Genomic DNA, 72089 nt, shown 5'->3' with positions numbered 1-72089 from the left:
ATATATGTATCTGTGTATAGGGATGTGTGTGTGCATACCTGTGTATGTGCATGTATGCATATGTATGTACATGTTTGTATATTTATGTATGTTTGTGCATGTGTGTATAGGAATGTGTGTGCAAGCCTGTGTATGTACCTTTATATATGTGCATGCTTGTATATATGTATGTGTGTGCATGTGTGTGTGGGGGAGTGTGTGCACGCGCATGTGTATGTGTGTTTCTCTGGGAGGTGGTGGTTGTGAAGCTTTCTTTTAGTAGTTTACAGAATTCTTAGAATGAATCCTAATTCTTTTTCATCAGTTGCAAAGTCCCAATAATAGCTGGGGACTAAGATTATGCAAATGAAAACTCTGACAAATGTTTTAAAAAATACATTGTAATTCCAGAAATCAGGAATTGTTCCCTCTATCTTTCTGCCTCTAGGCTGGTTCTCCATGAACCCTGCTCATCTAGCTACTTCTACCCTTGGTTCTTCTCTTCTCAGATTCCTATTTTTTTTCTATAGATGTCAATCTAGTTTACTTTGTTTCTTAATTCAAATCCAACTGAGACTGGACTTACGGTTCACTGCAGGAGCGCTTTCCTGTTATGCATAGGCCCTAGAGTTTAAAGCCAGTGTGATACACACACACACACACACGCACACACACACACAGTTAGTGGGTCCTTAAGTGCATTCACAAATGAGCCCACTGCGATAAACGAAGAAGGCTCCTCCACTTTTCACTAAGGAATCCTACTGAGCAAGAATTACGTGTTTGTCTTCAATGAATTCTCATTTTTTCAGCCATAGTGAACACAATCAATACTTTCTTGAGCACCTGTTTAAACAAAGATCTTGTAGCCTTTGAAATGCTCTCTCTGTCTCTCCCTCTCTGCCTGTGCCTGTGTGTGTGCACATGTGTTCATACACAAGGGCAGAGACCATTTTCCACTGAGCCACATTAGCCTCGGAGCTGCAATCACACAGTTTTAGGACTTCTCTGCAGCTCCATCTCTCTGAGGGATAGAGGGCAGAACAGGGCAGAAGACATAGCTTTTCCCTTCATGGTGTTTTAGAAATTTACCTGCCAGAGACTTCGCTTTGTCCTCTGTGCCTTGGTGCTGATTAGCTGGTGGCCAAACATTCTGCCATGAATGGCTTCTGATCTCCCTCTACAGCAGAGTGGCTTGGGATATGATGCCCCTATAAGATCATCAGAAGAGAGCTTTAACTCATCTTGCATGGTGGTCATCTTTAATAGCCTGATCTAGGTCCCTTTGTTCCCAGGTTCTTCATGACTGGAACTTTAAATGTACACTCAGGCATGCAATTTCCCTTTTTGTGACTCTATGTTCTCTTTTTCGTTTCTGCAAAAGAAAACCAACTCTGCCTCTTTAGAAATTCTCCAATACATTTCTAAAACTTCCCTAGAACCCTCTCTTAAGTTAAGATTTGGCTAATAGAATTCTGATAGTGAGGAAAGGTATTCCATATCAACAATGGCTTGTCTCTTGCTTTCCTTGGCATAAGCTCAGAGATTCTCCTACAGCACGATTGCTCTTTGTCCTTTGACATTGCTTTCTTGATGAATGATTGCTTCCTTGCAGCCTGTAGATATTTGTCATCTTCTTATCACTCAAGACTTCTTGTCAAACACTTATACATTTTTTCCTTGCCTTTGCAATCTTCTAAAACAGCTCTTTCAAATACCTTGCTTTATACTGATCAAAACATTAGGCACTGATGGTAAATAGAAGCATCACTGTGTTGACAACAAATTGAGGATGGAGAGTCTGAGACATCTCCTACGACCACAGCTGTGTTGAAAGGAAAGGTTATCAGTCTCTTGCTTGGGGGATATCACTTTGTTTATGATTTTGAAAATATATATGCTGAAAGTCTGTAAGTGGGATCTCTTGTGGAATTGAGGAGCTCGTGTTAGGCTCACTGGAGTCTGAGTCATTGTGCTATGCCAGCCTGCAATCCATAATTAGCAGTCCTAATTGACTCATGGTACCAAGATGAATTCATGTGTAATGTGTGCACATGTGGAATCCTATGAGTGAGGGCAGTTAGTTTCTTTCCAGGGCTTCTTATTCCCAAGTGCTGGTGACAATTTCACTTACCTCTCTTTATTCAAGTGTGCCTCTCTTTGTGCCTCAGGAGAGAAGAGGAGAGGAGAAGGTGTGCACATGGTTAACAATTTTTGCTAAAGTTCCCTTTCATGCTCCGAAGGCCTGGGTGCCCTTGCGAAAGCTACGTTCTTGCTGGCCAATATTCTTAAACAAGAATTTCATACTAAATTTCTGGTCATGATCCTTGTTAGAATGATAAGAATTACCTTATGACTCTAAAAGTTTGCTCTCCTTTTCTCTTTAGATCATCTAGTCCCCATGATAAAGTAGAACCTATGTGCCAGTGAAAACTCGGTTCTTCCGCTGCCCTTCCATCCTGGGGCACTCACAGAGCAGTGGGAGCAGAGCTGGTCAGGCCTCAGCCTGGGCTCTTTCTTGTACTCATGGACCTCAGAAAAGTATTCTAACATAAAATTCTCCTGATTTTGTAAGACCTTGCCCTCTAACTTAACCCCAAAGATGCTAAGTCTTTACAATAAATGGTTACCTTGGAAACATGGGGAAACCCAGCATAAATCTAAAGCATGAAATCATTGTTTAGAATGTCCCTGGCCTGCTCTTCCTTTTCTCCATTAATACTGTTTTTGGACAGACTCTTTGTCACTGAGGAGGAGTCCCAAAACTGCAAGGGTTTCATGAACAGACAGGAAGTTAAAACGCTTCAAAGAAGACTCATTTCACCGTCAGTTATCTCTGCTTAGATCTGTGGTCCAAAACAATGCTTGTAAGACTATCAGACACACTTATTAAGGTGATGCTGGAGCACCCTATGCTCGAGCGATAGTTTTACAGCCTGTGTGAAGCTTCTACTAGATTCCAGAAGTGCTCAACACTCTCAGCATGTGGTAGAGAACAGCTCCTAGCATGACTGAGGAAGACCCCTATACAGGCTTCTGACATGGGCAGAACCCCCACTTTAGTGATCATCGCGCCTTTGTCTGGGGTGAATAGTTGCTGGGTTTGGTCTTTCTAGGAAGAGAGTCAGAGCACAGCTTTCAGGCAGAGAACAAGATGGACTACAGAGTTGTGATTGTTATTTCCCTCTCTTGGCAAGCAGCATTCTGGTGTGCCCTTGGCCAATGGATGAAAAGCGGTTAGTTATTTTCCTCCTTAGTTTTCTAGTTATCTCTTTGTGGCAGGGAGGTGGAATCTTGGCTTCTTCTGTATGACTTTGCAACTGCAGCAAAGTCCAGTCTTGACAGACGGCTTATTCAGGTGGGTCCAATATAATGACAGATATCATGTTCAAGTGGAAGCAGGAGGTTGGGAAGCCAGTCAGATGGGGAGATGTAATGACAGAAGCAGATGGTGGAGTGCTACCTTCCTGAGAAAAGGATTTCCAGCAGCCTCTGGAAGCTGGAAGAGCCATGGTACAGTTGTTTCCCTCGAGTCTCCAGAGGGACACAGCTGGTCATCACTAAAACTTCGCCCCCTGTGGAATACATTGTAGGGTTTTAACCTGCAGATCTATAAGTGAATCAATTTGTATTTCTTTAAGCTCTTAGACTTGTGAGGATTTTGTTACAGTAGGAAGAGCACATAGTTGTTGTGGGATGTCCCTCTGTACATTGCCAATATGTATTGCTTTTATTGGTTGTTAAATAAAGCTGATTGGGCCTACTACAGGGCAGAATATAGCTAGGTGGGAAAGCCAAACTCAACACAGGAAGAAAAAGGGTGGAGTTGAGGAGATACCAGCAGCTGCCAGGGGTAAAAGATGTCAGAGTATTACTGGTAAGCCACAGGCCATGTGACAATACACAGATTAATAGAAATGGGTTAAATTATATGTAAGAGATAGCTAGTAATAAGCCTGAGCCATTGGCCAAGCAATTATAATTAAGACTCTGAGTGATCATTTTATAAGTGACCATGGGACCCAGTGGGACACAGAAAAAGCCACTGGCTACACATACCCCTGTTTCAGACACTATCCTGATGGACCTATGTTGGCCACCCTCAAAATCAGTGTTCTTTGTGCTCCCTTAGTGTTTCCCAATTGCCAAGCACCAGTGTCTTCCACTGTGACTGCTTTTGCTTTAGCTGTCACCTGCTCCTGTACCCTGTAGCTTTTGGAGTCAGTGTAAGCTAGATGGTTACAGGGCCCCTGCTTCAGACTCCCCCTAGGAAATATATTTACAAAAGCTCACTAGACTGAAAAATGATTATATTTGTTTTGAATGTACAATATACCTATGTCCACCAAGATCATTCTTCATTGTAATTTTACAAATTATAAGTAATGCTCATTGTTTGCAGGGGTAGGGGATACCCAGACATACCCTGCTCACACTGGCATGGAGCTCTGGGTTGGAGATTTCAGCTAACCACAGTGAAGTATGGGTTAACTGATGTGACTTCTAACTGGCATGACAGCACTGAGGGAAGATGACAGGAACTTGGATCTTGGCTGGTCCATGATGCTATTAGGCATCAGTGTTTAATCAGTTCTCCCAAGAGCTTAGAGATCATGTAATTTGGAAGAAGAGCACAATGCTTTGAACTGCTTTAAACACTCCATCCTGCCAGCGGCCTTTCTCAGTCAATCCATGCTAATACTTCTGTTGAATGAAGATTTGAGGTGGGGACGGAAGATTCCCTTTTTAGAAACTGGTTTCATGTCATCATCTCAACTCCTGGAATTCGGTACTGATTTAGATAAACTTAATAAATTCTGGCTTATCCTAGATAAAACAATCCACTGGAGACAGGGAAAGACTCAGCCCAACTGAGCACATGATCAGATCCTCTGCAAACCTCCCGTCATCACAGGAACGAATTGGAACAACATAGGGATGCTGGACCAGAGCTTCAGCAGTTACACAGCTGGTCAGCCAGAACTGACAAAATTTGGCCTGGGGTTGAGGAATGTGTCCTGTGTCCCTTCCCACAGCACAGGACAAAGGGATTCATTCTAGGAAGTCTTTGACCTACTTGTACCACTCCAACGTTCCAACTTATGGCCTTAGACCTCTCTTCTTCCTTAACCCGAATGTACTCTATAGAGGGACATATCATCTGGTTCCCTCCTATTCTTCCTGTTAAATTTTAGCAGAAAGGTGATGACCTATGAAACTTAGATTATATGTTTATCTTTGTCATATATTGAATGAACTCAGGTAAGATTTTCAAAACTGTCTTTATTTACAGACAAGATGCGTGAGGAAAAAGCCCCAAAGTAGTTTACATCTTGGAAGTTCTCATGGCTATTTCTCGCAATGTTTTGCTTTGGACAAAATGAAAGGTGCCTGTTTTCTATAAGGGACTGCCCAGCAAAAACATGGCTGTGTCTTAGTTCAAAAGAACAGTCCATCATTGCCTTCCTGTCTGCTTCAGTAACTCTACACTTTCTTCCTCTTCCTCTCCCTTGTGGCCATGCTGCCCCCATGCCACCTTGCCCATGAGACTGTGTGCAGACAGTAGGGGGTTCCTATTGTCTATACAACTTACTGAAGGAGACATTTAGTAATTTAGACACAGTAGTCTGCCAATGTAGGCTGTAATTATTTCTTCCATTTTATAGCTGAGGAAAAGGGGGAGTTGAGGAACTTGTCAGCGAGAAAGCTGAGACACAAGCCTGGGCAAATCTGGCTTAGGCACACTGTGCTTAGCTGTTCAGCTACAAACATTGCCCTCCTTCAAGGCAGACCTTCTGGGTTTATAATTAGCTTTCCCTAGACCAGATGGTATACATAGCCTTTAATTAAATGTTTATTATTTCTTTTTGCATAAGGAACACATGGAATAAAATGTTCTGAGAAGCAATTAATTCAATCAAATAAAGTCAAAGTCCTCTTTGACTAGCATGACCCAAAGTGTACGTCTTTCCTCCTGGTATAGCTTTTACATCATATTTGAGGTATGGCCTTCCTAGTTTTCCCATATTCATTCACATGTATTTACGTGCCATTAGAAAGTGTCAATTATTGCTGTGTTTCCTTTATATAGTAGTCTGCACACATAATTTTAAATGTGTATGTCAAGTCCTTCTTCTGACAACATACATTTAGGAGTGTTACAGAGTTGATATTCACCTGGTACCCAGAGGTCAGTGGCCATGCCTGTAGTTAACTCCAACAAGGGAACGCATAACGTGGTAAATATGTTTTGCCGTTCTCTTGCTGACTTACCCATCAGTTGCATTAGCACAGTGCCTAGGACCCAGTATTCATTCCGAATCTAACAATGTTTGATTTTGATTTCTTAACATTTGAAGAAAAATGAACTTAATATGAATGTGCAATAAAGAATTCAGCTGAGGTGTGTCTGTCTTTATACATAACATAGTATATTTTATTAATACATATAGCCCACAGTGAAAAAATGCCAGGGCGCTGCCTGGGTCTTCATTTTTGTGTATCAAGTATCAGTCAAGAGCCTCACAAAGGGGAGAGCTCCTGAGTTTATTCCCTGTGCTAAGGCTGGCACCTCTTAGGAAAGAGGATGGTCCTTTTGAAATGATGTGTGAACAATGTTGCCACTCAAATCCTTGTTTATTCTCAAGTGAAAAACATGCTGCCTCTTGCAGTCCTGTTTCAGAAGCAAGCAACAGAAACTCTCCAGCGAGCTCACACAAAACTAGGTGTGTTCAGGCACCTGACGGAGACCCACAGTCTGCCAAAGAGGCGGTCAGAGCCTTAGACAAGCTGCCAGGAAACCAAGGCCTCCACTCTGGCCCTTCAGGCTGGGTGGTGACTCTTCCACCTTCCTCAGACCGTCTATTCCATCCTTTCTGTTTCTGGAGTAAGCAATCACACTTCCTTAAAACTCATTAATAAACTTGCCCCCACCTGACTGTTTTGTATTTTTCATTTCAATTATTTTTCTTGGACTCATTTTTTTGTTTGTTTGTTTTTTAAACTTGAGAGCAAGCCTGTTTGTCCTGGCTCATATCTGTTATTTACCCCCCATTCAGTAAGCTAAGGTCAAAGGCTAAGGACATGGCAGCAGGAGACACCCACACCTCCTGAAGTTTGTAGAGACACTCAAGATGTCACTGACATTTTATTCTGATTATTCAGTCAACATACCTGTCTGCTCATGTGAAGAATGTCACTGATATCTTTGTCTAATAAGTGACAGCCTTTGGATTCCCCCCTCGAAGACCTTCTCTTTACTGCTGGGAGAGCAGCTCCCAGCCCCTTCCATCTGACACCTGCTGTGACTTGTGATGTGGCCAAAGCGCTCAAAGTCCACTGTCTCCTAACACTTATATAAATTATATTTATATTTATATGAAATAATAGAAAAATAAAACATGTGAACACTGTGTTTATCAGAGGCAAAATATTTAAAATGCATAAATGTTAAAAATCTTTGTATAACCATCAGCAAATGCAGCATAGGCAATAGTGACAGACCCACATCCCCAAAAGAGTCACTAGACCCTTGTTCATGTTTTCAGTTGAAAGGAAGGATGTTAAACCAAACCAAAACAAACAAAAAAAAATCATGAGAATCCTCCCTTAGACCTGGTCAGTTTATAATGAAAACACTAAGGAATCAATGGCTTTGTCATAGGAGGTGACTGATTTTTTTTCAAAGTGCTTTCATGTCTTCTACACTTGCTCAAGCTTAGACTGTCTTACACAGTACTGTAATTTGGACTTTAATGCCATCTTTTGGTCTGAGTTAATAGCTTGAGGAATCAATAATATTTTTATGTCTTAGTATCCAACCATCAAACCTCGGTGACTGCTCTGCTGGTTCTGTAGTTTATTACACGGAGAGGGAAGAAGTGACTTGGCATCAGAGACTTGGTTTCTATGTCAAGTACTGAGGCTAAAACGGAAGCTTCAAGCCTATATAACAAATAAATTATAGGTAGTAATGGCACGAGTGAGTGTCTGCAGAGTTGGCGGACCTTGTTTCTAATTGAATACAAAACTAGGGAAAGGGATCGATCTTGCTGCAGCACGAAGTTGAATGGAGCTGTTTTTTACTAATTGTTGGTAGAGTTCATAATGTCATATATCAAATGAAGGAGCAATTTATTAGATAAAATCATCCACCAAAAGTTATATTCTACTCCCCTATGGAATCTGCAGCTTCCCCCAAAGGATGGAGATGGCTTAATAATTCTGTGCCTCAACATGAACATATCTGAAAAGAATGTTAAAACAACAAGCAAAATGAAAAAGTCCCCAAGTGTCCCTACAACACAGATGGTACCAGCAATTCTGTAGTGAAGATTAGCGTTTTAGCATGGAGACTTGGCAGTGGAACTCACTCTGTTTTCCCTGGAGAACAGAAGGAATATGGGAATGTGTGCAATGCTTTTGCAAGCCCACATGTGCTGTAGTGACTTGGCACAAGGCAGCTGGCTTACAGGTGCTCCAGCAGTGGGGAAGGAAGCCTTCTCTTTTTGTCCTTTTGTGCGTGAAATGACTTTAATATGCCTTTCGTGCGGGAGGAGACGCTGTAGGCGATCCCTCTGGGCCAAGCAGTTTGTCTTTGAATGTGGTTTTTAGAAACGGGTGACAGTTCTATTTTCTTTCGTAAGAGAATCCTTGTTCTGGGTGGTGACAAGGATTGTTAGCTGCTGCTTTTCTTTCCTTTTCATAAGAATTGAAAATGGGCAAAATGAGCCAACAAGTTACCATAGAAAAGACAAATTCAGTCATGGAGTTCCTGTGAGATCCTGATGGACAGGGCACACAGATCATAAAAATTAGCAAAACTCCTTCTGAAAAACAAGGCAGTTCCTCATTCTCATTATCCTCAGTGTTTTCAACTCAACCGCACTCGCTTGTGTTGCTGGAATGCAACCAACCTATGGAAGAAGAGTCGGGGCAAAAGTATGCCACGGGAGGTTGTGAAGGACCCTGCATTTGCTGCTCTTCCTAGAGTTCACCTGCCTGGAACACGGCCATATAAGACCTGGACTCCAAGTATGAGGAACAGAAAGAGGAAGGAGAAGAGAGCTACTGGTCTTCTCAGCTGTGCGGAGACAAACACCGTTCTTCATTAGCCTGACCGTTCCCATCGTGCATTCTCATGCAATGAAGTAAAACTGTTCGGCTGTGGGAAGCCATACCATGAAGCACAGGAAATAGCTGAAATCATTGGAAATGTTTTTAAGGTTAAATAAATGGGGAAACGACTCTCGCTAAGGTTGCCAACCACTTCAGAGTAATTTTTACTGGCAGATTTTTCTCATCGTCAGTGTTCCTTTGAAACTATACACAACCAAGGCATTCTGGGGCAGCCTTTTCCATGGGTTGTAGTTGCTGTATATGATGGTATGGCTGTCAGGAGAATCAAGAGTTTATGGTCATCCTCAGATACATAGGGGGGATGGAGGCTAGCCTCAGCTACATAGGAATCTGTCTTTAAAAACAAGTTGATTGTCCTTTTTCTAAAATTCTCAACTCTGATGTCATTGGCTTTCTTAGACTACTGATCAGTGACCTGGGGGACTGATCCTAGGTGTGACTACAAAGCCTATATGCGGGGTGAAGGCTTCAAGTGATGTCTACCATTGACGTCTTCATGAAACAGACAAGTCTACCGTTTCAGTGTAATGTTCCACTTATCTTCTCAATGATTCAGCGATTTCAGATAGGAAAGATGGAAGTGGATCATGGACTGGTGGTTTTGACAGAAAGATAGACTTCAAACCAGGGAAGAAAACTAGAGTAGCTCATAAGGAAGCATGCTTGAAGAGTCATGCTCTCAGAAGCAGAAGTCACCACTATGCTTGCCTGCCTGGGAGCCTTGTTTCCATCCATCCAGGTGGCATAGGGAAGGGCAAAATAAATTCCTGCTGTGTTTCCATTCCTTCACTTTCTTCACCCTTGACCCTATCCAAAGGGCAGGCAAGGCAAAGAAATTATGTTGTATGGCAGATTTTAGCTGGTACTCTATATATCATTATCTTCATTTATAGCACATCATATATATTATTTGAACTATATGCTAACATTTCTATTAGTCCCTTTGGTTCATTAGTTGTTAAGGGATGCTCACTCCTATTGAATTTTATACACTTTGGAAGTACCGAATTTCCTGTGAAAAGCAAGCTCTTAATTCATGCTTGCCTATCAGCTAAATAAATAATAAAATTAAGTATAAAATTAAAATATAGTTGGCTAATTAGGTCAAGCTATTAGTATAGAAAAGTATTTCACAGAGACATAATTTGCATTTGTAACATTTTCTTTTTCAAAGAGTGCAGTTAAAAGCAGTTTTAATGTGATAGGAAAGTATATGAATATAACTGTGCCCTAATTTAGAGAATTTTCATCACTTCAGAAACTTCTTACCTGTTAGTTTCATTTTCCATTTGCTCCTGTTCCCAAGCCCAAATAGCAACTAATCTACTCTTTTCTGTGCATTGACCTATTCTGAATTTACATCATTGGAGACTATGACCACTATGTGACCTTTTGGGTCTAGTTTCTTTCACTTTGCCTAATATTTGTCAAGCTTTTTTTGCCTCTTGCCCCACCATTTCATTTTTTCTCTTTTCTTTCCTTTCCCAATGTAACCTGTGGTCTTCTTCTGGTCATTTCTCAAATACTGAGATCACAGGCACGTGTCACCATGCCGTCACTCCATGCCCTTTTGTGACTGAGTAACACCTCAGATTGCAGTGGGTCCATGAACATTTTGGGTGTTTCTACTTATGGCTGTTGGGAATAACGCTGCTACAAACACTGATACATTTTTTATATGGTCATATGTTTTCAATTCCCTTGGGTGTAGATCAATGTGTTTATATTGGCACAAAAGATCACTTGTTGTGTGAGTCTAAGAGTAGAAAAGGTCCAGAACAGACAAAATACTTTAGTAGGGACAGCGCACATTGGTGTCAGAGTGCCAGAGACAGGGAGGAGAGAGTTCTGACCGTGAATGCTAGTGTTGTGTGTGGGGGTGTCTTTTTGAGATCAACCAGAGAAAACTGCAAATGTTGAGGAAATGCCGAGCTGTTTTCTAAAGTAGTTGAGCCATTTTAAAATTCCACAAGCAAGAAACGTTTACATTTTTTCACATCCTTGGTAACACCTGCTATTTTCCGTCTTTTTTTAAATTTTAGTGTGTGTGAAGTCGTGTATTGTGCTTTCTACTTGTTTGAACTGTATTCACTTGCTCTCAAGTGAGGGAAACTCTATATTCACTCTGCCATATGAACACATATAGGAGACACTGTCTATGAGACTGACCACTGTGACCCTCACTAGACTCTGAATTACTGGTGTCGTGATCTTGGAATTTCCATCTTCTAGAAGGGTAAGTAATAAATTTTCGCTGCCTGTAAGCTTCCAGATCCATACTCTTTTCTCAGAGCATCCCCAATGCACTCAGACTACAGTGCACTAGAAATCAACAGCGACAGCATCATATCCTTGGATTGCTGTCCTTCAGAACTGGGAGAAAATAAATTCTTGTTACTTGGGCCACGTAGCCTGAAGCATTCTGCTGAAGCGGTTCTGGCAAACTAACAAATAGGAAAGTGAACGTTGATAAACTCAGCCCTAATTATCTATCTGAACCCAGTTTAATTTTCTTTCTAGCACCATAAAGAAAGAGCTCATAAAGCCTTTGCTTGTAAATTGCTATCGACCCCCCTTCCATTTTGGATCCAACCTCTTTAAGGATAGGTGGGACCTATTTTGCTCACTGATACACCTAGATGTATAGTCAACAAAATACATATTCATTGAGTGCTAGTGATGGGGTCATTCTCCTATACTTTTAGAAGAAGAACATATCTTCAAATATAGTACTTTACCCAGATAGCCACCAGCTCCATCTTATGGGACTTTCTGCATTAGACTATTTGAAAACTAGATACAATTTAATCTCTTACTCCAAGACTGCTTCTTCAGTATTCTCTTTAATTGACCCTTTTCGTTTTGATAAGAAAACTTTGGAAATTTGGCATAAATTGTATTCCTAAACCACTTCTTCAATGATAAAATATTGAACAGTGACCAGCGAACCAGATTGCCGGGGTTCAGATCTTGAGCCTACTACCTAATAAACTGAGGGAAGTTGAGTGGCTGAATTAACTTCTTGAGTGAGCAAATTAGGCTCGTGTCTGTGAAACTGGTTGTAAGCACCTCAACGTCTTGTTCTGGAAATAAAGCGAGCAGTGTATGTAGCGCCTTGGAAGGGTGCCTGCACAGATGCACTCAGTAAGCATTAGACATTGTTGTCTTTCATATTAATCTCAAGGCTCTCAAGGCTCTTTTATCCAGTCCAACAGTCCCAACTTGTCACAGAACTCCAGGTTTCTCTAGCCACCCTCTGACCATGGAGGGAGGACACTAGCGTGATCTCTAGGGTTTCTGTCTCTGGTGTGCAAGCCCTCTATAATCACTTCCCCTTTAATTGTGGACAGAGTTTGTGACCTTGATGAGTTATCACTCCTGTTATTGGGTTACTGATCCATTGACTAGATTTGAGTTAATAGAAAGATCTTACCTCAGTGGTCCTGGCAGTCAGCAGATCATTTAAAAGCAGGTGAGACATCAGGGCATTGAGCTTCTGCTGGCCTGGAAGAAAGCAAACAGTTCTGGTGTGACTTGTGCAAGGGAGTCCATGTCAAAAAACCGGGAGGAGCCCCTAGCATCTGGGAGTGATCCTTGTATGGTAGCCAGAAGGAACCCTGAGACCTCAGTCATCCAGCTGCAAGGAAATGAATTCTGCCAACAACAAGTGTGTTTGGAAATATGTCCCAAGCCTTGGATGCGAATCATAACCCTGGCCGAAACCATGATTTCTGCCTGGTGAGACCCTGAGCAAATGCCTAGCTCTCTTGTCCCTGGAATTAAAAGGCACACAAGGTGTGAGATAATTAGTAGGTATTGTTTGAAACCTTTGCATCTGTGGTAATTAGTTATGTGTCAATAGAAAACACACAACAATTTCCAAGTTTACTTCTTTATGCCGGTATCTAAAATAGTAAATGCTTATTTTAAACATCCAAAAGGAACTCTTAATTCTTACTGTATTTTCTTTTTCTCCCTTTTCTGTAAGTTACTCACACCTAACAATTAAAATTATTATTTTTGGTAGTTCTTCCGAATTATTAAATTCCGCAGCTCTAGCATGAAGACAGAGTCTGCATGTGGTGGCTTCTCACCAATACCCCTATTACTAGCTCATCTCATTTTTGGTTGGGTCCTTAATAATAATAGTCTTCTAAGTCCGCTAGGCCATCCCATTCAGATAATCTGTCTTCCTGTAATCAGGGAGTTTTATGGAACTTGGGCCATACCAACTCTGTGTGGGCTCCATTAATGAGTTCTCATGGTACTCAATAAAATCTAGAATCTTTGCCATGACCATAAGGACCTTGGTTCTCAGTGTTTTTTGTGAATCACGCTAGAATTACTGAATATTTTAAATAAAAGAAAACGTCTTACAGTTCCAAAGACTAGAAAGTCCAAGATCAAAGGAATGACAGGTTTGGTTTCTGCCAAGAGCTCGGTATCCAGTTCCAAGACATCTAAAATATCTTTTGGAGTGCTGTTCTAAGCAAGGTGGAAGGGGACAGAAGGGAGAGGAGAGAAAAGGCATAGAGAGGAGACAGAGGGGAGGATGAGGGGAAAGGGGAACGGAGGAAAATGGGGGGAGAAGGAGGAAATATGGAGGTGAGAGAAAGGGGAGAAAGTGAGGAAGTGAGAAAATAAGAAGAATTTAAATAGGCCAAAATTACTGTTTAAAAAGTCTACTTCCTTGATAGTGGCAGAGCCCTAAGGTAATCACTGCTCAAGGGGCTCCCCTTCTAACACTGTTAATGATGGGAGCCGCATTTCGAGATACACTCTGGAGGGAACTAACATGGGAACCTAGCACCTGGGTTTCTCTCTGACCACTTCTGACCACTGTCCTTTTACTTTGCTGTGTCTCAGTAACACAGACCTTGGTGCTTTTCCATTATGATGCCAAGCAAAGCTGCATTCCGTCCAGTATAATCCACGAGTATTTCCTCCCACTTCAGGAAGACTTCTTTCCTAATTTTCCTACATGAATTGATAGACCTCCTACACTTGCTATGTCTCCATTGCAGTTAGATTTGCAGGGCTAGGTGCTCTGTTGTCTCTGTCTGTTTGTTTGTTGTCTGTTTCCATCCATTAGAGTAGAGTTATATCAGGGCAAGGACCTTGACTGGATCATCACTGACTCCTCAGGCCTCAGCTGGTCGCTGGCTCATGGAAACATGCATTTAAATAGCTTAGAGAAGTAATTTGATACATTTGCACTAAAGGTAGAGTTACAATCTCTGTTTTTTTTTATTTTTTTAAAGGTCCTGATCATGGCACGAATTAAGACCAGGGACTAGGAAATCATGCTGTATCTCTATGAACTGAAAAATGCTCGTCAAGTTACATGCTGCTCAGAGAGGTTTAACGTTATTGAAATGGCATGAATAGTGATGCTGATGCAAGCCTTGCTGAAGGAAGGTGATGGGCGTTGAGCTCCAGGGTGTGATACTGTTCTCATCGTATCTTTCTTTTTTTCTCTTTCTGAAAAAGAAGAGATAGTTTCCATAATTCCAAAGGTGAAATGTGATTTCTAGCTCTATCAACACAGACTTGAGAAAAAGACTGCAATAGTCCACATCCACACTCAAATACAGTCTTAATAATTCGTAGAAAGCAGAGCGCAAAGACATCCAAAATATATGTGAGGTGGCAAGTAGAGTTGTGTAGTGCGCATCCCATAGTTTAGATGAATAGATCACCAGTTCAAACTTTCAGCAGTGTTACATGTCATTAGCCAGGAATTTGATCTACTGCAGTTTTCCCTGTGTTAAATGGACACCAGTCATCCAAGATACATTAGATTTAAGACCAAATTTCCAGGTTTAAAATGACAAGCTCCTATGCAAAACATCCACTCCTACATAATGGAAAGTGCCTGTAAATGTACTAACGAGATCCCTCAGGTCACTAATCACCAACAACCCTGCACTATTAGAACACAGTGGGCACAGATACAGAAGCCTGGGGAACCTTTAATATCTGGGATCTTAGGCTTCCACATTTTCAAAACTACTGCATAAACTCCAAAAATGCCCTAAAGCTCTTTAGTAAGAGGTCATCTTTTGCCAACTGGAGACCTAATAAATTGTTAATATCATTTAATTTCTGAAAGGTATTTTTATTTTAATTTAGATATTTAAATTAAACAAATTAAGAATATCTCCCTTCTAGATAATTCTCAAAAGAAAACACATAATAATTTTTTAAAATTTGCATGCAAACATACTGTTTACTCTAAGAGTTCTCTTTTGAGCTTTAGTCAAGTGTGGAGATATGCTGTGAATTAAGAATCTGATCTCATAAAATGACACATAAATATTTTATTTAGTAGGAATTTGTTCTTATGCCCAAGAGATAGCTGTAAATCTGTTCATAATACAAAGCTGTCTCTCGTTCAGTTGCTTCAGAGGGCCAACTATCTAGCTATTAAAAATTCTTGCCTGGTTACTGTTAATGGTGATGCTGCTGAGGTCCTTTAACAAGTGCGTCAGAACGCGGTGCCTATAAGACTGCTACACTGTTCTCTCCATTCTGAGCTGGTGCTTCTGTTCTTGTCTGTGTTGGGTTTAGAGCATGAAATGGCTCACGTATTGAACTCTTGGTCCCCAGCTAGTGGCGCTATTTTGACAGGTTGTGGAGACTTAGAAGGAGGGGGTCCAATGGGGAAGCACGCTCCAGCGTATTTCTTCAAAGGAAATCCCTGGTCCCCAGTCTCTCCCTCTCTCTCTGCTTCCGTCTGCAGCGGTTTCCTCACGCTCGTGTTCTCACCACACAAAGACACCGCCTGGATTTGTTTCCCCCTAAAAGGAATTTAGTTATAATGAACAATGTAAGGGAGATATTTTTGCTAATTTTCAGTGTTGTGTTTGTGGTTTAAAAATATTACTGGTTTTCTGGGCGGTGGGTAGTGGCGCACGCCTTTAATCCCAGCACTCGGGAGGCAGAGGAAGGCGGATCTCTGGGAGTTCGAGGCCAGCCTGGTCTACAAGAGCTAGTTCCGGGACAGGCACCAAAGCTACAGAGAAACCCTGCCTCGGAAAACCAATATATATTACTGGTTCATATTTAAAGGGAGATAAAGTAATATTTTCAAAATGTCAACAAGAAACACCCTCAGTTGAGATAGTTTAAGTTTTAATTAACAAAGTGGTTTTGACTGTCCCTTGCTATATTTTCCCTTATGCCCTTCTTCTCTCCTGCTGTGTTAGTCTTGGAGATATGAAAGCAGTGCAGCTTTCCAGGAACTAGTAGCTACAGTGAAGTGTTCGTAGACCAATGGATTAGCGGATTCTCCCCATTGCCTGCCCCAGTTCATGCATAAAGTTCGAGTCTTCATTGTGCTGTTATTTGTAGTATGTCCTGCACCTCCTATTGAGGCTACTGGTTTAAAAAAAGTAGAAGTTCCTGTCTAATTATATATAAATGTTTATTTTAGAATTTGAATGTGCACAGTAAAGTATGTTAGTAAGTGATTTCAATTGCTGTTTTGTATTTTTGTGGTGTCCCTACCTTCATCCTTATACCTGGAGGGAGTTTAACAAGCTCTTCCCACACAGCACCATCAGCTTCAATTATTGCTTTTAAAGCATTTTTGGCCTTAGGACTTTGTGCTGTATCATGAAATGCTCAGTCACAATAAGATTGGCTGAGGAGAGAGTTCTCACGAACTCTCTTGCTGGCTTCATTCTCATCCACTCATCGCGGGGACATTCACTTCTGCTCACATACACCATGCGCTGTGTTAGTCTACTGTCTTTCAGAATCCCATAAATTCTCCATGTGAATTCCCTCAAGGAAATATCCTGACCTTAGTAAACAGACGCACGTATTAGCAAGTGAGATGTGTTGAGAGGTGTAATAAGAGGAGTGTGTATGCAGAGTAAGGAAAATAAATGGATAATTTTAAAAGCAATTTTCAATATCGAAGAATAAATGTATTTAGAAGGAGATTGAAATTGTAGGGCTATTTATTGTGGGCTTATTTATCACAAACCCCTCTCAAATATCGAAAATAGTTATTCTAGAATAGGGAAGAGTTTAAATAGTTATGGCAAATTCACAGATTGAAATCTTAAGGCATTTAAATAAGGATATTGTTCTTAGCCATTCTCCAGCATCCCTGAGAATGGAACAGAGTCTCCTCCCCCTGCCTGGATCTCTACCAAGCACAGCACCATGTTCGGAAATGGGTTTCTCTGGGAGTTCTTGCATGGTAGAGATTTTCACAATGTCCCTTCCTACTTTGCGCTCCCTGCTTTCTGAGAGTTATGTTGATTCATAGAGAATTAGCTAAGGTGAATCAAACAAAAAGAAAAATCATTTGAAATCTCCAGAGATTTGTATCTAGGGTAGAGTTTAGAAATCTCACCAGAGATTTACAGAGGAAAAGTGTTATGAACTCAGGGTAAGCATAGCATGGCATAGCATGCCCAGTCTTCCATCTAGGGCCCCCAATCTTGGAAGTAGAATTTGCATTTTGAATTGTAGAAAAATCCTGATTGGTAACACTGATTTCTCTTTCATTTTCTCTCTCTGTCTCTCTCTCTCTTTCTCTGTCTCTCTCTCTCTTTCTCTGTCTCTGTCTCTCTCTCCTTCCCTCCCCCCTTTCTCTTTAAACATACTTGCTAGTTAGTAGTTAGTATTACCAGTCAAGTTGGTACTTAAGAGGCAGGCCTCTAGGCACACTTGTGAGAGACTGTCTAGCTGAAGTTCATTTTCTGATGTCTAGGAAGGTTTGTCTTGATTAAAAGGGAAAGATCCATTTTAATTATGAGCAGGTCCCTGGACAGATGACCACAGACTGTATAAAATGGAAAGAGTGAGCTGAGTACTGTCTGCATTCATGCATTGTTCTCTGCTCTTGACTGTGAACAGAGTGTGATTTGCTGCTTGGGATTCTGGCCACCGTGGCTTCCCTGCAATGACAGACACATCACCTGGAGTTGTGATAAATAAACCCGTTCTTTCATAAGTTGCTTTTGTCAAGATAGCTGTAGCAACGGGCAAACAAACTAAACGCTGTTTTCCATTTTTCTTCCCTTATGAATCATTGCGGATATTTTAGAGGCAAGTTTGGGAATGCTTTGTTAGGGACCCACATTGGTAGTATTAAAAACTCACTATTTTGTTTGGCTTATTCAATTTAAAAAATTCCTTTTGACTAGACATCTATTCTCTGCATTGCTGTGCTATTTCATCCATGACTTACACACCTATTCATCTTCCATGCCATTGAAACATATTTACCATATTTACTATCCTTGTTGGACATATATATATATATATATATATATATATATATGTGTGTGTGTGTGTGTGTGTGTGTGTGTGTGTGTATGTGTATGTATATATAAAATAGAAGTGGGAAAAGCGTCATCTGGTAGGTGGTCACAAGTTTTATTAACATCTCCAACAGCAAATTCACAGAGGATCTCTCAGTGGGCCCTCCCATGTCCCATTCATTCCTTTACACAGGGTGGGGCATCTCCAGCGCCCATGAAATCTGCCTTCAGTTCTTGAACAAGAAGAAGGAATGTGGAACTTCAGAATTGATGTATGAAAGGATTAGAATGTCCAAGACATCAGGAGTGACATGTGGTGGGAATCTTGCCAAGTAATAAAACATCCACCTTTTAAGGCCAGCACTGAGCCCAGCCAGATCCACTAGCTGAATCCTTCATGGTTCAGATTCTCTTCATTTGCTCACTCTCCATCTTGCTCATCAGTCTGATGGTTTCCAACCCTCTAGCAACTGGACTAGAATCTCCCAGAGAGGGAGAGATTTGATCTAGTGAACCACTTTGGTCTTGGGGAAATAAGACTCCAGAGTCCTCACCCTCTTTCTGGAAAGAAAAAAAAAATCAGAATCATTTCTGGTAGGCTAGCACAGCATGTGGTGTGTGTGTGTGTGTGTGTGTGTGTGTGTGTGTGTATGACAGTAAGGAAGACCTCAGTACTCTTGCAGCCATCAGCTACTGGAGTCAGACACAGTGAGCACTGATTGGAGCAATGTAGAAGACAATATTGCTCACATAGTCTATGTTAATACAAATTATTTATTTATTTTGCTTAATAATATTTAAAACATGGAAAGAGATTATTAAATAGTAAATATGTTAAAGGTTGCAATTTTTAGGTATTAGATAGCTTCTTTAAAAAGTCATCAAGTGATTCTGAGGCCAATGCACTGAGGCCCTCACTGGGATAAGCACAAAGAATTTACTCACACCTCAAATAAATCTGTACTTTCTACTGTGAAATGTCAATTATTCTGATTCACGAGGTAATTAGTAACACTGCTAATTCAGAACTTTCACCTCAGCCATTTATTTCCCCAATACTTGCCCAAGTGTTTGTAACTGTACCCAGCAGGCCAGAGCCCAAGAGAAGTAAATGATTGTTAATCAAGGGGGAACAACAAGTTTATAATTGATATGACATTGTAATTCTTTATTGTGTGTTAAAGTTCCAAGTAAACGAAGCCGCCTAAGAGAAAACCCAGGTTATTGAAATGTGGCTTGGTTCAGGGTCTTCAGTGCAAAAGGAGACCCAGAAATATTTGGAAGCGTCAGTTTCATTGTTATGAAACAGAGGAGCAAATACAAAAGTCGCCACCTAGAATTAGATGAGGGGCATGGCGACATGTGAAAGCATGTATGTAGTTCTCAAATTTGCAAAGTGAATGAGGACTGGAATTTTGAGTAGAGATGATATTAGATATTAATATGGTGTGCATTGTAATTAATGAGACTGTTTCTGAAGATTTGCTCAATTTATGTACTGATTTTGCTTGAGGTCTTAAGGATCAAGATTAAAATGAAATGACATCTGTTGGGAAGTATGTGGAAATATTTAGGAAAGTGTAAATGTTGCATAAAAGAGCAAATTCCTCAAATAATTCACAACTTTTACCCTTTTATAAAGTCTTCCTATAAGCCTCGTGCCTTGTTTTTGTATCTCTAAACTTTGCTTACAATGACAGTTAGTCGAGAGCTTTGCAGTCTGTGATAGACATTTGGACTTGACGGAGCTCCTCCATGAGGCTGTCAGTGACCGAGGACAACTGTCTGCACACTCAGTACTACCATTTGCACACGCAGCGTGATCCCTGTGTTCACGTGCTCTAAGCAGCAGCATTTGAGGCACAGTTTTTTTTTTTTAGGGCTTTTTTCTTTTTCATTGTTTTTATTATGTTATACATTTTTCTATGCTTCCCCCTTCCTCCCCTCTCTCCTTCTACCCTCTCCCATGACCCCCATGCTCCCGATTTACTCAACAGATATTATCTTTTTCTCCTTCCTGTGTAGATCCATATATGTCTCTCTTAGAATCCTCTTTGTTGTCTAGGTTCTCTGGGGTTGTGGATTGTAGGCTGGTTTTTCTTTGCTTTATGTTAGGGCTTTTTTTTTTCTATTTTTTTTTCTTTCTTTCTTTATTAAGGATTTTTGCCTCTTCCCCGCCACTGCCTCCCATTTCCCTCCCCCTCCCCCGATCAAGTCCCCCTCCCTCGTCATCCCTAAGAGCAATCAGGGTTCCCTGCCCTGTGGGAAGTCCAAGGACCACCCACCTCCATCCAGGTCTAGTATGGTGAGCATCCAAACTGCCTAGGCTCCCACAAAGCCAGTACGTGCAGTAGGATCAAAACCCAGTGCCATTGTTCTTGACTTCTCAGTAGTCCTCATTGTCTGTTATGTTCAGCGAGTCCGGTTTTATCCCATGCTTTTTCAGACCCAGTCCAGCTGGCCTTGGAGAGTTCCGGATAGTACATCCCCAATGTCTCAGTATGTGGGTGCACCCTTCGCGGTCCTGAGTTCCTTGCTCGTGCTCTCTCTCCTTCTGCTCCTGATTTGGACCTTGAGATTTGAGTCCGGTGCTCCAATGTGGGTCTCTGTCTCTGTCTCCTTTCATCACCTGATGAAGGTTAATATTCAGGAGGATGTCTATATGTTTTTCTTTGGGTTCACCTTCTTATTTAGCTTCTCTAGGATCACGTATTAAAGGCTCAATGTCCTTTATTTATGGCTAGAAACCAAATATGAGTGAGTACATCCCCTGTTCCTCTTTTTGTGTCTGGCTCACCTCACTCACGATAGTGTTTTCTATTTCCGTCCATTTGCCTGCAAAATTCAGGAAGTCATTGTTTTTTACAGCTGAGTAGTACTCTAATATGTATATATTCCATAATTTCTTCATCCATTCTTCCATTGAAGGGCATCTGGGTTGTTTCCAGGTTCTGGCTATTACAAACAATGCTGCTATGAACATAGTTGAGCATATACTTTTGTTGTATGATAGGGCATCTCTTGGGTATATTCCCAAGAGTGGTATTGCTGGGTCCAGGAGTAGGTTGATCCCGAATTTCCTGAGAAACCGCCACACTGCTTTCCAAAGTGGTTGCACAAGTTTTTCAAACGGCTCTGCAAGCACCTCATGTTTGCTCACAGATATTTCCCTTTCTTTTTCTTACCCCTTTGAAAAAGGATGAAATCACCAAAATACCATTTGCACCAGAGTGCAGTCTTTACGTAGCGGAGTCAAACAGAGATTGGTGCGCTAGTCTCTGCCCTTTTCCCGTGTCTCACATTACTGACATAGGTGCACAACTCTTCATGCTTAAAGCTAGACAGGATTTTCTTCTTTCTTTCTCCTCAGCATGAAAGCGTTTCGAAACATGCATTTTCATACTTTTTGTGCTTTCTTTCTAATTAATATAATTTCATATAGAGTCAAATAATTGCAGCCAGTCATTATATTGTAAGGTTTAAGAACTTGCTAAATGCTTGTTTTTTTCCCTCTCGTGCTCCATTTATCTTTTCCTCCCCACTTCTTCCATTCCCTCAAGAAATATGACGAGGTGTCTAATATGTAGTAGGGCATTCAACAGATGACACAGTCCTCACAGTCCAGGTATGAGGAAGCAGCAGGCGGCTGCACCTCAGTGTGTGATGGCCACTATCTGAGGGGCTGTCATGGCGAGGAGTGCATGGGGAGTGGAAGCACTGGGGATGACCACACTTGCAGTCTTGAAGAAGAGACCAAGTGAGGTATCTGGGAGAATTTCTCTTGCTACTTTATGACCATTTCATCTTTTGATGACAAACTGCTCCTTACAGAAATTCCTGGTTTCGTGTCTTTCTCTCGACTGTCAGAAAAGACTGCTCACATACCTTTATCCACATGCTGTGGTCATCATTTACTTGTTTACCTGAAACGGCTACTGGGGTATAGAGATTGTTCTGTTTCTGGCTATGGCTCCTCCATATCCCCAATCCTTTGCTGACTCAGACCATCTGTAGGCCCCCAGACCATATATTTGTGACTGAACCAGTGGAAATCACAGGAAAATCCCAAGAGGCTCCCCCTCTTCCCTCTGTCATCTGGGCCATTTCAGAGTGACATGTTCCTCTATATGCACACAATTCTCTCCACTTCAGTTCTGAGTTTTCACCCGAGTTCCCTTTCAGGTCTTGCCTTTCCTTTGGAATGTTTAAAAGTACAATTTAGAGAGAGAAGCAATTGTTCAAAAATTTTGTTCTAAGTGGTAGACATGAATAACAAACAATTCTAGCTTCTTTTATTTTACTATCATTCCTGTTAATAACTATTCTATGCTAATAACCAGCACATGTATGGTAAAACGTATATGAGGTAGCATAGAGAGACAAGCATGAAGCTTTTCTGCATTCTTCCAAGGCCCATACTTCATGGACGCCAGTAGCGTGACCTTTCTCTGCTTCGAGCACCTGAGTTGTTCAGTTTCATATATATGCAACGTCTATTTGTATTCAGTCTATCCCTGATGCAAACTTCAGGCCAAGTCTTGACTTTACTATATCATTCATTATTTGTTTTTCAAAATCAATTTCTGTCCCAAGTGAAAACAATATCAACCAATAACAAAAAGAAGCCAAGACCCTGAAATGTCACCATAATCACACAACGGTAGACCGTAGAATGCTGATATTCTCAGTTCATTCTCTTTCATGGCCCCTCTTTTCTTTAACTGTTGCCACATACATATGTGTATTGTTACATATATATGCATACAATTATACATATGTATGTATATTCATTCCCCAATACACAAATACACCATACTTAATCTGTAGAATGTCACTAGTCTCTACATGTTTTCAGGGCTGACCATTGAGTTGGATAATGGGTGTGCATCTTTTGACATATTGACAATACCCGAGTATTTTAGTTGAACATTTAAGAAAACATGTATATTTGTTCAGGTCTGTGTATGTGCATGTGAACACAGATGTTGGTGGAGGCTAGAAGAGGGTGTCCAATTACCCCAGAGCTCAAGTTATACTGGGTTGTGAGCCTCCGAATATGGAGTCTTTGCCAGAGCAATGTTTGCCCTTAACTGCTGAGCTAACAGTCGGTTTCTCTTACCCTCTACTTAAGTGTGCTTTTGGGAGCTGCCTTGAATTTTTCTGGAACACAGTAGAGTAACAGTAAATGATGAATAGATCTTTAATAGTGCTTTACAATTTGCAAAGCACTTTTCACATTTTAACTCATTTAATCTTATAAACAAAGATGGACAAATTCTTCTGAAACAGTTATTTTTATTGTTGCCAACTTTTTTTTTTTTTTTTGTTTGGCTACCATTGATTTTCATGACAGTGTTTTAATTTCCTTGTGTGTTTATTCCCAAGCTCTGGTGCGCTTGGAAAATAAACCCAAGTCGTGTTTCGTAGTCTGTGTTCCTATTCTTCTGAGTCATGTGAGATCAGTAGTAACTACATCTTCAAATAAGGACAGCATGTGTGATGCACAGTCCTTACTTGGGAGCCAAAAGTAAGAACTGCTTTCAAATTATATTTTACACCACAATGTTTTCATTCTGATGTGTAAGAAAATGTTTTATTAGGTTGTTCATGAGAAGGAAATCAAGTAAACATACCCCTACACCCATGTGCTTATTCTCATTGTGAGATTTTTCTAGTACAATCCAAGTTGTAGTGTTAAGTTTGGCTTTTGCAGCAAAACTATGTCTAAACGTACAAGCTGCTATTTCTTTCAAAACAAATAAAGAGCAATACATGCCATTGCCTCTAGGGAAACTGAGGTCAATATCTGTTCAAAACATGCCTGTTCCCCTTTTATTTGGACTCTGATTTTAAATAAAAAGCAAACATCAGTTGAAATGATAATTTCCAGTCATATGTGACATCTGAAAAAACGGAGTGTTGCTTTGTATTTAGAGGACAGTAATTAGCACTACTGAAGTCATTTTGTACTGAATAGAGAGCCAGCACCCAGCAGTTATTCTGAAAGCTTCAGGCTCAGTGGAACTTGAGGTCTGTATTTAGAAGAGGCACCCCACTTACCCACCAGCTTTAGGGAGGGGTGACTGGGAGACCATGGAAGATGCTGTTCTTGGGCCTGTGTTGTAATAGAGGACAATGTACCAAAACTAAATGATGTTTGATTGTCGGGTTCCCAAAAGGCACTGCTTTATTAGAACAAACCACCACAATAAACATTAAATTAGCTGATTGAAATGTCCCCACTGCGCCACATAATATTTTGGAGAGCTGGTAATCAGTCCTTTGGGTAATTCACATTGTGACTGTGGAAATGTTGGCCTTTGGAATCCTGATGTGTATCTAGAAGCAGCTCATGCCTTTTACAGAGCTCATCAGTGAGTTTTAAATTACAGTAAATATTCGGTGTGGTTCACCAGATGCTTATTGCGTGCCCACTGTGTGGGAGCTATGAGGGTACAAGAGGGGTTGATGTAGTGATGGAGAGTAATTGTAAAGATGCCGATTTCTTTCACACACATATTTTCTGAAACTTCCTCATGTATTTAGAGAAAAGAGGAATCCTATTTTTGACTCCTTCCACCTACTCTCAGGATGGGAAAGAGAAAATGCAGGGTGACTATTGTCAATTGTCTGGATTATGAAAGCCTTGTTGCTCATTTCAGGTCAACAGTTTTTGAGGACCCAAGAGAAATTGAGGATATCAATGTGTTAGTTACAAACACAACTTTTTATCCCTTCATAGTTCCTCTTGTCCTTACTGTATTTATTTGCACAAATACTTCAACACATGGAGAAAGAACGAAAAGTTTCGGAGAGGCTATTATATAAGTTTTTCTGTGTGATGAAACCACACCCAATGGGCCGCACCCGGAGGAGCTTATGTATGTTATTAGGCTCAGGAATGTTAAGTGTGTGAGATTCAGTCCCTGCTGGGCAGTCATATGACGCAAACGATGACTCTTAAATGAAGCCATAATATATGGTTTAACTTCTTAACAGTTTGTGATGTCATTTTTATGTGGTAAGAAAAACAAATGCAGTCACATTTTCGACTTGAGCCTCCTGTAAGCCAACGTCAAGAGATTATGTACATTACTAACCCGGGAGCATCAGCACAGTGAGATGCATGCCAGAAAATGGCTGTGAGCACAAATACTGCTCACAAGTGTGACAGAACAGGAAGATAAGCCTCCTGATAAGTTAGAGTCCCAGGAGACTCTTAGCTTCCCTTTGAAGGAAGCAGAGCAACTATAAGTATTTTCAACCTGAATGTTAATTCAAATAAGCATGTTTGTGTAGGATCAGCTGGTATTTATGCTTACTATTCAAAAGCCCAGAAATACAGTAGTCAAGACTAAAGAAAAAAATCCCTAGAAAAGACAAAATTAGAGCATCGATTATGTTAAGGTGAAAAGTATCTAAAACTGTTGGTTTCCAGTACTTACTTTCTTGAAATATGGCTTTGAGTCATTTTTGTGAGCTGTACAGATTCTACTTTATGTTCCCTATCATTTTTACCATACGCATAATTTCACAGTTTGTAATAGTTGAAGCCACATGTGTCCACGGTCTCCTTTATTGTTGAAACAACCTTGCTCAAGGGAAGAGACTTTGAATTGAGGAACAGGTATGTATATTTTCTTTGAACAACATGTATGACAACCAACTCAGCAGAAACAAACCTTTTGCTTGACAGAACAGCTTTGCTCTGGGTTTTGCTTGTCTGCTGAGGAAAATAAAGGCTGACAAGGAGGGCCAGTTAAAGACCAAGAGGGGAATAAAACAGGATTTCAGCCAGCTATCAGAAAATTCCTCTCTTGCTTAAATTTTATGTTATATCCTATGTATTTATTACAAACAATTTAGATAAGATTTCTCTCTACTTTCTAAGTATTTACAGGGGAAAAAAGATCATCTGTAGTATAATGGACTTTCTGGATATATAATCAATACAATCTCCTATTGGGGACATCACTACGGTGATAAAATGATTCGTTTTACAAATAAAATAAGTGTTGTTATTTGTTGTCATTTTTATTATCTACTTAGGAATTTTAACCAGGCCTCAGGATTATTTTTGGAAACTTTTCTGTAAATTTACACAATTAGATAAACTCTTTGTTAGTGAATTCTGAATTCTGTCCATTAATTAGCGATCTGTTTGTGAGTACTTGCTATGTTCCCATGATGAGCCTAGGTACTGGGCTTAAAGGCAATTGAACCAAATGCTTGTCAGAAAGGGTTTCCTGTCTCTCTTGACTTGTTCCCACACCAAATGATGGGAAGTATTAATTCATCCACTTACTAATTAAACAGATGTAGATTTGTCAAACATGTAGTAAAACTTTGGGTTGTTTAGGCATCGAGAAAAAAAAGAGTGAACTGTTTTCACAGAATATACAACCCAGTAAGTTAGGGGAGGTTGAACTTTGGTTAATGAATCTCATTAACCAGAGCATGGTCAGAAATTCTGATATGTTTTCTAGAGTTAAAGAATATGGCTATATCATAGCATATAAATAAATAATGAAACTATTATGTAAATAAGAAAAGTCAATTCAGATATGGAAGGAGCACAGTAATGAGCTAATTAGATCAGGAAAAGGCACATGGTGGAAGGTCAGCTTCCAGAAATCACAGATGAGCAACAGCGCATGGGGCTGAGGAGACGGATCTATGATGAGAGCAATAATCAACTGTCCCATGATTCTATGAGGACACAGTTTGGGTGTAACTGCATGTAAGTCATTGGTGACTAGAGTAGACTCTATCTGTATTGAGATTTTGGGGCCCAGTTCTGACTGGAGTGGATTGATAGTTAAACAAAAAGGAAAGAAGACAAAATCAATGAAAACGTAATCTTCCTTTGAGAGATGTAGTGGTGATGGTTAGAGGTGTGTACACTGGAGGAGAGCCAACCTCTCTGGTGCCTTTCATAGGAGGAAGAGGCTTGGATGTGTTTACATATTGAGAGGTAGGAGGACTCAGTTTATAGAAAGTTTATGCATGCACCATAAAGAGGAGGGAAGATTGGCACACATGCCTTTGCAATTTGAATCAACTGAGGATTAGACTAGACTTCTGAGGAGGAACTACTTTTACAGAGAAAACAGAAAACCCAGGTGATAGTGTATAAAATAGATGTGGTAAAAATAATTCCCCTATTTTTTTTCTCTTTAAAAAAAATCTAGAGTTCCCAATGTCTGAAAGAAGGTAGGGTAAGGATAAGTCTGGGATTTCTAGAAAGTGGGGGACATTGAAATCAGATGTCATGAGTGTGAACCAAAGGTCTGTGGAAGGCAGGTTGGTGGACAATAATGAAGGTCCATCTGACGCTGGTGCAGATGATGCTCTGTGACACCCAGCTGGGCTTTTCTGTGGTTTTCTCCTGTGGTGCTTGCTTCCATAAGGCAGGCCAAAGCAGGTAACAGGTCATTTTGAGTTGAGGTCTAAAGAAAGACCAAGAGGTGAGAGTACAGTATATTGGGAAACAGTCCCAGTATATGGGAACTGGAAGAAGAAGATGGATTAAAAAGAAAAGGGAGAGAAGTGAAGACTGAGGAAGAACTGAGATACAATGAACCATCTAAAGAGTATCACCGAGAGCAACAGGGAGAGTTCGAGCCAGCCCAGTAATGGCATGGCTTCTCATCCAAGGGTAACTGGTCAAACACGCCCCTGCTGCAAATCTCAGTGCTTATGACCAAGTCATCGCTGGTGGCTGGGGGTCTTCTGCCACCTCCCCGGAGACTCAGAAATTCCTTTGTCCTGGTGCTGTATTAAGCTGACAAGGAATCCACCATATATTTCATCCTTGCTGCTTGATATTTGGTGGAAAAAACAAACCAACAAAGCCTCCCACAGTCATTCTTCAAACTGCCAATGAGGTAGAGTGATTGAAAGGAATTTGAAAGCCTATAACACCACAAATAAACAAAATTGCTGTAGACTTTGAGTCTGGTGCCTGAGCAGGGAGCAGGACCCCAGGAGATGTTCTGAGGAAGGACCAGTTCACAGTACACCAGGAGAGGCAGTGCTTTCGTTCCCTGTGGTGCCTTTCTCATAGCCTTTGTGTTCTTCTGCAGACAGACTAACTCATACGGAAGGCCTCAGGATCTCATGGACCGTTATTACCAGCATCTTCCTAGGTCGGCTCCTTCCCTTTGGACTTTCTACCTTTTAAAAATTCTACACTTATTGCCCACATTATTTACCTTTAAGTCTCTGTTTACTTATCTATTATCTCCTTGCTTGAGGAATCAGACATTATGTTTTCCTACTTACATGGGAGTGAAATGAGACATGACTTTACATTCCTTGGGTTTTAGTTTATTCACCCAAGCAGTGTGGTGTCTATTGAATTTGGATTAGAAAATTCGAGAGTTTGGAGTATGCACTTAAGAGAAAAGATCCCTCTGAGCACCAAAGTTCTGTGTCTGTGTCCGCTACTATAGTAGGTTCTGTCCCCAGCAGCTTCATAGACAGCAAACATCCGTGTCAGTGTTCTCCTGTGTCAAGATGAGATGATCTCTGCACACCTCAAGGGTATTTATAGGTTTCATTCGGTGTTGCTGTCTAACACTACGACCTGGCGTACCAGGTCTCTTCTTGCTTCCAGCCTGGTGTTTAAGGTGTGTCCACAAGATGTGAGGACCTCCTGACCACCAACACAACTATGATTTACTCACCCTAGTATGCCATTTCCCATACTCTAGAGAAATATTTTTTGTTCACTGCCTCTGTGCTGTGTGTGTGTGGGGGGGGCAGGCGTGGCGGTTGTAAGTTTGCTCTTTTCTCTTTAGTGACGCAAAACTCAACAATTGAGAAAAAAATTGACCTCCGAGCTTAGCAACTCCAAAAGTTAAAAAAAAAAAACAGTAGATTTTTTTCATGCTTTGGAAACTCAATAAATAGACATTATGAGTAGACAGGTAAATTCTGAAAAACAGGCCTCTTTAACCCACAAGACAAAACGTCAGTCTGAACACAAGATAGAGTTTGGAACATTTGGCATTATTTCCTTAAAGCACTTCAGTGGCGACTTTGTCTTTCACTCTCCGGTGGTAGACAGTGGTCACATCCGTGTTGGGCTCAGTTGCAGAGGAACTGTAACATTTACGCATAGTACCCAGCGGGTAGGAAGGAATCCAGGAATATGCGGACCAAGTGAATGGTTGCTAGGGAGTAGAGCAGGCATAATTCGTTGCTGGGTTTATCCTAGTAAGCGCACATGGGAACTTCACAGAAGTAGTTTCAGGAGGGCGGTGCTGACTCCCCTTATCATCAAGTTTACTGAAGTGGGGCCAGCTCCCAGCCTCTTTCAGCTTTGCTGCCAAGGTTGGAGAGGGGTGGAGTGGCCTGGAAGACCATTGGGAGGGTGGGGACTTGCTTTCTTATAAAGATGCTTTGGACAACTGGCTCTGGAGCTTTCAGGAAGAAAAGAACGGGGGCCTGGTGGCAAAATACCACACTAGAGCTCAAAGTTTATTTTGTTTTAGGGTAAGCTTGAAGTGTAATTAAAACGTGGTATAAACCAAAGAAAGGAAGAGAAACAACCAACAAAATTAATCTCATTGATCCCATCCCTTGGACTCCCTGCTTTGCCTAGGGCTGGCTTCAGCTCCAGAGCGTCAGAGTCAGAACCCAACTGCTGAGGGTGCCAGCGGCTCAGGAGCCCGTTCTCTTTTGCAAGTCTCAGAATAAAACTGTCCCATGGTCGAATAACTGTGAGAGACCTGGGGACAGACAAACGTGGTGTCTGTGAGGTCGCAAGTTTTTTAAGAGTAGCTTGGCCTGGAAGGGTCTGGTGCAACCCGCAAGGCAGCTGGGGTTCCCAGAGTACCAACCTAGGAGAGTGAGCTCGCTCAGGGCTGGTTCCAGGGAAAACGCCAGCACCCAGGGGGGAACTTTCCTTCTCCGGGGCGGACAGGGAGGCGCTCCAAATCCGAGCAAGGTGCAAAGCCATGACCCTCCTTTAAAAACGAGAAAATAGGAGACAGCGAGCAGCCTCTCTTGCTTTTTTCCGGACGCGCACCGCGCTTTCCTGCAGGTTTTGGACGACACTGGAGGGAGGAGCAGGAGGGTGCTGGGGCGGGGTCGCTGAGCCCTCGGGCGGGGACTGCTGCACTCGCGCGGAACGCCCCCAGCCAGGCTCACGCGCTCCCATTCAAAGCGGCGGGACTGTGTGGTCACTGCGGAGACGCGCCCACCGGCCCCAGTGCTGAGTCTGTCAGCCAGGGGTCCGCAGCCACCGCTCCGAGTCTTGGCCAAGACCATGCCGCGACTGGAGGAGCGCTGGTCTCCAGGGATCCTGGCTCATCTGATCGGTGGCACCTGGTGCCTCCTCTGTGTCGCCGGACAGGTAGGACAGCCTGAGGGTCTCCAGCCTCCTGAACTCCCCCCCCCGTTCCCCCCCAGCCTCTGCTGGAGCAGGAGTGTCGCTTTGGGAAGCGCTCTTTTTTCCACTGCGAAGTTCTGTCGGGAGGCTCAGACTTCTCCGAAGCCTGGGACAGGTGGCGGAGGATCGAAGCTAGCACGGGTTGGCATCTAGTGCCAGGCAGGCAGGGTCAAACTCTAGGCAGAACTTCCTGGGACCCTGTCCCGGCTTCTCCCCCGCGCCCAGGTCTTTCTCCTAGCTGGGCAGAGTCGGGGGAGAAGGCGGTGGCTGAGCTCCGGAGCTGTCATTTCCCAGGGAGCTTGCGACCAGCTTCCCTTCTGGGCAGTCCTCTGCTGAGTCCCCTTCTTTTGCTTTCCTGGGAGAGGTTCAGAGGATGGCACACTCATTCTCTCTTCAGCTCTTCCAACACTCCATAAACATCTGGCATTGTCACCAGAGTCCCTTTGTGTCCAGGGAAGGCTGTATAAGGTGTGAAAAGGGCAAAACAGGTGGGCTTCCCAGGTGGGCCAGGGGTGGGGTTGTGGAGCGAGTGGACTTCATGGTTGCAGGACTATTAGTTCTTGCCACAGCCACTCCGAATCTTCCCACAGTTTTTGCCTGGCCAGGAAGAAAGTGGAAATTCTCAGGCTATCTAGAAGGGTCCTGCGAGTATTAAACACATAGTATCGCTGCAAGAACCTGAAGTATCTGCTTAGGAACTAGAGCAAAGGTCAAGGGAGGGTCATGTCAAAGTGTGAACTTTGGGTTGCTTTGGAGAGTCAGGTAACTTTTAATTAACACTCGCCACTTGGGCAGCTTGTTTATAATTTCAACTACATAGATGTGATTTTCACAGGATTACTTTGGTAATTCTGGGAAAATGCCCAAATACTCTTGGCGGGAATTATCACCAGATAGCCTCCCTTCCTCTGTTTTGATTATGGAGACTTGTCCAAATTGGGGGATTTCCTTCCTTTGCTTTTACTTATGTTTTGAAATTCGTTTTCATATCTCTGTGTTAGTGGTCAGTTTCATGGCAGAAGCAAGCTTTTGGAGAGAGAGTATTAGGTATGAATGCTCCCGAGAGGCCCAGAGCAGGCTGGGACTGCGGGGCAAGGGTTCCCCGAGTCAGTAATGGAACTTTTCAGACACCCACCTAGGTTGTGGTAGAACATGCTAGAAACAATGGTGTTAGTTATAAGCTTGTTTTGTGCCCACTGGCTTTGATCCATGGAGGTTTTCTCAGCCATAGAGCCCAGATAGAATGACCTACCCACGGGCATTCCCGTGGCCACGGACAAATCGCAGGTGGATTACATATCAGCTTCCCAGAGGAGTTGGGCTTAACTGCTCCCAAGTGATTGCAATTTGTGCTAGACTGAACGCCACAATGGGAAAATGTCTTGTCCTGAGGTGAGCAGTTCTCACAGAAGCCTGACTCCCAATCTACATATAGGAACTACGAAGAGGGTTTAGGCATAAGCACATGAGTCTTGTCATGAGGCTTCCAGTATTGACTCTGTCTTACTAGACATTGTTCAAGGCTCTTAACTGTCCATTTCATCTTTGGTGCATTGGGGTCCTTGACCTGAGTTCTTCAAGGTATGCCAAGGACCATCAATACCAGGCAGATCCTCAAATCAAATCAAGATAGCCCCTCATTATCTTGTTTTAAAAGCTCACATAAATAGAAACTACCTCACTCTTGATTTGGAGAAATTGTTTGCTAATACCAAATCCAACGAAGGTGTTGAATAACCCATTAATGAATTTTCTTAGACTTGCGGACTTTATTTTATTTATGTATTTATTTTTGTTTGTTTCAAAGGCTTTCTCACCTTGCCAACTCAAACCTGTTTAAAGTTATTCTGAGTCTTCTTGGTATTCAAAGCAAACTGATCTCCCAAACACCCTACCTGTTCTCCTTGTCCTGTATCACAACTGCTCTATCTTAGAAACATAGATTTGGAATTCTGCTGTTCCTCTCCTCAGAACGGCTCTCATGAGGAAGCTGACAGAGCTCAACACTAGTGGACAGAGAGGAGTGTAAAGGGGGAAATGAGTCCTGGTATATCCTGGTAGGATGTGGATGCCTTTGAGGCTCTGCTTGGATAGAAACTAGAGTCGCTGCGTTTAAAGCTTACCATCTTTCTTGAACAGAACCCACATATGGACATTTCTAATCACTGAGTAAAACAGATCAGAAATGTGAGGATATTTAATATTAAATCAAGAAATCTGTCTCTAGCCAATAGCCAGTGTCATATTATTTGAACATTGTAATTTGCACAGTTCTTATACTTCTAAAATTAAATCACTCGCCACATACAAGAAGATCCACGAGTGTTATCAGATCTTCCTTGAGTATGATGTAGCCACAGTAGGAGCGAGGCCATCAAGACATGCTTCCTAATCAGGTCGCACTAATAGTACAAAAACCAATTTCAATGGATATGAGAATTTTTTGAAAATCCAACATTTCTTCTTTCTTCTTATTTTCTTTCTGCTTTCAGGAATTGTTTCTTTTTACTTCTGACTTTTACTGTGTTTTGTAAGATCTCTTGGCTCACTCCTTAGGTTCCCGTGAAGCTGGTTATTTTAGTGATTAGCCTTATTTCATAAGCTGAACCCAACTCTATACTATCACCCAAATTGTTCCCACATAAGGACGAGCACAGCAGCATCCTTATCCTGCACATGTAAGGATGATAAAGTGGTGTGTTGGGAAATACAGCCCGTTACTACTGCTTTAAAACAGCACGTTGTGGTGGTTCATTCAAACAAAACAACATTTTCATTTATGGAAATGTTCAAATGGTGTCCTTAGAAATTCAGTAGTGAAATGCATAGTCCCAAAAATGCTAGAAAGAGTTTGTGACTGCTTGGATTCATTCTTAACTAAGGACCTTGAAGAAGACCTGCTTGTGTCTTATTCTGGGGTGTGCAATTTGCTGCTTTTCCTTTTGTCGGAATAATGACAACTCTGCATTTTAAAAAACAAATTCAGGGCTTTGAAAAAAAAGTTGCTACTTAACTGCTTTCCCCAAACAAGAAGTCTTCTGAATTCAGAGGCAGTATTTTTGTTTGTTTGGTATGTCCTGAGATACTATTGACACACAGTAAGCTGTTCATGTTTAAAATGTAAAACTTGGCAAGTTTTAACATAGGCACACTCCAGTGACACTGTATTTACCAAATGTTTTTATGGCCTTTGAAAACGCCCCCTCTCATCCTTATTTGAAAAGCCAACATCATTAGGAAAATAGCAATGTTTTGTTAGTATGCATTACATCTTTTGAGTTAGTGGATTGATAGACTTTTAGCATTTATGTCTTGGCTATTTATTTTACTCGGGATAATTATTTTGAGATCATTCATGCTGTAGCATGTAGCTATAATGTTTTGCCTTTCATGCCTGGGTGTTTATCTCACAATTTGTGGAATCTCTTTCCTTGACTGTTGAAAATGAAGTTTCTCTAAACATTTGTGCACACATATTTGCAGAGACAGTTTTTGTCTCTTGATAAAAGTTAGTAGCTTAATGGTTGACTTGGCTCGTAGGTAATGTCCAACTTTCTAAGAAACTAAGGTATCAAAATGTTGCAACGTGGCTAGTCCCTCTTTATTCACAGTTTTGATTTCTGTAATTTTGGTACTTGTTCTTTGTAAACTTTACATGGAAATTTTGAGACATAAACAAATCATAATTTCTAAAAGGTTAAAATATTTATTATTATTATTTCTACTGATCTCTGATATCACACGCATATTCAGGAAGTCACATTGGTATGATCTCTGTTTTCATGCATCCACTGATATCCAGAGGTGTATTGCCTCTGGGTGAAGGGAAAAAAATAGGGTATCATTTTGCACCTTTTGTTTGTATACATGGGAGTTGCATTTCATCTGTATGCTCGCCAACACCTGGTGGCCTTTTAATCATACAAATAGTGATAACTCAGTCTTGCTTTTAATTTACAAATCTCTAATGATTAAAGACGCTGAGCATTTTCCCGTGAGTTTATTTAGAACCCTTATGCAGTCAGGCAGCTCTTGACAATAGAGATATATTCTGAAAAAATGCAACACTAAGCCATTTTGTCAGTTTTTGAGAGGTCTCACACAGAGACCATGTCTTGTGCCTAATTTTAAGGAACCACTGTCATGTTGGTAGTCACTGGAGTGTCATATGGCGCATGAAGAGAAACTTCAGCAAAGTTTCTGTTCAAGTTTTTTTCATTATTAGGTTGTTAGTTGTCTTATTGTTGAATATAAAACTTCTTTTTATATTCTAGCCATGAGTCTTTATCAAATGTATGATTTAAATTTATTTTCTTACAAGTCTTTGGTGTGTCTGTTTTTCTCAATAACATCTGTGGATAGTGTTTAGTAACTTTTCCTTCTTTGTATGTGTGACAAAAATCCCCTACAAAGGTGACCTAAGGAAAGAAAGGTTTACTCATAGTCACTGTTTTATAGCAGTCCATCACAGCAGAGACTACGATGACAGGGGCCTGGGGTAGCTGCCTGCATTGTGTCCACAGTCAGGAGCAGAGACATGAGCTCAACATTGGTACTCAACTTACTTCTTCCTTATTTAGTTCAAGACCCCAGCCCATGGAACGTTGCTGCCCACATTCAGGGTGAGTCTTCCCTGCTCAGTTACACCACTCTGAAAATGCCCTACAGATCACAGATACTCCCGGAGATATGTCTCCTACATGGTTCTCTGTCACACCAAACTGACAAGATCACAGGGATATTTTGATAAAACTGGACCTACTTCCTGAATTGTTTTAAAGGACACTTTGACTTTGCTCCTTTTCAAGATGCATTTGTCTAGCTCAGAGGCACATGGTTTCGCTTACAGAAGTCTAATAGCTTTAGGTTTTTTATTTAGTGTATGTTCCATTTGGAGTTACATTTCATATATGATGCATATGGCTCCATGTTTGACTTTCATCTATGGATATGCAACTGTAGTGCAACTTTTAAGAAGCATCACCCTTTCTCCATCACCCTTTCTGCGTACCTTCATCAAACTCAGTATTCATACATGCCCGAGTCTATTTTCAAATATTGTATTCCAAAGAACAGGGCCACCATCATGCTTCTAGGTTAGTAGCTCTCAACCTGTGGGTCACAATCCCTTTTGGGGTTGCATATCAGATATTTACATTATAATTCATAACAGGAGCAATATTATTGTGTGAAGTAGCAATGGAAATAATTTTAGGGTTGGGATCACCACAACATGAGGAACATCATTAAATTGTCACAATATTAGGAAGGTTGAGAACGACTCTTCTAGGTACTGTATTGCTCTAGTTTTAATTTTTAAATTGTAATTTATTTTTGTGCAGTGTTAGTGATTGAGCCCAGGGCCTCCACACAAGCCAGGCAGGTGCTCTGATCTGCACCGCTTTCTTAAGAAGTCTTGAACTCACAAGTTGAATTCTTTAATTCTGTCCTTTGTTTTCAAGGAATTTGATCTGGCTATCCTGTGCGTATTTCATATCTGTTCACCAGTTCTAAAAGAAACAAACTGCATGCAAAGAATTGATTGGGAGTGTTTTAGTTTCTAGATCTATTTTGAGAGAATTACCAATTAACAATATTGAGTCTCCTGACCGTGGGTATTGTATATTGCTCTAAAAGTTTATTCTTCACAACATCGAGTCTCATGACCACGGATATTGTACACTCCTCTATGAGTTAGTTCTTCTAAGGACTACTTGATGATTTCCAGTGTACAGACATTACACAAGTTTTGGCTGGCTTTTCTTTCTCTTCTCTCCTCACTCTGGCCTTCTCCCCTTTCTCGTCTTCCTTCCCCACTTCCTTCCTGTGGTGGAGCTGTAATCCAGAGTCTTACACTTGGTGGGCAAGTTCTGCGCCTCGGGCCTGTACTCTTAGTCTTGTGTATTTCTTCTCTGATCTATTTTAAATGGTGCTGCTCTTCAACTTTTCAATTCCCACTTTCCCTTTTATGTTTGTTAAAATGTAATTGGTTTGAATTTTGTTATTATGATCTGAAATGTTACTAAACTCATTTATTGGATGGGGTATATTTTTTTGTTATTTTCCTTTTGGATTTTACACACAAATGGTCAAGGCATGTGGTAATACCTTTTTATCAACCTTGAATTTTTTCTTGTTTAATAACACTGTCTAGAGTCCTTTGTTTAAGGTTGGATAGATATGATAAAAATAGATATCCTTGCATGTTCTTGATCTCTGGGTGAAGAAATACTAGTTTCCATGAAGTGTGATATTGGCTGTAGGTTGCTGTGGGACAGTGGTCTGTACCCTGTCACTTACATTTTAAATAAATGCTGATTGGTCATTAGCCAGACAGGCAGTAGAGGCAGGGTGAGCAGGCAGGAAGTAGAGGCGGGGCAATGAGAACTCTGGGAAGATGGAAGTTTCAGCCTGCAGTCGTCATCCAGACACAGAGGAAGCAAGATGTGACTGCCTCACTTAAAATGGTACCAAGTCACATGAATAACACAGACAAGTATTGTGGGCTAATATAAGTTATAAGAGTTAATAAGAAGCCTGAGCTACCAGGTCAATCAGTTTATAATTAATGTAGACCTCTGTATATTTCTTTGGAACTTAACGACTGCGGGAACTTGGCAGGACAGAAAACTCAGTCAACAGGAGGTTGTTTGTATTTATACTCTATAGGTTGAGGTATTTAATTTTATTCTTTATATGATGAGAGCTCTGAAATCACAAATGAGGTTAAAGATGGATGTCATGGTATATGCTAACAATTCTTACACTTAGGAGTCTGAGATACTGGTCAGCCTTGACTTCAGAGCAAAACTCTCTCTCAACGTGGAAAAAAAAAATTGAAGGAAAAATGGAAAGAAAGAAAAGGAAAGAAAAACCACCAACAAAAATAGATGCTAGGTTTTCTCAAATGCTTTTCCTCTATCTAACTATCATATGATATATGATAATTATGTAAAATATATAATATTTGCTGTACATATGTTGTTAGTACAGTGATTTATAGCCACTGACTTTTGGTTGTTAAACCTGTTTTTTTCATTCCTGGAATAAAGTCAATTTGAACTGGTTGTTAATGCTGTCTAGAGAACAGATCTTATGTGTGTGTGTGTAAATACATATGTGTATATCTGTATATATGCGTGTATATCTGTACATATGTACGTGTGTATGTATTAGACTGTACTGTTGTCTTACTGAGTTGGAGACCAAATAGTCCAGCAGGTGCTCCCTGCATGCTGGAGAAGAGACAGATAATTCAGTCGAGAAGAACAGAAAGTCTGTGAGTTCCCAGGTTATATTCATGGAAGAGCCGAAGAAGCTGGCATCTGATGTAGTAGCAACAGACACAATTGTTCAGGAAGCCTAAGGCTTGTACATGCTAGCTGGATTATCTTTCTACTTCTATTTCATGTGGTTCAACAATCTACTGTATTTTGACGACTGCATTTGGGGTGGGATTTTCCTCTCCAGTTACTGTCCCACTTGGCAATCCTCTCTGGAAACTTCCTGACAAATACAATCTAAAGTGTTTGACTCTACAACCTCCGGGCACTTTAAAGGCCAATCAGGTTGACAGTCAAGACTAACAGTGTCATGTTAGTATTTTCCTGTTAGGTGTTATTGGGGCTCTGGAGAGATGGCTTAGCTGTTAAGAGTACTTGCTGCTATTGCTGAGGAGCCTAGTTCAGTTCCCAGCCCCATATCACTCCAATCTCAGGTGATTTGATGCCCTCTTCTGGCCTCCTTGTAGACTCTTGCTCATGGTACAAAGTACATACAGGTCCAACACTCATGCACATTAAGATAAAAAATATTTAAAATATTATTGATTCAATTTATTAAACTTTGTTTAGATTTTTTGTATCTATGTCCATGGATGACATTTTTCATTTTTATTTTTAAATTAAATTAATTCAGATTTTTTTTTCATCTGGTTTTTGTATCAGAGTAATGCTGGCCTCATTAAATATTAAGGGAATGATTTCTGCTTTTTAATGCTCTGGAAAAACTTGTGCGAGCATTTCCTCATATGTTTGGAAATTCAACCTTAAACCATCTGGATCTAGAGTTTGTTTTGTGAGAAAATTCCTAACTGAAATTTAGTTCCTTGAGATGACAGGCCATTCAGATAATCTATGTCATCTCAGGTTAGGTGGTTTGTCTTTCACGGTTCCTAATTTCATGTGAGGTGTTTAATGATTTGGCATAAAGTAGTTCATAATATCCTACTACCAAGTGTAATACTATTGAGATTATAGTTGGATGGTAGTATCAAGCCTGATATTGATTTCATTTTTTTTCTGGCCCATAGGCTCAGTAGGTTTTCCATTTTATTAAGGCATATTTTGATGTATATGGATGTTTGACTGCACATATGTATGTATAAGATATTCATGCCTGATACCCACTGACACCAGAAGAGGATGCTGAATCCCCTGGAGCTGAAGGCAGCTGACAGTCCTTATCCATGTAGGTGCTGGAACTCAACTTAGGTTCTCTCCTCTGCCAGAACAGCATTTAATCTCCAAGTCATCTCTCAGGCCCCAGATTTAGACCTTTGTGTTGTGAATTTTCTTTCTGTTGATTTTTCCCCTGTGTTTCACTGACTTACTTTGTCTTTATTAACTCTTAAAAACTTTTGTACCATTTTTCTAGATTTTCAGTGATATCACTTGGCACTTCACTGGGATTATTATTTTTTTTTAGACACAAGGGCTTAGTAATACACATTTCCATCCTCAAGATCAGAGTGACACAGGCAAATATTTTGAGTTTCTTCAGCTTAAAATAGTCTATTTTCCTTCTTTTCTGTCACACTGACATTGAGAAATATATGCGAGGCTGCTAAATACTGGGGATTTTCTAAATATCTCTGTGTTATCAATTTCTAATGTAACTCTTTGTAATTTGAATTCTAATTTATTGGCACTTATCTTAAGGGCTAGAAAAATTATTCTTTTTTATTATTTAATTAGTTAATGCATTATTTTTTCCCAGCCTGACCAGTTTTCCCTCCTTCCCCTCCTCCCACTCCCTCCCACAAACCCCCATCCACTCCTCCTCTTTTCTCTTCAGGAAAGAACAGGTCTAACATGCATATCAGCCAGCATGGCATAGCAAGTTGCAGTGAGACCAGGTACCTACTTTTATTAAGGCTGGACAAGGCAACTCAGTAAGAGAAAAGGGTTCCCAAAGCAGGTAACAGAATCAGAGACAGCCTGAAATTTTTAAAATTTTTATTATTTTGATTTTTCTACATTCCAACCACAGTCACCTCTCCCTCTTTTTATCCCTCCCCTACCCAACCACCCCTCTTCTCCTGATCTGCTCCTCCATTTCCCTTCAGAAAACAGCAAGTCTCCCATTGATATCAACCAAATATGGCATATCAAGTTAAAATAAGACTAGGCACTTCCCCTTGTATTAAAATTGGACAAGACAACACAACATGAGGAAAAGGGTCCCCACAAGCTGACAAAAGAGTCAGAGATGGCCCCTGCTCCAATTGCTAGGAATCCCACAAGAGGACCAAACTATACAACTATAACATGTGTAGAGGGTCTAGGTCAGTTCATGAAAGCTCTCTGATTGGCAGTTCATTCTCTGTGAGCCCCTCTGAGCGCAGGTAGGTTGATTTTGTAGTTTTTTTCTTTTCTTTCCCTCTCTCTCTCTCTCTCTCTTTCTTTTTTTCTTTCTTTTTTCCTCCCTCCCTCCCTCCCTTCCTTCCTTCCTTTCTTCCTTTCTGTCTTTCTTTCTTTTTGTGGCGTCCTCGGCCCCTTTGGCTCCAACAATTCTTCCTCCTCTTCCACAATATTCCCTAATCTTCCTAATGTTAAACTATTGGTCTCTGCATCTGTTTTCATCAGTTGCTGGATGAAGCCTCTCTGATGACAATTGGACTATGCACCCATCTATGAGTATAGCAGAATATCGTTAGGCATCATTTCATTGACTTTTTTTATTGCTAATGATATTTGGTTCTAACCCTTATCTATGGGCTGTCCAGTCTTTGGGTCCTAGTCCTCCAGGCAGTGTTAAAGGTGGGCCTCCTATCACAGTATGGGTCCCAAGCTGGACCAGTCATTGATTGGCCACTCCCATAATTTATACACCACCTTTAACCCAGCTCATCTTGTAGACAGGACACATTGTAGGTCAAAGGTTATGTGGCTGTGTTTGGGTCAGAATCCTTCCCTTGGAACTCTTGCCTGGTTACAGGAGATGGCCAGTTCAAGGTCTGTCTCTCCCATTGCTAGGAGCTTTAGCTAGGGTCACCCTCATAGATTCTTGGTAATTTCTATTGTACTAGGTTTGTAGCTTGTCCCAGAGATGACCCTTAATTCCAGTTGTCTCTTCATTGTCCCTCAACCTGATCGCTTCTGTGTGCATGACCACCCTCAGTCCAGACCCTCCCTCTATTCACCTGTGGAGTCTATTCTATTTCCCTTTGACAGTGAGATTTATGTGTTACCCCCTTGAGCTCTCCTCATTACTTACCTTCTCTGGGTCTATGGATTGTAGTATGTTTATCCTTTACAACTAATGTTCACTTATGAGTGAGTACATACAACGTTTATCCTTCTGGGTCTGGGTTACCTCACTCAGCATGATCTTTTCTAGTTCTATTCATTTGCCAACAAATTTCCTGAATTCATTAATTTAACAGCTGAGAAACACTTCATTGTGTAAATGCACTACATTTTCTTTATCTATTCTTTGGTTGGTGGAAATCTAGCTAGTTTCTACTTTCTAGCTATTATAAATAAAGCCTCTATGAACTATAAGTTGAGCAAGTGTCCTTGAAGTATGGTAGAGTGTCCTTTGAGTACATGCCCGGGAGTGGTATAGCTGGGTCTCGAGGTAGACTAACTCTCATTTTTCTGAGAAACTACTATATTGATTTCAAAAGTGGCTGTATGAGTTTGCACTTCCACTAGCAATGGAGGAGTTTTCCCTTTGTTCCACATCTTCTCCATCGTAAACTGTCACTTGTGGTTTTGATCTTAGCCATTCTGACAGGTCTAAGTTGGAACTTCAGTTTTGATTTGCATTTCCCTGATGGCTAATGATATTGAACATTTCTTTATGTGTTTCTCAGCCATTTGAGATTTGTCTGTTGAGAATTCTCTGTTAAACCTGTACACCATATTTTAACTGGATCATTTGGCTTGTTGATATTTAGTTCCTTGAATTCTTTACATATGTTGGAAATCAGCCCTCTGACAGATGTGGGATTGGTGAAAACCTCTTCCCACTCTGTAGCCTGCCATTTTGTCCTTTTGACAGTGTCCTTTGCCTTACAGAAGTCTTAATAAGGGTCCCACTTATTAATTTTTGATCTTAGTAATTGCACAATTGGTGTTCTGTTAAGAAAGTTGTCTCCTATGCCAATGCATTCAAGGCTGTTTCCCACTTTCTCTTCTATCAGGTTCAGCTTGTCTGGATTTATATTGAGGTCTTTGATCCACCTGGATTTGAGTTATATGCATTTGATATAAATGGATCTATTTGCATTCTTCTACATGCTGACATCCAGTTCATTCATTTGTTGAAGATACTGTCTTTTGTTACAATTGGCCAGTCTTAACAAACGTGTACTTGGAAAGAATTAACAGTTTTACAACGTTACACCCTTCCTTAGTGAGTTTGTCTTGCGGAGATGGCCTGTAAACATCAATTAAGTCAGCCTAGCTGATAGCAGTGTTTCAATATTTTATCTATATTTATTATATCAATTTTGAGAGAGATATAGTGAAGATTTCCACCTATCATGTGTTCAGTTATTTTTTCCTTTATTTATTTGGAAACTTTGGTATTAATATGTAAGTGTTAAATAATACTATCTTAGCCTGGCAAATGGCACTTTTTATTTCTACTAGATAATATTTTCTATTCCTAGTAATATGTGCTTTAGAATGTACTTTGTCCTTGCTAATATTAGATGACCAAAGTAAGCCTTTAGGGTTTTTAACATGTTATTTCATAGTTATTATAGTCTGATATGAATGTGATTTCTTGATGTGTTTTATTAAATTCCAGTATCATGGAATTGTAGAAGCCATTTTCTTCATTCTTTCATTGTCTTGTTACACTAAAGTCAACAGCAGTGTGCATAGATTGTAATCATCACAGTCTCTAGTTGACCATTCTATTCTCTAGTACATATTTAAGCTTTCTTATTTTAAGTTATTGACTTGCAACTCACATATTTCAAATGCATAATTCAATGGGTTCTATTAGCTTTACAGATAAGTGCAATCATTACCAAGTTTAAATTTGGACTTTTTTGGTACCTCAGAAGAGCTGCAAAGCATATCAATACCTACTTATGAAAAAGATGAAACAAATTTCTTTGTATGCTAGCCAAAACATTAAGAAACATTTTTTAAAGGACTGTATTTTTAAAGTACTATCCCCTGTTACTGTTCTATTGTTGTGAAGAGACACCATGACCAATGTAACTCTCTTAAAAAATCTTTAACTGGGGACTTGCTTACAGTTACAGAGAGTTAACCCATTGTCATCATGGTGAGGAGTGTGGTGGCATGCAGGCAGAAAAGGTGCTGGAGAAGTAGTTGAGCCTTCTACATCTTAATCCACAGGCAGCAGGAAGAGAGCAGTGAGAAGTGGCCTCAAAGCCCATTCCCAGTGACACACCTCCAGCAAAGCCAGAACTCCTAATTCTTTCCAAACAGTTCATCAACTGGGGATGAAGAATGCAAATATATGAGCCTGCAGGGGTCATTTTCATTCAAACCACCACACCTTGTAACTCTCCTTTCACTGTAGTCTTAAATAGCATGGATCCATCTTCATTATTGACTCTGGATTTTCATGAGAGGTATCTTCTAATATATGGACGTTTGATTTGCCTTCTACTTTCTATACTGCATCCAAGGTTCATCTAAATTGTGGCATATTTAGGTAGATTATTCCTTTTTATGGTTGAATAGCATCCCATCTATTCAACATAGACCACTTTGTTTATTGATAGACATCGTACTTTGCTTCACTTTTTGGTGTTGTAGGAACCACTCTGTAGTGATAGGAGCGGCAGGGCTGCGTCCCCGGCACCTGGCCGCCCGCATGGCTAGCTTATGCCCCGAAATAATTACACGGAGATTGTATTCTTTTAAACACTGCCTGGCCCATTAGTTTCAGCCTCTTATTGGCTAGTTCTTACATATTGATCTAACCCATTTCTAATATTCTGTGTAGCACCACGAGCTGGCTTACCAGGAAAGATCTTAACCTGCGTCTGTCTGGAGTGAGAGAATCATGGCGACTGACTGACTCGGCTTCTTTCTCCCAGCATTTTGTTCTGTCTACTCTGCCTACCTAATTTTCTGTCCTATCAGAGGCCAAGCAGTGTCTTTATTAATTAACCAATGAAAGCAACAGATTAGAAAGAAGTCACTCCCACATCATTTTGGGACTTTTCAATAATGATGTTATATACACTCACATATTATTGTGTGAATATGCATTCACTTTTCCTTGGTGCATACTGTGTTTAACGTCTGAAGAACTCTCAGAGTTGCAATTTACATATTCTCGCCAGCCATGCATCGGCAGTGCCAGTTTTCATACTTCTTCACCAACATTGATGGTATCTTGTTGCTGTCATAGCCATTCTAAAAGGATTGGATAAATACCTCATGAGTGGTTTCCATTTGTATTTCTCTGATTTCCAATGTTTGGCATCTTTTCATTTATAACTCAATTTAAGATTTGCAGTCACTAGTCACCATAGCCCTCTGCTATGTAGCTGCCACTATGTATCCTCCATTACTGTGAAGTTGTCCCTTAGCTCTGAGGCCCTTTCCACTTACAGGTGACCCTCTGCTCTATGGGAGCCTCTCCTTTCAAGGTCCCCTTGCTCCATACCTGGCTGTTTTCTGCACAGAGCTGTAGGAGGGAGACTCCCTCCATGTTTTGTTTAGTCAAATCCCCTATGCAAACTCCAGTGAAGAAATGGGTGTAAAGGAAAAATGTGAATTATTTTTGTATTTGGAAAATTATTCTGTTTTCTCACTTGCTGTTTCTTTCCTATGGCATACAGCCCCGAGTTGGAAATAATCTATTCCCTAACCCTACTGTCACAAACACCCCCCTAGAATGTATTTCTCGGAATGTTTTATATTGTTGTTAGATGGCCAGTGCGCTTTTCCATCTAATTCCAGTGTCTTCAGGAAATTGTGTTGTCATCTATGGGATCGTCTAGAACTTACTCCATGTCTGGTATTCTAAAGCTGTCAAACGTTTTCCTCCAAGGGTGTCATAGTAAACGTCTCGTGTTTGTGGACCTGTCTGTAACCTGGCCACTCACATGTAGCACTGTAGCTAAACTGCAGATTCAGTGAGAGGCAGATGAGTGAGGACACCCATGCTTCTACCAGCCATTTGCAGAAGGTGTGATGGGCTGGAATTGGTGTTTTGACCACTATGCTAATGTGTCACGATGCTAGGCCCTGGAGTTGGTTATTTAAGTTGGTTGTGTTGTGTAACTTTGACCTTCAGTGGATCTGTGTCACTTAGCTTGGAGAATGTTGGCTCTCACAGAGTTTTTTTTTTTTTTTTATAATTTCTTCCTAATGTCTTATAGGCTTACTTTTTGTGAGATACCTACAAGTTACTTTTCTCCTGGACTGCACATCTGTCCAGTACAGTCATTTCTCTTGTCTTTATTTCTTTCATGTTCCGCGATGATTACATTTTCTAAAATATTTTCTTGCTTTTGTTTTCTGACAATGATTCTTATAGAGACCCTCTGCCAACATGCTAAGCTATATATTTCAGCCCCTTTCTCATAGTACCGGGTACCTCCAAGTGCAGAAACCTTCAGCAGTCCCAATAGGCCAAGTGGGCCTGTCTTCCCATCCTCCTGCTTCTCCAGAGACACAGTTCCACTGGTCAGTAACAGTTCCCCACCAAGTTTTCCTACTCCAAAAATTTATTGGCATCTTTTGTCTGCTGTTGTCTTCTTTCCAGTTCTCTTGTCATCTTTATTTATTTACTGTTATTTTAGCAGACATCTGGGAGACAATGGAGAGGATAGAGTGTTCAACCTGCTGTGTTTAATGGGAAGTCAGTGCTATTTATTTTCTTTCATTATTTCTATTTTCTAACACCGAGCCTTCTCCAAACCCCAAGGGCTCATTCTGGTAGGATGCACACTCTCAGATACTGAAGTTCTTGAGTCCCATCTAGCATTATCAATATGATAAAACAAACAGCGAAACCAAAACAAGATAAAGACAAAAATCAAACCTGGGATTGAAGTCAGGTAGAGGAATAGGGTTTATTTCTGGATTTGAGAACCTTTATACAGCAGATAGACTCAGAATGTTTTTTCTCAGAGCATGGAATCTTGCTTACTGATGGTTTTCTGGTGGCCAAACACGATACTAGACCTTTTCTCCATCCCTACCTTCTTGTTACAAAAGTTCTCACATCTTTAGCAATTGTTTATTGCCCATTTTCTGCTGAAGGAAACACAGTCTTAACCTATGTGATGAGAGATGGAGCATAGAATTTTTTTATTGTTTTACCAAGTTTGATGTTCCTATTTGGACACAGTTTTATGAGAGAATGTGATATTAATATAATGTAAAAATTTGGCCTTGAGATATCATATATGTATTAAAATTCAGTCTCCAAGTTGTGATTGTTATTTAGGCCTTTTTTTTTGTATTTTTGGTGGATGATGGAGAAGAGGCAAAATGAACAGAGACATGGTTTTAAATTGTTGTTAATTCCGTGTCAATTTTAACCCTTCATTTTGCACTGGGATGAGATCTAACTAGAGATCTGTGTTTTTGCGGTAGTGGGGTGGTAACATGGGCCCACATATTTCTTTTATATTTTGCTCATGATGTTGGATCTGTATGGATAGAAGAAGTGCAGGGGTTCTCAAACTTCTTAATTCTGTACCCTTTTAGTACAGTTCCTCATGTTTTGGTGACTCCCAACCATAAAATTATATCCATTGCTACTCCATAGCAGTAATTTTGCTACTGTTTTGAATTGTACTGTAAATATCTGTGTTTTCCAATGGCAAACCTGACAAAAGGCAACCCCGACAAAAGGGTCATTTGACCCCCAAAGAAGTCTTGACCTGCAGGTCAAGAACCACTACTTTAATGACTTACTTATTCTTGTGATCACAAACTTCAGTGCTCCCAAGTATTTTCTGCTACATTGCACAATCCAGAGGTCACTAATGGCTGGTGCTGGATAACTCAAATCTGGGAAATATCTTTTGCATTTACTGTGTGTTAAATTGTGTGTGTGTGTGTGTGTGTGTAGGTCATAGATCTCGGAGGAGTCTTCCCTCCTTACATTATGTGGATTCTGGAACGGAACTTAAGTTATTAGGCTTGATGGCAAGCACCTCTATCTACTGAGTTATCTCCCCATTTTATTGCTGGGGACTCATTCTCAACGACTATGATTCAATAGAGCTAGGCAGACCTATGAATCTACATCTGTTACAAGTGACACTCCACCATTTTCTCACCCATCTTCCCAGAGAGCATTCACACACGGTTGGACCCAGAGGGCACACTTGGAGAAACACTCATCCGATCTGTCTTCCCTACAGACAAGAGAAATAATGCCTCAGGAAATTGAGTGACTTGTTCTCAGTTTGGTAGTGGGAGGGGTGGGGCAAGGATCAGCATGTCTCATAACTGTGCAGTGAATTTCTCCGCTTCAGCCTACACTATTATTTTAGTGTCTAGTTACATCATGAACTAAAGATACGAACCACCAGCTTAACGTTTCTTATTTGTAGTAACCTCTGTTTTACATAAATGGTTTTCAGATGTTTGGGAATAGCTTCAGCTCAGCCACTCTGTAGCAGAGGGCTGAGCTGGGAAAGGGAGAGGAAAGCCTTCTGCCCTGAGCCACCCTCGTGTGACCTGCTGGAAACAGGCTTCTGTGTATTACCCCCTGAGGCACCGTGTCTTGGAAGATTAGCAGATACTGATTTAGAAAAACATCCCAAGTGTCCAGGAACCCGACACTTGATGAAATGGTATGTGCCACTGAACACCTTCTCTCCACATGGTGACTTAGCAACTGTTGGTGAATTCTTGGAGGTGAGGAAGGAAATGTTTTCTGTGCCATTATTTAGGATGGTCTCAGCTCTATCACAAGCCAGCCAAACAAAGTACCCATACATGCCACAGGTTGTCACAGGTTGCAAGTACACGGAAAGACATTTTAAGGACTGTTAATAGTCGCTGTTAAATTTATGTACCTTTTATGAAAAATGATCACTGTGAGGAGTCAAGGTTGCTTGTTATGAGGTACTTTTGTTGAGATTTGTAAATTTCCTTCTGAATCTCTATATCTGCCAGGAGAGGCTAGCCACTGGGCAGGCGTGGTAGCTGACCACGACAAATGCGAGGTAGCTTCCTTGGGTTCACAGGTGGGTGCATAGTGTTGGGACAAGACTCTGAAATCCATGCTGATGGAAGCTCCATCTCAGCTCGCAGGTGGCAGGCTCCAGGGTAGGGACAGGACATACGGTTCTAGATAGGCACACAACTCAAAGGCCGTGGCTATTGCTCTGCTCACAGTTTATTGCCCAAACCAAGTTCAAGAGGGTGCTAACTATCATGTTATCTCAAGAACATTACTTTCTCGTTTTGGTTCCATTTGCCTTAGCTTTTTCAAGACTTCCAGGGTGTGGTCTAAATAATTCTCCCCCATGTGTGTACTTTAGAATAAATGATCCGACACTACCATACAAGTGTTTAAAATGAACCTTAATACACTCATTAATTAAAAATTTATACAATTTGAAACTTATGTCACAACCATTCTTTTTTATTTAACTATTTGTTTTGGAAGCTCAAGGACAATTTTATTAGAGTTTGAAAGACCTCCAACCCCAGGGCAGGCATGCTATAAATCTCAACAGCTTCCTGGAGGAGGAGAATGGGAGAGAGAAGGAAAGAAGCCATGAGAATTAAGTTGCTAGCTTGGAGCCCACCACCTGGCAGCAGACAGTGGCATGGCAGGAAGGAGGCCTTTAGAAGAAAGGTAAGATAGCCCAATACATCAAGAAAGTGTGCTGAGGTTTTAGCCAGCATCCAAAAGACAGAGATGAGTAAGAAATAAAAGGGAAAGAAAAAGTTGCAACTTAGACTCAGAAAGGACTCGGCTCTGCAGTGACTGTGTTCGGATGGTGGGCGAGAACTCTGCGAAGAGAAAATACAGCATCCCATTAAAGGACTGGTTAATTCTGAAATCAGTCCTGCCTTCCTGAGGAGTAGTCCCTTAGTCAGGTCGTTAATCCTGGTCACCTGGAATGTTAGGTCTGCACCCAGCTCAGAGATCCTAGTCTCTTGGTCAGGACTTTTCTCTCAATGAACCTTTACTGCTGCCCTAACATGCCCCTCTCTGAAGAGGTTACACTAAGGTAATTTAGGAACCAGGTCAGGGATGGGGGCCCAGGTACTTCGGCTTTCACTGGCTATTGGCAAGGATAAGGATGCCGAGAGGCTAAGGACATTTCTGGCTTTTAGCCAACAAAGAAACTGGTTGCTTGGAGTATATGTTGTCCTACACTGTCTAGCCAGTTTCTACCTCTTGTTTTTATTACTCTGTTCTCTCAAGTGGTAACACAGCCATTATAAGTTTCTTCAACAGTCTGATGGATTACAAACTGCCATTATAAGTTTCTTCAACAGTCTGAGGGATCATAGTCCCAGAAATTAAGCTCGAGTTTGTATGGTAAGTTGTTTAGAAAGCTGTTTCTCATGAGTGATTTCTTCTTGATAAGGAAAATGTTGCTTAGATATAGGACATCATGGCCTTGGCTCAATTCAACATTGTGGTGCCTATCAGCAGCCAAGAGAGGCAGGCTTATTATTGCTTTAACCTAAAATTAAATGATGGCCAAATTTCTTTTTTCTTTCTCTTGAAACTAGCTGAGAGGGACTTTACACTGTGATACTAAGCCCTCCAACAACTAAAACAAATGACTGAGGATAGATTCTGGGCTTTTCACTCTGGAGACCCTCCTTGGAAACCAAAAGGACAAAGGAGGAGGAGCCAAGTGGGTGGATGCCCTGTGAGCCTGTCAAGATATGTGAATTTCAACTTGAATATGTAAGCAATAGCCTCTATTTAGCCTCTTTCTGCTGAGGGCTTGAAATGCTCAGAGCTCTTCCTTGACTTTTTGGTCATAGCTTTCTTTGCACCAGTCAAGGGTTTCCTTTGTGTCCTACAACCAGAAGTTATACATACAAAATCATGGATGCCCAGTGAAAGAGAACCCCAAATGCAACAACTACAACACCTGGGACCCTCACTTGCATTGAAGAGGTCATATTGGCTATCACCCCAGTTCCTTAACTATTCCCAAATGCCCGTGCAGGGATATTAAGTATCCATCTTAACCACCCATCTCCAGAACATTCATTGCAAAGTTGAAATTATATCCACTGACCAACTCTCTATGCTCTTCTCCCAGCTCCTGGCAACTTCCATTATCTTTTTTCTCTGTCTCTGAACTTGCTGAGATTCATTATATAAGAAGAATAATACAGTATTTTTCATTCTGTGACTAGCTTATTTGCTTAACATCATGCCCACAAGTTTCATGCATGTTACAGCTTCACTGTAAAAGTGTAGACCAAACTTTTTGTTGACCCTGTTCTCTTGGAACTCGACCCAAGAAAAAGAGACCTTCAGTTGGGTCACATCTTGTAATAAATGTTGGTAAGTCACTCTGTGAGCCTTTATCTACTTGCTTATATTTCTAGATCCTTCCATCCTCTCTTGTTTATTTTTGTGGCTTTATTTAGAGGTTTTCTATGTTGGTAGGGCTTGCTTCACTTTGCTTTGTTTTTGTAGTTAGTTACTATCGCTGGGATGAAGCACCACGACCAAATTAACTTGGAGAGGAAAGGAGTTATTTCATGAACAGTTTCACATAACAGTTCATTTTCAGAAACAGTGAGAGCAGGAACTCATGCAAGCCTGAAACCTGGAGGCAGGAACTGATTCGCGGCCATGGAGGGGTGCCGCTTACTGACTTCGATTTCTTATAGAACCCAGAACTACCAGGCCAGGAATGATGTCACCTACAATGGGCTAGGCCCTACCCCATCAATAACTAATTAAGAAAATGCCCTATAGGTTTGTCTACACCCTGATTTTAAGGAAGCATTTTCTTAACCGAGGTTCCCTCTTCTAAGATGGCTTTAGCTTGTTTCAGGTTGACATAAAACTATCCAGCATGTTTGTGTGTTTGCCTTATTAATGAGTTGGGAAGTTTCTTTTTTAGCTATCTTTTCACTTAAGTGATACCACTTTGCTTATTTATTATTGTTCAAGAAAATGTCTTGCTATGTAACCCAAGCTGGCCTGGCCCTTGAACTTGTCCATCCCGAGGCTCTGTATGCTGAAATTTCAGGTTTGCGCCTCCATGCTCAGCTAACTTTCCTTCTGATGGTTTAAGTATTCTACAACTTGGTGAGGCTTTTACTATATTGGACCTATTAAGCATCTTTTGATCTTTTGAATTTCCTGGACCTGTAGGTACACATCTTTCTCAAGATATGGCAAGTTTTCTGGAATTATGTCACAGAATGGATACTCTATGTCATTTTCTGCCACTTCTCACGGACCCCTGCAGGACATTAAGAGAGTCAAGATTGTTTGTAGCTCAGGGATTTGACACTATTTTTCTCTGTTTGGAGGCTGTTTCACTTACTTTTTTATTAATGAGTGCTCTGCTCTCTGGTCTGAATCTGAAATATCACTTCCAATCCTGTCCTTCCATGTCTTATCACGGTTGATATTGGCTCACTTGTACTATTTCATCTCAAAATACCCCGTTGTAATACTTGTAATTTGTATTGGTACTTGCTTGTGTTTTAGGTGCATGCCTGTCATCCCCACCATTGTTAACTTGAGTCTAAGCATTGACTTGCTGTCTACTCCATATATGTTGTGGTGGTTTGAATGAGAATGATCCACACATGCCTTCATCCCCACAATGTTGATTATGTTAATGGACTAAACCTCTAAACCGCTGAAACTGTGAACAAACCCCCAGTTAAAGGATTTCCATAGTAACAGTTGCCTTGATCATGAGGTCTCTTCATAGCAACAGAACAGTCACTAAGATATAGGCCACATCTAGCTCCATGCATGATTGATGGATAAAGAAGTCATTATAATTAATTCAAAACTATGCAGCTACAAAACTGTCCTAGATTTAGTTTTGTTTATTAAACAAATACATACCCTGTTAATCACAACAGAACCTTCAGGTATTAGTTCAAGAAACATTAGCCATTAAGAGCTATGGCAAAAATATTTTAAAGGAGTTATTTCTTGGGACCACACAATCTGCAACTTGCAAGGCTCAAGTGGGGTAATTCAGGGATCTGGCTGACGGCTCCCAGTGTCATGTTGGTGCCTGGTTCTGTATGACAGATGGAGGAATGGCATGTTGAATTGCTGGTGTAGTAATCTGAGGAGTGGGATGTGTAACTTCCGCCTACATTTTATATTAGCATTCCTCAGCAATCCTAATGTCCCCACAAGAACTCTGTTCCATGGCCACACTTCCTAGCAGTAAAGATCATGAGGGCATCTGCAAGCTCAGAAGGTCACTCAGACCACAGTACACTTGGAAAGTCACACATATGTGTACATACAAGGATGCAATTGATTCCTGGAGGCAAATGGATCGGCAAGTCACTTTCCAGGATGTGAGAGTGGTTAAGTAGTCTAAGACTCGGAGATGAGGATCACTGAAAACAGTGGCAGGAGTTCTACTTAGGAAGCAAAACATAATGGGCATGGAGTAGAGAGGGAGATGGATTAAAAATACCCTGCATGTATGAACCGTAGCAAAAGAATGAATTGCCGGGTCTTCTTGAAACTGTCTTCATGATAGGCACAGATTAGTATCTTGCTAGCTGAATGCAAGCCCAGAGAGGTTTCTGGTTGGGCTTCTGGCACCATTGTCCTTAATAAATAGAGCATTTTTACCAATGGGCTATTTTCAGATCTCAAATCACGTGATAAGTCTTATTCTTTTGATGAAGTACACATAAAGGCCAGTGCTCCATCTCATGGGACTGTTCATCCAATAGGGTCTGTTTGTTTAAAGATGAAAACAGAGGCCCATTGCATGTCTGCTTCATAATACAGTTGTAACTGATCTATGAAACAACGTTGCTGTAGTTTTGTGAGCCAAAGGTAGCCTGACCATTCTTTCCTATGCCAGGGAATGGGAGCAGAAATTTGAGCTCAGTGTTTCTTCTGCAGCTTTTGAACTTTTCCCCTGTCTTTTGTAAAACTCTCTTCTTTATCAGGAAGAAGGAAAGCATTCTGTGCTTGGTGGATTTAGGGGTGGGGCATTGTCAGCTGCATTCAGGTGCTCATAGGACTGCCTTTGTATCATTTATCCACCGCCTACCTTTCCATCTTTCCTGACTGTTCAGAGGGGAACCCATTTTGAAACAAGCGATAGACTCCAAACAGGAAAACACTGTGCATTTTTTTTTAAATCTTCAAAATCTTCAATAAAGTTAGTTTGCAAATTGAATGCTTTTCCAGACATATTTTACTTCTCTGAACTGCCTTTTGTGTTTTCTTCCAGGAGAAGGAGGTATTTCAGTTGTCTTAGGATTTCTATTGCTGTGAAGATATATAGCAATGGCAATTCTTATAAAGGAAAAACATTTAATTGGGGAGGATTATATTTTCAGAAGTTCTGTCCATTATCATCATGGCAGAGAACATGGTAACATGCAGGCAGACATAATGCTGGATACATCTTGATATGCAGGCAACAGGAAGTGATGTCATATACTGGGCAGTGTCTTGCACATATATCAGACCTCAAAGCCTGCCTTCACAGTGACACACTTCCTCCAAGAAGGCCACATATTCTAGTAGTCAATCTTTTTGGAGGCCATTTTCTTTCAAACCATGAATTCCAAAGGCTTGTAGGCACATCATAATGGAAAAATGCATTCAGTCCAACTTCAAAGGTCCCCATAGTCTGTACTAGTCTCAAACTTACTTAAAAATCTGGAGTTCAAAGTCTCGTTTGCATGCAATCTCTTAACTGTAATCCCCTGTAAAATCAAAGTCAAAGATCACATATTTCCAAATTCAGTGGCGCAAGATATACATTGCCATCCCAAAATGTAGAAAAGGTAGCATAGTGAGGAAATAATGGACTAAAAACCATCTGGGCAAACTCTAAACTTCATCTCTATGTCTGATATTGATATGTTCTTCAGATCTCCAACTCCTTTCAGCTCTGTTGACTGCAACATACTCTTTCTTTCGGTTGGTTCCACACCCTGTTAGCAGCTTTCCTTGAAAGATATCCCACAGCTCTGATATCCCAACATCATGGGGTCTCCAAGGCAATCCAGGCTTCAACTTCACAACTTCACACAATGGCATCTCTAGCCTTCTTCAGGCACACACATGACACATGCCTGGCCTCAGTACCTTTCCTTAGCTGTGAAAGCAAATTCTATATCCCCTTTCTTCTATTCTTAACTCCAGAACCATGTGGCTGAAACTGCCAAATTCTGCTGCTTACCGGACCTGGAACATGGCCCCCTTATTCAATCACATCTTCTTCAACTTTCTGTTTATGATGGTTAAATCAGGCTGGCCTCAAACTTAGACATCAGCTAGCCTCTGCCTTCCCAGTGCTGGAATTAAAGGTATACCTCCACCACTCCTACCTCTAAAGTTTTATTTAATTTCTTTTCACAAAATCCTGGTGGGATCTTGTCCTGAGGTCATCACTTACTTTATTCCATTTCTTAATCTGTTTATTTCCTTGAACACAGGACTTAGCTTCATTCTAGTTTCTAGTGCTCCTCAAAAATGTATCTTTCCTTGCTCAGCTTACCCCTTTTCATTATTTATCTTCATTAGAGTTACCACTAGAAACCATGCAACAGTGTCAGTAGTAGGCTGTTTTGAGATTTCCTCTGCCAATGGAATCATTCTAAAACTCTTTGTTGTAGCCTCCAGCAGAGTTTTCAGACAAAGGCAAAAAGCAACCACATTGATTACCAAAATATCACAAGAATGATTTCTAGGCTGAATACTAAAATTCTCCCTGCCCCGAAACTTCTTGAGCAGGTCCCAACATTTCAGCTCATTCTCAGCAACATTGTCTTCCATGCTCCTATTAGTATGTCCCATTAAGTGGTGATTAAAGCTTCCCACTGCTTTCCTGATCCAAAATACCAAAGTTCAAAAACCTCCAAACAAAAGCATGTTCAGGCCTAGCACAGCAAATACCCCAGTCCCTGGTACCAACTTCTATCTTAGAGTTTCTATTATTTTGAAGGGATACCAAACCCATGACAACTCTTACAAAGGAAAAACATTTAATTAGGGTGGCTTACCTTTTCAGAGGTTCAGTTCATTATCATCGTAGCACGAAGCATGGTGGTGTAAAGGCAGACATGGTGCTGGCTACATCTTGATATGAAGGCAACAGGAAGTGGTCTCAGACACTGGGGAGAATCTTGAGCATATATCAAACCTTAAAGCTCACTTCCAGTGACACACTTCCTTCAACAAGGTCATACCTGCTCCAACAAGACCATATCTCCTGGTAGTGCCACTCTTTGGGGGTGACATTATTTCAAACCACCCTACCAGGTCAGCACCATCCTGTTTCTTCTACTTCTGATGAAGCTTTAAGTAGTTTGATGTACATTTACCCAAAAGTTACCACAGCTGTGTCCATAATCCAGACCCATAAATGTGCTGCCTTATGGTAAGTAAGGATGTTTTGTTAAGTCCCATTGAGGATCAGAGCTAGACAAAGATAAGTTCTCAAACTCAATGATCTAGAGTTTGATGTGGGATATCCTTTTGTATATGTGTTGCTTTTATTGGTTAATAAATAAAGCTGGTTTTGGCCAATGACTTAGCAGAGTAAAGCTAGACAGGAAATCTGAAAAGATATATATAATATATATATATATATATATATATATATATATATATATATATGGAGAGAGAGAGAGAGAGAGAGAGAGAGGGAGAGGGAGAGGGAGAGGGAGAGAGAGAGAGAGAGAGTAGGTGCAGAGTCAGGAGATACCATGTAGCTGCCAAAGGAGAAAGACACCAGAACCTTGCTGGTAGGTCATAGCCCTGCGGTGATACATAGATTAATAGAAATGGGTACATTTAAGATGTAAGAGCTATCTAGGAATATGCCTAAGCAATAGGCCAAACAGTATTGCAAATAATATAGTTTCTGTGTGATTATTTCAGGAGTCTGGGAAGCTGGGAAATAAACAAGTGGCCTCCAACAACAGAAAATAATAACCCCATGTGTCCAGAGAAAGGAAATATAAAAATAGTCATAATCAGGAGTTCCCTGCTTCTTCTCTAGTCCCTGGGGGAGAGTCTGTTCCTTGTCTCTCCTAGCTTCTGGTAGCTCCCAGCACTCCCTGGTCTTCCTGGTTTTGTTAACAATTCATTCTAATCTCTGCCTTTGTTCTTATGTCCTATTAGCCCTTTGCTGACTTTTTCCTTTGATAGCATTTGGGAATCATTTGAATAATCTCACACACACTTAGTCATCTGAACATTCTTAGTGAGCCCATGAGGATCCTGTTCTGGAGGGTGAGATGTGGCTGTCAAATGGCGGACTTGTTCAGTCTGCTCCTCCCCTGTGACCTTTCTGGATAATTTCATGACTAGTGCTTCATCTCCCTCAGAAGCACTGAACTTCAAAAGTGTGTGCTTCTAGTTCACTTCCAGGCTGTCTGCTTCTGTTATTTGGTCTCTCATCTGCAATATGGAATTGACAGCTTTGATATTGGTAGTCTATGTCATTAGTAGTGAATTTTACGTGGCTACTTCTTTCTGAAGACATAACACAGCTCCCACCCGCCGTCTCACTAAAGGGCAGCTCAGTGATTCACTGGTTCAGAAGCCCTGTGGTTATTCTGACCCCTATTTCTCTCACGTGCCACACTTGATCACTGGCGGTGCGGTTGGTTCTGTTTCACCTTGATTACTGGAAAGGCATTATTTAATTAGCTTCAACATCTCGCATGCTCTTCTCAGTATCTAATCTGGGTGATCCTGTGAACTTGGGCGAGCCATGTTCCCAAGTTATATGCCCTCCATGGATTTCCCAGTTTCTCAGAGGTTTTATAACACCTGGTCACCTCCGTGATTTACTCTTCTGATCTCCCTTCTATTGATCATCCTCCATGCATTGCTCTCTTTGCTATTTCTCAAACCTGAAAGATAGACCTCAAGGTTCTACATTTTGTATTTATACCTTAAAACAAAACAAAACAAAACCCTTATTAACTTAGTCTCCTCTTCCAATTTGGTGATAAGCAGGCACATGATGTTTCATCTAAGAATAATTCCTTTCTGTTTGCCATGTAATTGCATTTCTGTTTGAAATTAGTTGCATACAAAACCAGCATGTCTTGTCTCCCTCTATGGTTTTGTTATCACTTCCCTTTTTAATTATACATAATAGTTGAAATCCCCACTGTCTAAGCTTTTTAGACAGTCATAACATTCCATTCGTCAATCATGGTTCTTTTGGTTCTTCCTTTTGAGGTGTATTCTATATTTATTTTATTATATTTGTATATATAAATATTTATTATATTTATATATATTTATGACTCTTGAACTCAAAGCAAATTGAAATTAGCTATACCATCAATAGATGTTCAGACACGGCAGTGACCAAGCCTTCTATTATTGGGGCCTGAGGGAGGGAACACAGACCCAGGACTGCCAACACTTGTTGAACAGGGCACCTTCAGGCAAGCCTGGAAATCTTGGGAGGCTTTTGTTTGGCATCTGTGAAGGGAAGAGGATTGAGAAGCTGATTGCTGAGGTCCTGTCAGCCCTGACAAGCTATCAAGGTAAGCGGGACCACAACTCTGGTGGTAAATACCTGCTGTATCATATCGTAACATCTTTTTTCTTCGCTTAGCTAGCTTTCATGTTCACTTTTTTCCCACCCAACAAAAACACCAGAGGCTTAAGAGCAGGTTCCACCCTTGCGTTTTGCCGTATATCTCTCCAACCTAGCCATGGCCTATGAGGATGTTTTTGTCTCCCAGAATTTAGCTTACTTCAGTCCTTTCTCTCAAAAAAAACACCCCAAAACAAACAAAAACAAAACTTAAGGTACTCTCTTGAAGAGTGAGAAGCTGCCAGTGCTACTGGCAATGAGTTTTATACTTTTTGATGTGTTTCATGTGACTTGGTACAAGGGCAGTAGGTTAGAGTGTGAGAGGTTTCTCAAGGGTGTCACTCCTACTTGCTGGCATGTAGGAGTGAGCACTTTGCCCTCAAGGGCCATGTCTGCCCACAGTGTATGCTGGCTACTGTGGTCTCTGCAGATCTAACCATCACTAACTTTCTGATTTTTTCAGGGCTGAGACTGAGAACCTCAGACTTCCCTGTTCATACATGTTGAGTCTAGTCTTGAAAGCATTGTCCTGGATGATGCTAAAACTGTAATGAAGAATTAACCAAGGAGGCACATTGTTGTGGGTGTGCCTAGGATTAGCCTTTATCTTCCCAAATTTATTTTTTATTTTAAAATTGTTGATATTATATTTACATTTCTTTCCTCTCTTTCTTCCCCCCAAATCATATATAACCCTCTTTTACATTCATGATTTTTTTTTATCAATGGCTCTTCCAGGGGAGACTTCATCTCTTGTAAAAATACATTAATTTTAACCCAAAAGCAACCAGGAGTTGAGCTGAATTTGAGCTCATACCTTTTGTGTCACCGTGAATGTTTTGCTTTTGCTGTCTTCTGTCTCTTTGCTACAGCCCCTGCCAAATCAATGTCTTTTGTATTAATCTTGTCTTAATTAATATGGGTTGGCCAAGACCTGAGTTCTCAATTCTGTACCATTATTTCTAGGAGAGTATGAAGTGGCTCATTAGTTTTAAACAACTTCATAAACTTGGTTAATATTAACCCTATGTATGTGGAGTGGAGCTTATTTTGCTTCTTTAAATTCCTAAATTCTTGTATATTCTCTTAGGCACCAGTTACAATAAATGCTGAAGAAAGCTGACATAATTTGAGAATTGTTCTACGGTACATATTCTACTTTATATCATAATAATGCTTCCTTGTATTTCTTTTACTAAGATCACATCTAGACATAGGAAAAGAGAGAGGCTCTAATGCCTCTGCTTAAGCATGGATCTTGAGGCTTGAATTAAAACAATAGCATTGTAGCATTCATGTGCATTTATGTGAGTAGTGACTTGTTACACCTGCTTGCTTTTAAGCAAAAAAGTAAGAGGAACTTAAGGAGAGGAGGAAGTGATGTGGATACGGGGACTTCTCTAGTGATATCCTGATGAGTTCAGCAAAAACGATCAGAAACAGATGGGTTCCTCCCAGCCCCAGTCTTGAAATACACAAGGGCTTAAAAACCAAGGGAAACTATGCTTGGAAGAAGTGTTCTCTGCTGATGTCGAATGTCTGAGTAATAAATGAAGAACTTCAGAGGTTCCAGTAAGTAGTTGTGTGCGCTCAGCTCTCATTTAGATAGGGTGTGTGCCGAGGCTGAGCATCCAAACTATGCTGTGGTGCCGCAGTCAGGGAGGTGGAACGGTCCTGCAAAATGACATCAGGCACCAGGGCCTGATGTGCAAACTCGTTTCACATGGGTTCTTGGGTATTGAATAACATGAGTTTTGTGTAATTCGACTCTTGGAAAATTTGTAAGGTTTTGCCTCAGTCTCTGTGTAGGAAAGTGGAAACACTTTTAAAGCAATGCCTCCAGGTGTTTTGGGGACATCCTTCCTCTCTGTCCTTCTGGCCAGGGTGGGATGTCATCTCCACGACCCTGGCTTTCCTTCACCATTACAGGTTTGATCAAAGCCTGTATTCCGAATAACTGATCCATCAGCTGCAGATGTTCCTCAGAATGGTACAGACTACAGAAAGGTATCACTTGGGCTTCAGGGAAACCCTGGCTGTGCTGTAGCTAAGCTAGGAGCATCCCAGGAATCTTCTCTGACAACACCCTTCATTGTTTGCTTGGCCTGTCTTTTCTTGGGCTCTTCAAGGAACTGTGGGAACAGTGACCTTTGAAGCACAGTTCTGTTTGCTTTAGGTATGAAGCTCTTATCAATGAATCTATAGTGTAGTTCCCAACTTTGAATTTTTTCCCATGACACTCCACAAACTAAGCCCACGCAGAGATTTTCTTTTTCTTTTTCTTTTCTTTTCTTATACTGATAATCTCTCCACATTGAACTCCTATCAAATCCTTTCATTCCTTCCATATCCATTGGGTCTGATTTTTCAGCGTCAAATATAATGTAGTTTTATACCTTTTGTATGTAGGTTAGTTACACAACTACACACAGCACAATGAAGCTTCCTCTTCTTTCAGTCCTAAGAAAATTATTTCTGCAAGTTATTTTTCTTCTACACATTTTGGGTCTCTTTCTTCTGATGAACATTTCTTCTTTAGTGTAAAGGTAGTGATGTTGCTTAACCTTTCTAATACCTCCAACATCAGATACCTTCTTAAAAGATCTTCAATATCCTCTGTCTAATTTCTCACTGATTTCTTCCAATTGAATTTTTCTTTTGCATATCTTACTTATGAATTATATTTTATGTGGCTTAATGTCTAAATTTTTCTAAAAACTTTAAAAATCCTCTCACCAGTACATTTTATTGAATTCAAACATCTTCAATATTCTTTTGAAAAATAATGTGTAACCTGAACATGGAAGTGTACACTTGTAATCTCAGCTACACTGGAGACTGAGACAGAAGGATTGCAAATTTGAGGCCAGCTTGTAAAAATCCTGTCTCACGAAGCATATACTTGGTTGATAATAATGGTGTATCACTGTTGATATATAAAATCTCAGGGGAAGCTTTTTCTCATTTAATGAGAAAATATAAATTATAACCGTAGCTTACTATTTTTTTTCAGGTACTTTTGTTTGTTTCTTTGGAGACAGGGTCTTACTCTGTAGCTCGGTAGACCAGGCTGGCCTGAATCCGAGAGAGCTACCTGCTTCTGTCTCTGCTGGGAGTCAGGTAGTTTTTGAAGTTCTGTATTGTATATTCCCTCATATATTTTAGATATATGGTGTAGGAGGTTCTTCTGTTCATGTGTTGCTTTCATTGGATAAATGAATAAAGAAATTGCTTTGGGCCTGATAGGGCAAAATTTAGGTAGGCGAAGAAGACAGAACTGAATGCTGGGAAGAAGGGTAGAGTGAGAGACACCATGGATCTTCTGCCTGAGACAGACACTGGTTAGAATCTTGTCGGTAAGCCACAGTCATGTGGTGATACACAGAATAATCAAAATTGGTTAAATTAAGCTGTAAGAATTAGCCAATAAGAGGTTAGAGCTAATGGGCCAAGGAGTGATTTAATTAATACAATTTCTGTGTGGTTATTTCGGGTGTAAGCTAGCTGGGTGGTCGGGACCATAAGCAGCCCACTCCTCCTGTTACAGATATATTCTACTAAACACTGAGAAGAAACTGAAAGTGGCATATTACTTTTGTCCTTTAGAAGCACATGATCTGAGGAAACTAGAGATGCAAACGTTTTAGCAAAGTTTGTCTACCACAAGGAAAGCTTCCCCACAGTCTGGGGGCATGTTTCTGAAAACTGAAAAAGTTGACCTAAGTTAAGACGGGTGTCATTGAGGAGTGACACTGCCCTTGATACTTCTTGGCTGAGTAGAGAAATGGGGAGAACTAGGGTATTTTATTTATATCATTGTAGGGGTGATGGACAGGAAAAAAGACTGCAGCAGGAAGTAGGAGACAGGAAGGCAATGCTGAAGGTGTGAGAATAATAACAAAGTCTGATGGAGGTGTGCAAGCAGAGATGGGGTGAAGAATAGATATCTCCTTGCAGCAGAATTTGGTAGAAGATTAGTGATTTTAAGGGCTATAGATTGCCTGGATTGCCATGGAGTTTGCTGAGACAGGAATATGGGAAAAAAATCAATCTGGGAAACAGACTTTAACTTTCCAAATGCTGACTTAGGATTGACTATGTTTTTGATTCATTAAGGCATCATATGGTCTGAATATTTTATCACCATAATGGACCACTGTGATAAGCTGTGGAAGGTACAGGTAATCACAATTTCTGCAATTAAGTAATAACACAAAGCTGAAGAATTATTGGGTCTTTGAAGTAAATAACAAAAGTAAACTGGTGTCTTCACATGCTGAAAGAATATTCATTATGGTGGCTCTTAACACACATGTATGGAGGAAAAGCATTTTCAAGATAAATAGCTGCATGCCAGGAACAATGAGATGTGTCAACGGTTTTATTAAGACCCATGGTTTTTCCATCCATCTGAGCCTCACCTAGGGAAGACTTCTTTTTTGCCACTCCCATTGGTCTGAGGCACTGGGGTCCTTGACATGGCCATGCTCATATCGACAATGCACGTTCACCCCCCACAGATGGGATGCAGTTTCTGATGAGGGGGAGGAGACCACTATCCCAGGCAAAATGAACCCATTTGAATGTGAGAGGTCAGTGCTCTCAACCTCATTAGTGGTTCTACACATCTTTGTCACAGCTTACAGGATCCCACTCTTTTCCACTCAACAACTAGGATGCTTCAAGGCTGGGACTTTTTCATATACGCCAACCAATGACATGATCGGGGTTAAATTTTATTTTCTGAAACTTGTGTCCTGTGGCTGCTGGAGAGAAGTTTCTTTCCCTGGGTATACTTAGAAACGTTTATATTGTTTATGGGCACCCAGAACTGGATTTTATCTCTGAGATCATTCTTTTCCTTTGTTACCTTATCCTGAGATGTTAGAAGCAACCACTCAGCATGATTTTACTTTTTACATTCCCACAAATTCTCAAAAGTTTTATATATGGAGCCACTGAATTCCTTGCTCTCCTCGAGTACCCTCAGTCCTTGCTTCATGGATTCTCAGGTCTTCCCATGCTATCCGAGAAATCATTAACAACTGTAGGTTTCATTAAGTAGGACAGCAAGTCCCAGATATTACCAAGTTCACCAAGAGAAATTTGTCCTTACTACTCTGTTTCTTTAGAACCACTCCTGGCATAAAAAATGGCACGAGTCAGTTCTCTAGAGGAACAGAACAAAAAGAGTGGATATACATTAACAGGGGATGCATTTGATTGCTGTTACACAGTACAGATCAGTAGTATAACATTACTGTCTTCATGCTGAAGAGCCTGGGAACCCAGTTGCTGCTCAGCCCAGGAGACTGGATGTCTTATCAATACCAATGTGATGACGAAGACTTGGGGGGCTCTTGGAGAGCCACTGGTGTGCAGTCTTTTCTAGAAAATTGGAAAATCTTGATCTGATAGCAGCAAAGGATGATAGCAACAGTGGCAGCTGTAACCTAGCAACAAGTCATCAGCAGACAGGAAAGCAATAAGATAGGAAAATGCAAAGCTTTTCCTTCTATCTTCCATCTGTCTAGGCTACCCATAGGTACACCACCCAAGCTTTGCATGGGTCTTTCCATTTAAGTTACCGGGATTAAGAAAAGCTCTCATAGGTGTGCCCAAAGGCTTGTTGTCATGGTGATTCTAGGTTTTATCAAGTTGACAGTATTAACTACCACAGTTCACCAAAACTTTATTATATGCTTTCATTATATTAATTGTGGCTATTTGATAAAAAATCAAAGGAAAAACTTAACTGATTTTATGGTAACAGACATGTGTTTCTTCCTGGGGATCATGTCTTAAATGCAACCATAAAGTGGTTCTCCCACAATACTTGTGTCACTGTTATACCATATGATGTATATGGTTATTATGTAGTTCACAGGATTCACAACTGGGAAATGTTGACTATTTCTGCCAGAAGACTGCATAGCACTTTCCAATATTGTGAATGCCAGCCAGGGTATAGGCAGCTTTCCGGTCAGTACCAACTTGATTTCCCCATGTTCTGTGACCAAAGTGTGGCGACTTCAGCAATGGGGTCCTACCATGTAGTTCTTGTGCACAACCAAGAGCTATGGCAGTAGCTACAAGATCCCAGGGGTAGGGCTACGATTATTATTTTCCTAAATGAAAGAATATCAAACTGCCTTCTAAATTAACATCTGCATGCCCATAAATTACTCTAGTGCTCAGTCCTTGTTAGGGAAGTTTCTCTGTGAAGCTGATGGTGTTACTGATCAAAGTGAAGAGAATATGAGAACATTAGAGCATTCATCCACAAATTAGACATCTTTCTTATCCCACCTTCCATGACTTAGGGACTGTCACAGAAGGGAGGGAAGGAAGAGTCTAAGTGCCAGAGGTTTGGGAGGACCAGAGCAAAACAGTGTTGCCTGGCCTGAAAGGACAATTACTGCACTCCTGGAATTATATTAGCTGTGGTTGCCTGCACAGGACCTGTCCAAGATGATAATGATGATGACAATTATGATGATGATGGTGATGATACGACATAGAAAAAAGAGGAGGAAGGAAGAGGAGGAGTAGGAGGAGAAAGAGAAGGAGGAGGAGGAAGAGAAGGAGAAGAAGGAGAAGGAGAAGAAATTGAGCATGTTGGGGAGGTGAACTGGGGTCTGGGAGGACCCCGTGAGGCCTCTCATGGGGAGTCAACAAAGTCTGTCACATCACTTATGGCAGGACCAAGGCCCTCGCCCCTGTACCTAGGCTGAACAAGCTATTCCTCCATAGGGAATGGGCTCTAAAAACCAGTTCATCCACTAGGGATGAAACTTCCTCTGCTAGTGACCCCAAAAATGCCCAAGCCACACAACTGTCCCCACATTCAGAGGATCTAGTTTAGTTTGGGACTTTCAGCTGGGGAACCTGCATAAATTTGATTTTTAACTGAAAATATATCTTTAAAAATTATTTTTAAAAACATAAAAGAAAAAATAGTGGTACAAATACTATTGTAGAATACCTATGGACCTAATGTCTAGAATAAATATAAAACACATTTTGTGTGAATTTCTTCTATTAGCCTCTTTTCCTGATCCACTCATTTTTGGAAAAATGACTGTGGATCCCAAGGATTTCTTTCCATCTTCCCTTTAAATGTGCGTCTCTCACACACATTTACATTCTATAGATTTACATATACTTTATAATACATCATGAAGCTCTTTTTATTAACACCTGTGTATTATTTTACACTATCATTTTTGTGATCTATTTATATTATACATAAGAGATATTGTTCCTGAATTTTAATAATATATTTCCATTACATGAGTGCGTCAGAATTTAGACATTTATCTACGGATAAACATGTAGGTTTATGTTCACTGGGGGGCACAATTGGAAGCAGATGCTATTGGGGAACTGGAGAGAGTTGAATTAGAGGGCTGTTTACAACTTTAGGAGCAATATGTTAGAATAAATTGAGGCGGGTGCAGCCCTTCGTGGAAGCAGCCGTGTACTAGTTGCCCAAGGCTCTTGTTTTCCAAATAGAGGAGGATAAAGAAAACATTTGCAGTGCGCCATTGTTTCCTGTGTTCACTACCATAGCCAATGCCTAGGGGCTATCTTTGACATCTATCCATGTATCCATTTCCACCTGTGAGTTTTCCATAGTATTTACAGAACTGTGGAGTTGTTTACTCTCGGGAGGCAGGGTGTGTGTGTGTGTGTGTGTGTGTTTGTGTGCGCGCGCATGTATAGTTGCTTAGTCATTCCCAACGGTTCTATTAGCATCAGTACTACGTGGTAGTTCCCTTTTCTCACATCCTCACCAGTGGTTGACGAGTTTTGCTGCCAAGATGTTGACTTTTGGGTGTTATCACTGTACAGTTTCTCCACGTCTTTCTTTGATTGGCAGGACATACATCTTTCTTTATGGCTGGTTGATAGTCTAGGATCTCCTGTACTTCACCTTTATTGTCTTTGTTTACACCCCTACCATCTCTTAGTGAACTGTAGGCAGTCTTGGTGTTATGTGGGTTCTAATTCTTTACTATTTCTTTAGGAGAGGGCATAGATGTGGGGAGAGCCCGGGAGGAGAAATAATCCTACAAAATATTTTTTGAAAGTTTTTTTTCTCTGTCTTTGTAAGCAGCTAATCTATTTGGATTTTTTGTTTTGCTTACTGTGAGGTAAACAGCTAATTGGTCTCTCCCCTGTGGGAGGTTGTTACTTCAACAACATTTCTTGATTAGTCTATTGTTCGCCTCCTGGTTATAATCATAGTTCTGATATATGAATTCTCACATAAGTATGTGTTTGTGTTTGCCCTTTCTGTTCTGTCAAATTGGTCTTCTGGAATCCTCCTTGAATAGATAGTTCAGTGCTTTAAGAACTACAGCAGCTCGATGTTTTAAGATCTCTGTATTATGAAACAATAAACACCAGCTTCAAAAAAGTGTGCCTCCACCTCCTCCCTTCCACACAGTCTTTCTCTCCTACCCCTATGTCTCTGTTGAAATCTTTTGACACTTTCACGTGAAATTGATGATACACTTGGTAATTTCTACAGGGCTTCTCTAGCCAGGCTGCACTTGATCTTATATAGGTGAGGAGAACTTGATCCTGATCCCCCTTCCACCACTTTTCAGGTGCATAGATTACAGGTATGTCCCATCACTCCTGGTTTATGAGATCCTTGGAATCAAACCTGGCATTTCTATTTGCTAGGCTAGCACTCTACCAACTGAGTTTTATTGTAAGCCCCTCTAACAGAACTTTTTAATTGGCATTGCACTTACTGTCTGCATTGCTTGGGGGGGGGGATAAAGGAAACCTTTATGATATTGCAAACCAGAGCTGCCTGTGGAGAGAGCAGCATCACAAGACGCACTGTGTTGCTGTTGCTGCTAACAAAATTATCTCTTCCTGTTGCTGTGATGCTCAAGTTCAGTCTTCATTTATAGTCTCGTTCTACACCCTTCAGGAAATAAAGGCATGCTTGAGGCCTGATAACCCAAGGAGAAACTAATCCTCTATGGATTTTTTTATTATTGATTTTATTGAAGTATACATTTTTCTCTGCTCTTCTTCCTTCCTCTCCCCTACCCTTCAACCCTAGCCCATGGTCCCTGTGCTCCACTTTACTCAGGAGATCTTGTCTTTTTTTTACTTCCCATGTAGATTAGATCCATGTGTGTCTCTCTGAGGGACCTCATTGTTTTCTAGGTTCTCTGGTTTTCTTTGCTTTATGTCAAAAAGTCACTTATAAATGAGTACATATGATATATTTGTCTTTCTGGATGTGGGTTACCTCACTCAGTATGTTCTTTTCTAGATCCATCCATTTACCTGCAAACTTCAAGATGTCATTATTTTTTCTGTGTGTAGTACTCCATTGTGTATATGTACCACATTTTCCTTATCCATTCTTGAGTCGAGGGGCATTTAGATTGTTTCCAGGTTATGGCTATGACAAACAATGCTGCTGTGAACATAGTTGAGCACATGTCCTTGTGGTATAATTGAACATCCTTTGGGTATATACCCAAAAATGGTATTGCTGGGTCTTGAGGAAGGTTGTTTCCTAATTTTCTGAGAAATCACTATACTGATACCCAAAGTAAAACAAGTCTGAGATTCCATCTTACTCCTGTATGGATTTTATACTCTGTTCACAGCGTTCCTCACAAAAGATCACACACAAATGGAGCCTTAATTACTAAAAGACAAGCTACCATGGGAGATTAGGAAACTAGCTTTAGAAAAATGAAGCACTTTTAACCCAATAAATCCATTTCTAACAATCACATAGCTGTACACATGTACCTGCCATTGGCATAAGTTTTGTCTGTACAGGAAGGAATTTGAAAGTGGTACCAGTGTGTCCCGAACCTGCCACAAATTATAGCAAGCCTAGGAGTACAGGAAGCCTGATGAAGGAAAACACAATTCTTAAGGCTCATAGAAAAAAACCTGTAAAGCTCATAATAATATATGTGGAAAGAAAATGATAGGCTTACGTAGGCCTAGGAAAACTTTGGAAGGTTCTTTCTTCGGACCCAGAATAGAAGAGTCTTCAGGCAACATTGTCAACGAGATGAAAGGAGTATTTTTCCGATCTTAATTTACTTTCTTTGCTAAAGCCCAAATCCTGAAAAATTCCAAATTTAGAATTGTAGACACAGTGCTTGTTGGAAACTCTAATTTTCTATTCTTCTCTCATATTTTCATTTAAAAAATTTTAGATCTAAAAAAAATTTTAGATCTGCAAGATTTCAATGAAAATATTTAAAAATCATTCACTGGAGTTTCCACAAATAGAGAACTAAACACTGTGGGAAAACTCCAAATCGTTCATTTTTATAAGTTTAAGCACAGTTGTCCCCGTGACTACCATGTTGCAAATCGAACGGTTCCTTCCACAGAAAGTTACATTTGTTCTGAATCTGCTTTGCCTTGGTGTGATTCAAAGAACTATTAGGAAACATGACATCAGTGTTTTGCAGAAACACGATCCCAACCTCCTTCCTGATTACCAACATGAAAGACTAATGTGGGTTGCGTTTTGAGTGGTTTTGTTTGTTCACTTGTCCTGCCTGTTACAAATGGTATTGACTGCCGTACTGAGAACATTCATGGAGCTGGTGGAGCTGGCACTGTTCTTGATAATGTGCTCTTCTCGGAAACCTAGAAATTCCTGAGATTGCATTTGTCCGAAGCAAACAAAAGACTTGAAGCGGAGAGCAAAGCCAAGTCTACAGTGAATTCCCTGCCTTGTGGGAGGCCCTGCGGACTGTACCCCTGTCAATGGCTCAAGTGCTGACACACAATATGTTTTGGATGACTCAGTTTTCTTGTTCAATTTTGTCCTTTGTATTTCTCTGTGAGCAACAAGGGGCTATTGACTTCCTTTGGCTTAACATAAAAGCGAAGTATTTCATCCACAGCTCTTCTTTCTTCCCTAACTCACAACAGTGACCATCATCCTGCACTGGTATCTGTGAGCTGTGAGCATGACCATTCCCAAGCTAACACCATAGAGCTACCAACCAGATCATCCGGAACCAAAGAAAATGACAGTGTTTGCAAGTTTAAGGAAGGTGAAAAGATGGATAGGGCTTTAGGGTGTGGTAGACATCTTTGTGTACGTGTACAGAGGTACTGTGCATGAAGGTGAAAGGTCAACCTCCAGAGTCTTGCTTAGTCACTCTGCACCCTACATTGTGAGTCACGGTAACTTATTAACCAGGTAGGCAGCAAGTTGCAAGGATTCACGTTTCTCTGTGTGCTCAGCACTGGGACTTCAGATGTGTGCCACAGTGCTCTGCTTTCAAGTGGGTGCTGGGGTTTTGAACTTATGCATTCATGCTTTGAAGGCAAGGCAAGCACATTACTAAGGAGTCATCTCTATAACTCCTAGATGCATATTGAAACATAAAACTAGCAAAGTATTCCTGTGGATCTTACAGACCACACTCCCCTAGTGTTGGGAATCTTGTTGGAGAATCAGTGCCTTGGTCACCCTCCCATGGACCAACCCTCTAACTCTTCTGGCACTAGCTTCTAATAGTGCTTCTCCCAAGACACATGGTACACTCGCTTGCTTTGGCTAATGGACTCTGAGAGACATACTGCACAGTTGTCTGCTATCATTGGCCTTAGAATTTTTTTTGTCGATACCTTCATTACTATTGTTTAGATTTGAATGTGTCTCAGAGTCTTGTGTTAAAGGCTTGGTCACCAGATTATGGCTACACTGGAAGGAGGTGAAACCATTTGGAGATGGAACTTAGTAGTAGGGAAGGAGTTCATTGCGGGGAGGTCTGCCCTTGAAGGAACTACTTGAATTCCAACCCCTTCTGTCTAGCTCTTTGATTTACAGCTGTTTGGAGGGGAGTAGGCCTCCTGAATGCTCCCACCAGAGGTACTGTGCTGCCACAGGCCCAAAGCAACAGAGACAAGATACCATGGACTAAACACTTTCAAACCATGAACTCAAACCGACTTTTTATTCTTTAAATTGATTAACTGAGGTGTTTTGTCATGAGGGCAGTAAACTAACCAATCATACCCACAAACTTCCTAATCCACTCAGCTTCTTAGATTGCTGTTTGGTCATTCTCCTGCTCTTCGTAGGTTCATTTCCAGTGGTTAGAAAAGTCTCACACCAGTTATGCCTCTATTTCCCATTGTTCTGGAGTTAATAGTCTCTCTTTCCAGCTCCATTTAAAACTTCCGACTTTATTGCTATAAAACAGATAGAAGACCCAGATGTAAATCCACACACATTTAGACACCTGAATTTCAACAAAGTCAAAATTATACAATGGAAAAAAAGAAAGCATCCTCAGAAAAAGGTGCTGGTCTCACTGGATGTCACCATCTAGGTGAATACAAATAGATCTATATCTTTCATCCTGCACAAACTCAAGTTCAAGTGAATCAAAGACCTCAGCATAAAACCAGATACATTGGACCTGATAGAGAAAGTAGGGAATAGACTTAAACTCATTGGCACAGGAGACAATTTCTGGAACAGAACACCAACAGCACAGAAACTAAGACCAACCATTAGTAAATGGTATCTCACGAAACTGAAAATCTTCTGTAAGACAAAGGACACAAAACGGTAGCTTACAGAATGGGAAAAGATCTTTACCAACCCCACATCTGACAGAGGGCTAATTTACAAAATATATTAAGAACTCAAGAAACTAGACAGCTAAAAGTCAAATAATCAAATTTATTAATGGAGTATAGATCTAAACAGAATTCTCAACATAGGAATATCAAATATTCGAGAAGCACTTAAAGTAATGTTCAACATCCTTAGCCATCGAACAAATGTAAATCAAAATGACACTTGTCAGAATGGCTGAGATCACAAACACAAGTGACAGCTCATGCTGGCAAGGATGAGGAACAAGGATAACATTCCTCCCTTGTTGGTAGAAATAAAACCTTGTAAAGCCACTTTGAAAATTAATATGGTGGTTTCTCAGAAAAATGAGAAATGCTTTACCTCAAGACCTGGCATATACCACTCCTGGGCATATACCCAATGGATGCTCCATCATACCATGAGGACACTTGCTCAATTATGTTCATAGAAACTTAACTTGTTATAGACAGAAACTGGAAACAACCTAGATGTCAACCAAAGAATGGATAAAGAAAATGTTGTACATTTATACAATGGATTATTATTCAGCTGTTAAAAACAATGAGATTATGAAATTTGTAGTTAAATGGGTGGAACTAGAAATAAATCACTCTAAGTGAGAGAACCTACAGTCAGAAAGAAAACGTGGTACACATCCACTCATAAGTGGACATTTAGCTGTAAAGGATGGCCTTGCTATAATCCACAGACCCAGAGAAACTATATAGCAAGCAGGGCTCAGGTGGGATGGTGGCTCCTGAATCTCCCTTGAAGAGGAACCAGAGTAGTGTAGTAGGAGCTGCGGGCTGTGTTCCTGCCGCCCCAGCTCCTGGTCGCCTAGCTAGCTTATGCCCCGAAATAACAACACACAAACTGTATTCTTTTAAACACTGCTTGGCCCATTAGCTCTAGCCCTTACTGGCTAATTCTCATATCCCAATCAACCCATCTCTAATAATCTGTGTAGCATCAGTCTTACCGGGAAAGATTCAGCATGTCTGACCTGGGGGCTTGCTTCATCGCGTCTGGCCCTGAGAGGAGCTGCCCTGCATCTGCTCGGGAGAGGGGAGCATGGCATCTGTCTCTCAGAGGAGCTGCTCTGCATCCGAGCTCACTTCCTCTTTCTCCCAGCATTCTGTTCTGTTTACTCCACCCACCTAAAAGCTGGCCAATCAAATGGGCCAAGGCAGTTTCTTCATTAGCCAATGACCTTCCTCCATCAGAGTAGACATTGTGGAAGTTGAAGGGGTTGGAATAGGATGTTCTGGTGGAGGGAGGATGAAGGAAAAGAGTATTGGGAGAGACAACTGTAATTGGTAGGGGCATCTCTGGGATGAGTTAGAAACCTAGAGCGATGGAAACCCCCAGAAATCTACAAGGATGATCCTAGCTAAGACTCCTAGCAATGTGGGATACAGAGCCTGAGCTGGCCAGCTCGTGTAACTATACAAGTCTTCCAGTGGCGGGACTGGGATGCCAATCCAGTCACATAACCATCAATATACCATACTATTTGTTCTGCCTAGAAGATGTGCTGGGATAAAGGTGGAGTTGAAATTACTTGAGGGTTCAATCGATGATTGGTCCAGCTTGAGACCCATGCTAGGAGAGAGAGCCCACCCCTGACATTCCGTGGAGAGCCAGTGTCCAGTGGCTGGATAGCCCAGAGACCTAGGACAGAAACAAACA

This window comes from Chionomys nivalis, chromosome 11 (assembly GCF_950005125.1).
Source record: "Chionomys nivalis chromosome 11, mChiNiv1.1, whole genome shotgun sequence".
Taxonomy (NCBI): Eukaryota; Metazoa; Chordata; class Mammalia; order Rodentia; family Cricetidae; genus Chionomys; species Chionomys nivalis.
The sequence above is the reverse complement of the archived record's forward strand: the minus strand, read 5'-3'. Positions refer to the sequence as shown.